We start from the raw sequence: 69,882 nt of genomic DNA on the forward strand, positions 1-69,882 counted from the left end.
GTGCATCACTTTCCCTGAACAACCACAGGGTCACCTCTGAGTCAGGAGAGGTGATCCGACCTGCTCCAAGCAACAGGGACTCTGGAGGGAAACCCTTTACCAAAGTGAATTTCACTCCAAATCCAAAGTTTTTTTTCTGAGATAAAATTTTTTGTCATAATTTGAAGGGAATCATGATCATATAAATGCCTGTAGCCTGACAGTGTCATTGTCTGTGTAATGGCTGGAAATGATAAAGAAGGATTTTGAATGTAAGATTATTGGACAAGCCCTCTTCCTCTACCAGGTTATTAACACACTTGAGGTGTTGCATTTGTCGTTCACTTCCCACGAAAAAAAAAAGGCAAACATTTCCAGTCCATCATTAAACAGAACAGGTCCACTTTTTGCAATTTTAAAAATAACTTTGCAGAAATAGAAAGCTGGGTTCCTGCTCCAGTCTGACTAAGAACGATGTTGGGTCCTTGCTTTGCTTTGCTTGTGCGTGTGGCTTTTGCTTTACCTATTAAACTGTCTTTATCTCAACCCATGAGTTTTCTCACTTTTACTCTTCCGATTCTCTCCCCCATCCCACCGGGGGGGAGTGAGCGAGCGGCTGTGTGGTGCTTAGTTGCTGGCTGGGGTTAAACCACGACACAGCCGAAGTTTTCTTGTCAAGGTCTTTGTTTCATCCATTTGCCTGGAGTGCCTGAAAAATGGACATAAACAGCTCTCCGGCCACGTAGCTGCCCGGGATACTCAATGGCACCTGCAAATTTGAAATGAAAAGCTAACAAAGAAACCAGAAAGGCAAAGAACAATGCACATGGACTAAGAGGAAGGTTTATATTGTTGATATCAAGACCACTGGGTCAGAACAACATCAATAAATATCATGTACAGAAACAGGCTCAAATAAGTGACACTGGTTTCTTCTGCTCTGGAGGAGAACCTGTGCTGTCAGCTACCATTTCAGTGTGACTATAGCACAACTCAAACACTGTACGGACAGATCCTTGTGAAAACTGTATCATGAGTCTCACTCGTCCTCTGCTCTTTGTACATTTGCAAAACTGAGGGTGCTGCTCATGACATCTGCAAACTCTGATAATGTGCACCACATATATGACCCTGCTGTATGTCCTGGGATGCAACACTGATTCCCAAGAGAAAGCAATAAGGAGTAATGGGCATCCATCCATAGACATAGCAAATAAATGTATTTTGTTCTGTGAAAGGTGCTTTGAGGAAAAAAAGTCCTTTTTGTTTGTCAAACTATCCTTGAGAAGCCAGAAAAGTGACAAAGCATTTCCTCAGGACTCCCTGGAGCAGAGAGTGGGCAAATATTCATTTCTATTTAATGGGCATCCCTAAAGCATTTGGTCCTGCTTAAGAGAACACCATGAGCACTTGGGAGTCGTTCCTTTTGCTTCAGGCAATAGGTACAGGAACCCACAGTGCTGATCACTTCTCAGATGGCAAGATCTTACTTTTTAAGGAGAAAAATGGCATTTTTAATAATACAGTATGTTTCATTGAAATGAAGTGCTGGCAGCCCGAACACAAACCAAGCTGGTTAATTCCAAACTGCTGTAACACCTTGTTCTTGGGGTAAGGCATTAGCATTTGAGGAATTGAGGTGTGGGAAAACAGTGGGACATGCTGACTCAGCCCTGGGGAGACTTTCTGGCAATCTCCACACGCTTTTATTATGCATTATGAAACAAAATGAGCTCTCTGCAGAAGTGCAGGTTGATGCATTATGACTAACACATATGTTTTCCATAAGATAACAATCCATTCAAACTGAAACCATGTGAGAAGAACCTTAATTAATCTGCACAGCTTTCCTTAATAACCTGTTACTTTACCTCTGAGGTCTAAGTTCTTCTTCTTTAACATTCAGATACTTGCTCCATGTGACGTGAGAGAGATGGGAAATGACCCCTGGTTTGTGCTGGCTTGACCTGAATGGATTAACTAACCATCTGGATATTTTCCAAGGTGTTTGAAAGCAAAATGAGCAAGCGCAGCATCCTGGAGGCATAGTTACCCGGTCACTGACAAGATCTGTACTTTCAACTGCAGCCTCAAGATCAGGGTCCGAGGCAGATTTGGCTTGCAAGGTAGAAAGCACGCGGCATGGTAGGGAGAGAGAGGGGGGTAGAGGAGATACAGGGCATGTACCTCCAAGGGTGCCTAAAACATCACTAAGTGATTACCTTGTGGCCACAGAAAATCCCCTACCCGCTGTTGAAAACAGGAGCTCAGACTCCTTGCTCATGTGGAGACACCTATGGCTATGTGGCTGAAGCCCAGTCCTGTTTTCTGAGCTGTGCCCTGCACTTCACTTCTTTACTGCAGAAGGAGACATCATGAGAGACTTGCTCCAGAAGAGCCTGTTGGCTAAGGCAATGTCGAAAACTAGCAGGAGAGAGTTTTGGACCTAAGTCTGCCGTGTCCCTGAGGACTACCTCAGGCCATTAGCCATCCCAGCATCCTTTCTTAGAAGAAATAATAGTTTGATGCTTGTATGAAGTTTGCAATAATTTGGCCCCAGAGCTGTGAGGGGACCTGCAAACTGTTTGTAGGTATTGGTTACATTTATTAAATAATTCTGGAGAGAAAACTTCATGGGTGACATTTCAGTTGGAGATGCCGTTCCCCAGCTTTTTTCTATGTACAGAAGACAGGCTGGAGCTTGGTTCTTTCTGCTGCTTAAAAGCCTGGATGAAACTAAGGCAGCACCGCTTCATGGGAGTGTTTCTAAAGATCCAACTCTTATTCCCTTTGCGTCTTACACCTGCACAGTGCAGAAAGTTTCATTTCAGTATGAACAGAAATATTCATGTGAAGTGAAATAATTTATTTTTTTTTCCAATGGCGATTTCATAGCAATAACTTGGAGAAGTCCCTGTTCTCTTCAGTCCAAATCAAACTCATTTCTGTCTTCCAGCTTGAAGTGTCACTCAGAAGTTCAGCTATGCGTGCAACACAGGCTGTAGATTACTCGCAGGCAACCTAACCACAAACCCATTGATCTGATAACATTTTGTGCCTATCCTTTCTCATCAGAGTACAAAAGGTTTTCTATGTGCAGGCAGCAGGACTTGGGACATCTTGGACACTTTCCTGTGTGGTCCAAGAGGAAGCTGCAGACATTACTGCCATGTAAATGAGTATCTGGTTGGAAGCCGCTTCTATAACAAATACAGATACTGTGAGAAATACCCAGGAATATTCTATGTTCCCAAAGAATACAGAAAAGAAAAGGGAGGTGTGTTCTTAGCCTCAAAGTTATCTCTGCTTTTTAACTTAGACTTATTCATGATCCTTCAATAAAAAGATTTTTCTTCTATTTTTGATGTTGGGTATATGCTTTCCCTTTTTTCCTTCTGGAGTTAACTTCTCACACTGCTAGATGTAATAACTTGGTTTAAGGGGAAAAATTCCAATTTTATCCACTACAGATATAACAAATTAAGACATATCATTCTGACTATGTGCCAGATTTCTGTATCTCACATAAAGGAGGACGATTCATATTTTATTAAGATTGTATTTTATTTTGTTAACTAATATTTTATTAAGCTTCTGCTGTATTTTCAGAAAGAAAATTGGTTGTTTAGAATCATAGAATCATAGAATCGTTTAGGCTGGAAAAGTCCCTTAAGATCATCAAGTCCAACCGTTAACCCAGCACTGCCAAGTCCATCACTAAACCATGTCCCTAAGCACCACATCTCCCCGGCTTTTAAATACCTCCAGGGATGGGGACTCCACCACTGCCCTGGGCAGCCTGTTCCAATGCTTTTGGTGAAGAAATTTTTCCTAATATCCAACCTAAACCTGTCCTGGCTCAACTTGAGGCCATTCCCTCTTGTCCTCTTGCTTGTTACTTGGGAGAAGAGACCGACCCCTGCTACGCTACAATCTCCTTTCAGGTAGTTGTTCGAATTTTTAGTTGGTTCAAATTTTATTTCTCAGTTAGGGAAAATATGAAAAAAATAATTTATTTGCGCTGCTGAATGGAGACTGCAAACATTGCAGCAGAACTTTGGACTTTCTGCTATGCTCACCGTCATCAACAGTCTTCTGGCGCTCCCAGATGCCTTCTCTGCCACCAGAACGATGGCTAATTTTCTCTGGGTGGTCCATTACCAACAACCTTGATCTTTGAGGGTAACAAGTAATGAAGGTCTCCGTGTGGGTCGGTATTGAGAAACAGCCTTCCCAGTGGCCGGGTAGGGAGGTACAGTTACCTCTCTGCTTGGTTTTGTGACCCTCTGTCATTGTTCAGGTTCAGCCATGCGCAGTGGTCAAGCTGTACTCATTGCCTCCCACATTCACCGCTGCCAAGGTCCCCCGGACAGATGGGTCTGTTCCTACAGCCCTATAAATGCAAGAGTGCTCCCTCCTCCCCTGCTCAAAGGTGCTGGCATTGTGGCCCTGTCTCCGTGCTGCAGCTGAGACCTTCCACTATGAAGCTCTTCTCCTGCCTCATGGCTCTTCTCCTCTTCCTCCTCCAGGCTGTTCCAGGTAAGGGGCAAGACCCATGCTGGGGTCTGCCTGTGTAGGAGGTACAATTAGCTTGTGCAGTGGTGCAGGCTGTACTCCTCCACGCTCTTCAGCTCTTTTCATTAGAGGCATTCCCTATTGCTCAGTCTAGAAGCAGAAGTGAAAAATTAACCTATGGTGACCAGATGTCAAACCAGCACCTCTGCACAAAAGCCACTACCGGGAGCTGGCTCCTTATGACTCCTTGAAGTCTCTTTATGCCAGTTTGTGGCACTATTGGAAGATGGTACCATGGAAATCATCTGCCTCTTCTTACCCCAGAGCCATAAATTTTCTCCTTTGTGAGTGGTAGAAGAGTGGCAGAGGTGTTCCCTTGTATTACTCAAGTTGAACTACACCAGTGAAATTTACTTAAGCTCCCTAAATCTGCTGGTTCCCCTTCCTCAGCCCTTCTGCTGCACTGACTCATTTACTGATTGTGCTTTTAGCCTAGTTTATCTTCATGCTTAATGAAATGCCCCATCTTGGAGTAAGTCTTTCAGAGAAGGAAGGAACTGGGCCAACGTCTTGTCCCTGTTAACTGGGTCAGATCCCAGCTTTTGACTTTTTTAAGTCATAGGTACATCTCAGGGCATATGAGCACCATGCTGTCCCTTGCATGACCAGCCTGCAGCATTGCAGTCCTAGAACTTAGAAGCATTCAAAGGCTGGGCTGTCCCTACCCACTACAACATGCATGACCAGGGTATGTTCAGAAACTTGCCATCAACAGCTCCATTTTTCTCTAGTTGTACAAAGGCCTTCCTTGGAGTCCTGTGAGGTCCCAAAACTTTTTGAAAAGCTGCCTTGGGCTTTGCGGGTATTTGTGTCAGACCCCTAATTGGGGTCCATGGGGTTTCAGCAGGAGGAAAACCATGAGAAATGAACTGATCCTGCAGCACAGCTGGGAATCCCATTCTTCCTGTAGGTCTCAGCATGCCCAAAGACACCTTACGTTGTGTTGGATACCACGGTTTCTGCTTCCATTCAAAATCCTGCCCAGAGCCATTTGCCGCATTTGGAACTTGCTCTCGGCGTCAGAAAACCTGCTGCATAGGTATGTGTGGAAACCCTGCCCAGGCAGGCAACATTTGGAGAGGAGATTACTAAAGTCAGCAAAACACACTCTTGCTCTGTCTCCAAATGGCCTAAGCCACCTCCTCCCATCTACAAAGATGGACCTGGCTGTTCTTCCATTAATGGCAGCATGGAGCACAGGACCAGAATTGCCATTTTGGACTGGCTAGCCCAATGTCCTGCCTCCAACAGAACAGATGCCTGGGGAAAGAAAACAAAAATTGTGGCCCACACAGAGTCCTCCTTCCTTGATATATCTTCCTATAATCATCTCTTGGGGGACTGCTGACTGCATCCACACTGCTATGTTTAATAGGTGCCAGCTGACCTCTTCCTTGTAAATTTATGTAATCCTTTCTGGACATGCTTATTTTTGGAGCTCCTCAATAGTCAACATATATCATTAGGTCAATACATGCTTTATAGCCAACTGTGCTAATCAGACCTAAGGTTCATCTGATCCAGTGTCTTGTATCTGTCCGTGGCCAGAAGTGGATGTTTCTATACAGTTACTCTGTGTGTGTAAAATGGCTATTAATGAACACCACAACCATGTAATTACACTTCCTTATATATTCTCCTGGCTTTCATGAATTTGCAGCTCAGGACTTTTAGATCTAAGCATCTTTGTGTTTAAAAGTCCTTACTTGATTTTTCCCCCTTAGATCAGGAATTTCTTCTGTTTGTTTTAAAACCTCTTCCCTCATAATTTTATTCAGTACCATCTACTTCTGTACTGCAAATGAAATGTAGTTATTCTGCAAACACCTTCTTCATACCTTTACAATATCCTTCCTTCAGTCGTTTCTTATCCAAGTTGGTGGGTCACAAATTCCTCTTTTTACAGAAGTCCTCCGATGACCCCCATAGTCTGTCTTTGTGTCATTGCTTTTGGAGACACAGTAACCAGAACTTCATGATACTTTCCATGCATGAGTTGGTTCAGATGGTGATGTAATGTTTTCTGTTTTGACTTAAATCCTTTTCATTGCAGATACAACATCAAACTTCCATACTTGTCAAGATGAGGGGGGTCATTGTGTACCTCCAGAAATCAAATGTCTGCAAGAACAAGTGGGACTTTGTCCTCACAGAGAATGGAAGTGCTGCACAGAAGTGTAATAAAGACCTCATGGAATTGCAGAAAACCACAGAAATGCATGGACAAGAAAAAAAACAAGTTTTCTTCCTAGTGTTGTGAAGAAGATGTCTAGTTTTCTCAACATGTGAAGTGTATAATTAACTAGAGGTGATATGTTCCTTTATATAACAAAGGCAATAAATACTAAATAAACACGTATAACAGTCGTATACATATGGAAAGAGGCAGAATGCCTCTGTATTACACCCACACACAGCAATCCGCAGAAACCTTGCTGTAACATCCTTGGAAACCACATCCCCTCACAATCCAAAGCTCACTTCCCTCTCTTTTCTGTCTTCCTTTCTTCCTTCCTTCCTTCCTTTCCTTCCTAAAAGAAGGAAAGACAACCTCTTGTCCTTCTATTAAAGTGATAGAAACAAGGACTGTCCAACAGGCATGGTCAGGCCATGTCTACACTATTCAACTCCCATTCTCCAAAGCACGATGCCAGTCAATTGCTCTTCCCCACCTCCCTATTTCTATCAATAAACTGGAACCACTTGAGCACAGGTCCCACCTATGGGAAGTCTTCATGTGTGACTGGGCTAATCTATCTAAAACCGTCTATCTAAAACCATTTTATGCAGTCTGTGCTTCCCTCTGTGGTAAGTTTGAATTTATCAATTGCAGAAGTTTCATTCAAAATGTAGAAAAAAAAGTGTTTGCTTGCCAGTGTCATCTCCATGTGCTCAGCAGCTCCCAGTCATGACTGCTGGCTTTCTAATTTATCCAGTTGAAGGCTGAGTAGTTGGACATCTTTGCAGAGGAAAATGAAAAGGGGTGGCATTCATCTCCCAGCCACCCTTGGAGCACAAGCTGTGGCACCTTCCTTGGATGGGAGGATTTCAAACCCTTCCCACACAGGACAGAAAGCCCCTTGCAGCAGCAAACTTCCATCATCCTGTTTCTCAGCCACTGAAATATGCTTTCCACTGGCCTGAACTAATGCAAATGTCTTGTTCATGTCCCCACCACACACTTCAGAAAGGTCATTCTCTAAACCAGTGTGTTGTTAACCATCATCTTAGCCATCCTAGGCTGCTCTTCTGGTCTACAGAGAGGAACAGATCCACTGGCAACGTGATTACACTCCCCCCTCACTGACCAAAGACCAATCTCCCTCTTAGTCAGCCAGCATTTAGACAGGTGTGATGACCTTGGTCTAACACCTTTTTCCTCCATTCTAAAGCTGTATAAAGTGATATTGACCTCTGCCAATGGGAAAACTTTATTTCTGTAGCAGCATCACCTCTCCAGGTGACAGTCTAGGTAACCAACCAAAAGCTTAACAGGGATTCTTAGTAATTTGAGATGAACACTCTTCAAGTGAGATCTCCAATCAGGTGTTCAAACTAATATAATTCATTTTTCCTAGGAATATTTATGCTGCAAGAAATTTTTTGCACTCTTTTAATATCTCTGAGGGTGTTTTCTGCCATGTCTATTGCTGGTAGTGGAAACAAGTGGAAACAAGTATTTTATGTAGGTGTTCCTCGACTTTGTATCACAAATCAGGCAGGTGTGCATGGCTTGCAGCTGGAAACAGCAGAACCCTTCCTGAAGCCACATTTTTTACCTAGGATGGAGTGCTAAAGGGGAAGAAAGGTTTAGAAATTCTTTGAGAATTTTTTTAAGCATTTTGTCTTTGACTGTTTTCTGCCCTTCCTTTTTTGTGCTAGAGAAGAGGGAGGGCAATTTATGTAACTACACACAGAGAAAATAAATCTCAAGGGAGGAAAAAACCCACAAATATATAAGCATTATGTAGTAGATGCCAGCCCAGGCTTATGGTCTGCCTAAACCAGTTGATCCGCACTATTCTAGTATTTTTTAGTGTCAGCAGCTCTTCCTGGAGGAGTCTCAGCAGGATGAGCAAGAACAGAAAGATGTGGAAAGAGAAGCAATGCTGTAGATGGCTTGTCTGCTTCAGAAGCGGGTAGGAGAAGCCAATTTTCATTCATTTCGTAAGAAACTGGGTTTTTTTGAGAAAACTGTGACAGTGACTACGTCTGTAGGAAGCTGCTGTCCCTGGCTCTCTACCTTACCCCAATGCCAGATGTCATGCCCTGGGAGGAGTCATCAAAAGGAAACATCTACTTGCAGAGCTACCTCTCTATTACAGTCTTCTTGATTAGTCTAATCATACTTACCAGCATCATGTTGTTGTTATATTTGAATGCTTTACAGGATTGAGGACAATTAAGCTTTTTTCTTTAAGGAAACGGCAAATAAAGAAGTGAAGCACAGAGGGAGTTTTCAGGTGAGAGGCTGCTCTCAGGTCACTCCACCATTTCACTGTGACTCTGATGGCTGAATGAGACGAGCAGAGCAAGGTCTATACACAGACAAAGCCAACTGGCACAGCTGAAAAGTTGGACAGGTTTGAGTACACAAGTCTTTATCCAGACCTGAAACAAAAGTGGCTCTTCCAAAGCTCAATGCAAGTTGAGAAAAATCCCTTGTTGACACATCCTTGGTGGTCTGTGGAAAGCGGACAGTTCAATGACCCAGGAACCAGCTCTCCACTGACTCAGGCATTCAGATATCCAGATGTCCCCCATCACGCAGCATGCCAGACAGGAACGCTGCCTACTCCTCCCCATGAGTTACATGGCTTTTCCAGGGTAGGAGGATGTAAGTGATATTTAATTAATCAATAGTGGTGGCTCTGAGTGCCCTGCTGAGCTGTTTGCAGGTCATGCCCCCAACCAGGATACCTAGTCCAGCAGCCTCAGGAGCAATTGCTATTACAGGGAAGAAGAGATCGCCACCCGTTATCAACAATCACTAAAATGCTGCAGAGAGAGAAAGAGAGATTCGGGGTTGGCAAAGGAGTCACCCATTGGAGAGTCATCCTGAGACTTCAGATTAGGCTTGAAAAACATAGTAGTTCTGCTTTCATTAAAAGAAATTCCTGCTAGAAGGATTTTGGGGTACAAAGCTCCTTCTGCTGTGCTTCTCTTATCCCCTCCCCCCCACCTCTCCCTAGTGCCATTGCAAGTTATTTTCCAGTAATAATTTACTTTAAAATCTTAATAGCCTTGGTGTTTCTATCTGGCCACCCACTGCTCAGCATCTGCACATCTCACCATCTGCCAGACAGAAAGACTCTCAGTGTGCCTAGGAGCAACAGCAACACCGACTCCCCCTTGGGACCCCCATGTCTACATCCACAGTGGTCTTTACCCAGCACAAGTCCAACTCAAGATCTAGAGGTGCAGCCATCAGCCAAGCCTTTGGGAAATGTCAAGGATGAAGTCCTGACACGCATTGCATGACTCAGGCACTTCACTGAATTGTGGACACAAAACAAATGTTGGGCTTGCTCTGGCTGTCTCTGAGGCTATGTTGTGTTTGTAAGAAGATAGGCAAAGCCAGGCTATGGTGCTGGAGCTGGATCGTCTATGCCGGTAAATTGTCAGTGTGGTCTTGGACATGATTTTGGCTGTCTCCTTCCTTTTAGTGGAGTTGGGGAGGGTGTTTTGGAGGGACGGGGATCAATGAACATGTTTAGATCAGACAGAAGATGGGAAGGAAGATAGCAGAGAAATCATCTGCAAATCAAACCCAGGTGCACAAATAACCAGAGGACAGATGTACGCTTGGGCAGACAACTGTGCTTTGCTTCCACAAAGCATTTGGACACATGTGTATCCCTAAGCTCCTGAGTTTTTCTGATGACTTCAAAGCCCAAGATCATACTGCCAGTCAGTGCAAGCTGAAGATAGAGCCCAGGTCTTCCCCAACTCTTATATCTTCCAAACTGGCAACTCATTCTCAGAAAACTCAGTACATTTTCATGCCAATTCAGTATCTGAATTGCTACAACTGTTCTAGTAAACTGAGAAGTCTCAGGGCCCCTTCTCTAGCCCTGAAGCCAAATATCATAATCTGGCCATGTCCATCCTCTCTTCTCCTCCAGAAACAGATGGCTACAACCAGGCTGCCTGGTGGAAGAGATCCCTGATCCCAGACACACTTGGCAATTGTTTGGGAGAGAAATAGTTAGCCTGGACAAAAACCTTTCCAGGGATATGCTAAGCATTTCACTGTTTGGATTATCAAATCCCAGTGCTCGTGTCCTGCCCTGTTTTGTTTACTAGTAAAGATATATCCAAGGAGTTCAAGTTTTGATAAAAGGAAGATGCGTGAGAGAAGATGAATATATTTTTTTATAATTAGAATTTTTTAAAACCTCACTTTTTTTTTTTTTTTTTTTTTTTTTAATGAAATAACCTGGTTTACAGCCTACTCCATGACCCACTGGAATCAAGTGAAGTCAATGAATGGGCTTTAGTCTCTGTTCCCACTGAGTTTTCCCACATGTAAATACACCCCCACTACCACACCAGAGTCACCTCTGTTGTCTAGACCCCTGACAGATGGCTGATGTCTCCATAAACCTGTTTCGCACCTCCCTGAGTATTTTGGAGCAGTGATGTGCCCATGCAGGACTCGGTCTATGCTTGAGCGCCTATATATTAGGAGCAACTGGAGAAGATGTGGTGTCCTGAAAATATCCCACTCCAGCATGTATGTTAGCCATGGAACATGGATCTTCTTCAAGAAATGCTCCCTTGTCCGTAATCAACATTATAATGACAGTGATAATGAAATTGCTTTCTTTCTTTGGCATGTCTTGCTTGCCTCTCATTCATTTCTAAAGGACATTTTCTCATCTGAGACTTGGAGGTGAACCGATGTCAATCAAAGTGTGATTTACTCCCATGTTGAGCATAAAGGTTCTTCCAGAGGTAATGTGGGGGCACTGTCCTTGCACTGGTCCAGGACACTGGTGAACCAGGACTCTGGTTCCAGACAACAATACAGAGGCATCCAGAAAGTTTGGATCAGAAGTCGGACCTAAGTCTTTTTATGTCTTACATATGGACTTTCACCATTGAGTTTTATTTTCATTTTCTTTCTTCTTCTCACTTTATTTCTGTTAGTTTTAGCTGATTTTGGTTGGGTAGTGGCAGTTCGTAATTGTTTGCAAATTTGTTCAAGATCTCAGCTTCCTTGAGTCATGAAGGAGGGCAGTGCTCAACTTTAGTACAGGGGGAAGAGGCACTGCAATTAGCAAGTTAATGGCTTGCTAGAAGATTTCACTAAGGTGCCATCAGATGTAAGTCAGCAAAGAATAAAAAGCCTGCTATTGGCCCCAAATTGGGGCTTCTGTGCAGATAAAACACTCAGGAAAGAGTCACAGTCTGCACAGTTCCCGAAGAAACTCATCGAGGGACTCACTGAGGTCACCATAACCATGGATGAAAGCCCTCCCATGAAAGCAATTCCCCCACCCGCAAAGGCACATTGCAAACCCGAAACATGGAGTGACCTGGGGGCGTGAAAGAGACCCATGGCTCAGCAGCCACATAGACTGGTGGAGGACAAGGTCCCAGCGGCTGCAGCTGTCCAGCCAAGCATTTATCATTTCTCAGAAGATCCTGAGTCAACGCCAAATGAAAAGGGCTGTGCTCAGATTTGCAGATGGTGTGTGTCCACTGACTGCTATGTCATGAGGTCCTTTTAAAGCCAGCACTGTGTTCCTCCAACCTTACTAAGAAACACACAGCCATCACTGGCTGCTCTCCATGGACCAGGGTTATCTGGGGGCAGGAGGAGGGGCTTGTTCAGGTGTATACCCCAACTCCGCCAAAGAGATGGAAAGGATCTTGCTTATCCATCTAAGTAAAGACTTATTGCCCTCAAAACCCTGGCACTGAGTATTTTGCCTTTACTGCCTCTGTTTTCATAAAAAAAATGTTTCTCCCCAGTCCAGCTACAAAATTTAGCATTAGTAGCCCCTGGAAGTAACACAACGATGCATCTGCACTAACCCATTGGTCCACCCCTTGCTTTGCATGGAGGTGTTGGCTATTGGATTGTCTGTACTGCATTCATAACCATTTACACCACATTTCCACTCTGGAGTGAACCAGCTGTGTGCTTGTGTATCGAAAGCCACACGCAGAATCACATGCTATAAAGATGAGCCTGTCCACACCGTTTGGCCCAAGGAAATCAGAGAAGATGCTATTAACGGCAATAGTACATAGATATCCACAGGTGTATGTATGGTGCACTGTAAATCGATAGTGTACATGTCCTAGGGAGAATGTAGATTTTAAGATGGTTATACTTTAGGCAGGGGGATGGACTGTAGAAGTCTTGTCAAGCCTGATTTTTAACTGATTCTAACAGGCTACAGGTATGTGAGTGCTATCAGTGGGATACACACAGGTATGTGTGTGCTATCAGTTTCCCTTCTGGGAACTGCTGTCTCAAAAAGTGAATAATTATTTTACACAGGCAAAAAGTAAAGAGGTGAGGCATTCGTTTTTGGCAAAACTGAAATATGTCCTGCCCCTTCCATGCAAGCTCTTGTCCCACCATTCAGACATAAAAGACATCTTTAGATCACCAAAGACCCTCCAAACTCTCTTTGCAAGGCTGACCTGATCCACACTGTCATGGGCCACAGGCAAGAAAGCTCTTTCAGCTCCACTTCCCTGCATCCTTAGTGAGTGGACCAGCATGTGGGGCAGCACACACAGAGTCCTGACCTACTACGCACCTTCCAGTCGCAGAGACAGCGAGGAGCAGCAAGCAGTCCTACAACTCGTTCAAGAGAAGGTACATCTCACCCTCACACAAGGGAGATGAGGATACAGCACACAGCGACATGTGAGACCAGCCAAGCTTTGTCATCAGTTATAAGACATGAATCATAGAATCGTTAAGGTTGAAAAAGACCCTTAAGATCATCAAGTCCAACCATTAACCTATCACTGCCAAGCCCACCACTAAACCATATCCCTAAGCACCATGTCTACCTGTCTTTTAAATACCTCCAGGGATGGAGACTCAATCACTTCCCTGGGCAGCCTGTTCCAATGCCTGATGAGGAGAGCGGAGTAATGTTGTTTGTGGGAAGGCCTGCAAGGGAAAATCAAGCCCACACCCCTCTGTTGGAGTGGAAATGCACTGAAAAAGCAACACATCCGGAAAAATGGCCTGGGAAAAGGAGGCAGGAAAATTCTCTCCTTTGCAAAACCTGAGCAGGCCCACCTGGAAATTATTATCAGACTGCAGCAGGCAGTCTGCTGACTCTGCTATTCCTCTGAGATCAGTATCTCTCTAACACAAAATGGTCCACAGCTGCGAGATCTTTTGCCAGACCTGCCTTGCAGGTTTTCCCACCACACAGCCCAGGGGGGCAAGTTCAAATGTCACAATGTGCAAACAGTTGTGCAAAGGTCTCAGACCAGCTCCTTGCTGCAGACCCAAGGAACAGTCCCACTCCTAAGGGAATAATTCTCACTCCAAGAGGGTGCATGGACCTATTTCTGGTCCAGCAGGTGACCATGGAGTAATGAGAATAATAAGCGGACAAGGAAAATGAGGGGTTTGCCAGCACTTGACTGCCCTAGATCAGGACTGGTCAGCCTTTGAACAAGGTGCTTTAACCCATCTGAGCCTAGAGACAGACCGTCTTTTGTCCCTCTTGGTTTTAGGGCCAGACTCTGTTGCTCAGAGTTGGACATTGGTGTCGCTTGAGATGACCCAGGGTATCATGCTGGGCTCCCAGGGTGTCTTGTCTGCCACTGTCACTCATGCAGAAATCCCTAATACCTAGGCATCTCAAGGGACGTAAATCAAGCTTTTCATGCCTGCTGATCGAGGACAGCAAACTTTCACTCTATCAAGTGCGTTTGAACTACATTTTTTGAGGGGGAAGGGAATTTCTAACCTCCATCTTTCAACTATCCCGTTTAGGATGTATGCACACAAACTGTTATATTAACACAGCTGAAGGGACAGCAAACAGCAGGACCAGGCAGGGGCGGCAGCCAGGCGAGGGTAGCTGGAATATCACAGGCTGATTTTACAGCAAGAGCTGCATATCTGTCACATAATTACCACCAAGTGGTGCATTGCTGAGCTAACCGGCTACCTCCTCCACCAGTGCTGTGTGCTCATCACCCTCAGGAATGAAGCCTCCCAAATTCCTCAGAAGCCAAAGCTGGAATAGCCTTTTTGGCAGGAAAAAAAAATCACACCCAGGTTTCAGCTGGAGAAAATATTCACACAAGCTCAGATAAAAAATGGAACACTCCTAGCCTGCACGGTTCTCCTCCTTGCAGCTCCTCAGGAGTCTTTTCTTGCAGGTTGCCACCCTCCCATCCATCAGCTCCCCAGGGACTTTGCTGGCTGCAGGTGAAGGGCAGGGGAATCCCCTGAGCCTCTTTTTCCACCAAGCTGCCTGCAGCTGGCAATCTACCAGTCCAAAATGCCAACTGCCGGGGAGAGAAATTGGGGAAGCCGATAACCAGTGAATGTGAAGCAAGTCAACATTGTTTGGAGCTGCAGCACTGGGTCAGAACGACACAGAGGGTTTCTCAGCAGCAAATGTTACTCCCGAGACTGGAATATAATTAACTTCTGCCTACTCCCTCCCTCTTCCCGGATGCCATCCAGCATGCCAGCAGCACGCAGAGGCTTCTGCAAAATCTCACACTGAGCCCTGTGACTTTCCAGCAGGACCAAAGCAATGGGGATCCTTTGGTTCATTTTAATCTTCGTCTCCCTGACCGGTCACGGTAAGACCAGGAAGGCCGAGGGTGGTAAACAGAGGTATCTGGGAAGAGGAATAATCTTTCCTCACTGTGTAATCAAATTAAAATATTATAGGTACTAAGGGGGAATGGTGCCCTCAGGTTTCTGGATGAGATAGTGGGTCAGACACTTTGGCAAAATGCATGGTTTAATCCCTTGGGGTAATGCAAAAATGATCAGGGAAGAAGCTGTGAAAATGAGGCACCTCACTGGCTTTCTAGGAGAAGAATGGTTGGAGAAGCCCTAGAAGAGATATCCTGTGCTCTGGGAAAATGTTTCTGCCTTTTCTCAGACTGCAGTTACCTCCTTGGTAGGGCGAGAAGAACCGCTCTGACCTCCCGTGCACGGTCTTTGCTGATGTCCTGAAAAAACAGCCGCATGATAAAGTGTTCCTTGAGTGAGGCCGGCTCTGCAACTTGGGTTTTTTAACAGATGTCTGAAGGGACAGGGATCCCCGGTGTGTTCTTTGCAGCCGTGCGTGCCCAGTCCTGGCTTGGGTGGCCAGGCACATGGTGCCAGGGGAAGACCCACGCATTTTACCCACCAACTTGCTGCTTCTTTGTACAGGAGTTGCTCATGGACCAGACAGCTGTAACCATGAAGGGGGCTTGTGCCGAGTTGGAAACTGCATTCCTGGTGAATATCTGGCTAGGTACTGCTTTGAACCCATCATTCTCTGCTGTAAAAGTTTATCACCCACTGCTGCGAAGAGCTGAAGATTTCCAAAGGAGCAAACCGCAGCTCATGGAGACCTGCAGGCTCCACTAACGAAGAACGAGCTGCTGTTGGGAAGAAAATGTTGTGCCTTTCTGTGACCGCTGCTCCCCTGGGAGAACATGGCTGTGGATTCACTCGTGGACTTCTGAACATGTTGCTTTTTGCTTTCGCTGTGACATTCTAGGAAACACTGTGACAAGAAGAAATTGGGGCCACCCAGACTATGTATTGCCCCTTGGGTTGTTACCTGTCATGCACAGGTGAGAAATTGCCTTTCCCCTTACCTGAAAGCAATAAACCTGAAGCTTAACAGAACAGCAAGTGCCAGTCTGTGACTCCTGCTGACACTCAGCAAAGCTGCTGGTGGTGGGATGCATGCTCTCCCACTGACCAGGAGTGAATGCAGCAGCCCACAGCATCCCAGCAGAGCAGGGTGGCTCTGCCTCTTTATTTCCCTTCCCAGAGAAAACAGGTGCAATGGGGGCAGCCTTTTTTCCATCACTTTCGGTGCAAAAGCTACCTGCTTTGACATAAAGGCAAGTGTGGTCTGTGTTTCTCGGGTGAGCCTCCCCATATCTGCTCTTCCTTTCCTGGCTGTACCAGATTCTTACAGGCACGGGGAAGGGCTGGCCAGAGAAATAAGGCACAGAAAAGGAGCAGGGATTCCCCACATGCATACAGACCCCTTTACCCATGGGGTTCATAGCAGGAATGTGCTGTCCATCAGCCACCACCTAGACCAGAAAATGCAAAGCCCAGCAGGGCTGTCCCAGGTTTGTCCCTCTCCCACAATGCAGCCAGACCAAGGAAGAGCCCAGGCTTGCTTGTTTGAAACATGGCAGGGAAGGGATCTGAGAGTTGTGTACCATTGCCCTTGACAGGCTGCTCTCCTCATCCATGGGCTGCATTGGTGCTCCTCCTTTCCTCTGTAATCACCCAGCAATAATCCCAAAGCAATTAACCTGTTTGCACCTAACAGCTTTCTGCCTATGAGCTGCATCAGCCTAAATCCACTAGCTGTCCAGATCCACTCTTAGCCCTTCTGTGTTTTTTCAGCATGAAATTTTGACACCCTGCCTTTGTCAGTTTGCTCTTGGTCTCCCTTTCCAGGTAAAATATTTCTCTCTGGGTCAATCATGTCTGTGCAAGCAAGAAAACAATGATGTAATGAGAGAGCTATGCCAATTAGCCGAGGCGTTGGTCAGAGCCAGGGAAAAGTCCTCCCTGGGAGATGACATTCTTGCTGTGATGAATCAAACAGGAAAATTCCTGTTGACCTCACCAGGGTCAGGACCCATCGCCAGAGGTCCAACAATTAATTCATCCAAGCGACTCCATCCTCCAGCAAGCAGCCCAGCTATTCTCCTCAGGTCATCATAACACAGTCCGGGACATCAACGCATGCAGGGAGACGCCAGGGCTCCTCTGGAGATCCCCTGCAGTTGGATGAACCATCAGGAAAGCCGGATTACCCAGAGCCGGCTGTCGGCTTGGGAACCGCTGCTGAAAACAGAGACGAGGATGAACCCAGAGCCAAATTCCTCCCCAGATCCAGCCCAGTCCTCCTACGCACGCTGATGTACGAGTATAGCACAGGCAGGCTTTTAAACCAAGGCGCCTTTCCAAATCAGTTTATTTCTCATATCCATCTACAAAGTTCGTGATTCATGCCTCTTATCTGGGGGGTGCTTAGCCACCATATGCATAGCCTGGTTTCCTAAGAAAGTAAAACATATGGGCTCATGTAGCTCACCTTGTACATCTCCTTGCCGGTTGCTGGGCCTTCTGCCCCCTATACATTTTGGACCTGTTGGCCAGCCAAATTTCAATCAGGGAAGGTGGAAATGCTCAGACAATTTATAGGCAACATTGTCCCTCTGGCAGTAATGTAAATGCAGGCTGCTGCTAAAAGACATGGACCCACTCTCCCCTGGCTCTGTGTTCCCTTGCTTGCTGATCTGGTTGGAAATAACCTAAAAAAAACCCAAAACACAACCCAACAACAAAAAAAGCAACAAAAATCCATCATCATTTCTGCCTGATGAATAAGATGAACTGAATTCCCTTCCAGCTACCTGGTCTAACACAGAGGGAGGAGAGAGAAAGCACCAAGGACATGGTGGAGGGTGGAGAATGGCACCCTCCAGCCCATCAACCCTACACAACTGTTCCCCATGGTTTCTTGACCTATTGACTCACCTCGGGCACAGCATCCAGACACCAGCACAGCTCATGAGGAGCTGCTTAAACAGCAGTATAAGATGCTCTGGTGTAAGTGTATGATAGGGAATGCTGCTCAGATTACTTACCCCCAGCTTGTTGTATCCTGTAACTCCAGGGAGGAGGAAGCACTAAACTCCTCTGGCTGAGTGACCATGTTCATCCACTCAGCACAGAGCTGTTCACCTGAGTGTTTTCATTCACCATGAGACCTCACTCCTACAGGCCCTCAAACACCATGTTCCAACCCTTTATATCCAAAAGCCAAAAAAATATTCCTTGTATTCAGTAAAAGTCATCCCCAGTGTGAGCCTTTGCTACAGCCAGAGGACCTCCACCCATGACCAGCAGTCCTGGCCAGCTGGGACCATTTCACAGAGTGTAGACAGACATGTGGTCAGTGGAGTTCATCTGAATCCAACTTGTTACCTGAAGGATTGCATGTAGGAGTAGAAAGGACAGTCAGGCAAGCTAAGGGGGAAGCCAGAATAGCAGAAGAAATGAGAAGGTGAAGTCTACCATCTCTTAAGAGATGGAGGCTGGTGAGAATTTAAATCAGATGAGTTGTCCACTCTGAAAAGACATTAAGTTTTTGCCTGCATGGGAAAAAAACAAATAAGAAGGAGAATTTTTATGGGAAAGGCTTTGTTGAGCCTTTAACTCAGCTACCTGTACCAGACAGAGCTTAGATGGCTATAAAATACGGGTTCTTCAGTACTACCCCAGGAGACCTAAAACAGCTCCTAAGGGAGACACAGAAACCATCCAGACATCTTGGGAGGTATATTTTGGGTCTTTGGAGGTACACTTTGTGTCTTTGCAGCCATACGGACAGCCAGGGTAGAGCCCTACCCTCATGCCTGGGCTGTCAACCAGCACGAGCCTTGTGAATAACTGGAGACGTTAGTTCATCAAAGCATGGCATGAACATCCCCCTGGCTGGAATTTGTTTGTTGTTCCCAGGCAACAGGCCAGTGTTTGTTTGGCAGAGTGAGCCAGACAGAGATGAAATCCTCTGCTTCTGCCCTAAAAATGCCATTGTAAATGGAGCTGTGTAATCAGGAGCAGAACAGTGGTCAGATGATAGGCTCTTGCTTGGGGAAGCTGAGATGTCATAGCTTGGGCAAGCCCCTTTGATCCAGGTTGTCCCTTACATCCCCAAGAATCCCATGCAAACCAACGCAGGCACCTGCTTGCTGGGCTCTCCCTTCACCCCCATGCAGGAGAAAGGGGGTCATATTCAACCCACTCACGTGGCTGGTTGCCCACCTCCTGAGGAGCAAAAGATATCATCACCCTGCCACAGCCCAGCTCCAGGGGCATGCTAGGAAGCTAAAGCGGGTCTGGATTCAGAGCCTGTATCCATATGAGTAAATCAAATCACGTGAGGCTCAGGCTCAGACATTAGCAGTTGGGATGTGGGCACATGGCAAGGACCATTCGTAGTAGACATCTGGATGTGGATATGGAGCTGGCAGGGAGAGCTTAGACGTGCAGAGACAAGGTGTGCTGTGTCTGTTTGCCATGGGGCAAAGAACAGCATTTTGCAAAAAAATGGGAAGAAATGAGGGATTTACAGATTCAGACCATATAAAGTGAAATCTTTTTCTACTCAGAAAGCAAATAAGTGGCAGCAGGCTGTGAGACCAGGAGCATAGTGGGTTTCACAGATGGAGTGGAACATGGTGAAGGACAAGACCAGCATGAAGTCTAGCTGCCAATCTAATGTGATGTGATGTGGTTCACACACCAGGTACCTAGACATGTTTGAGATGTCCAGGCGGTTGACCCTGACCTCCAGCTGCCACAGAGGAAGGGCACATAGATCCGGTGTCACAGCTACCAGCCCAGCATGGGTGTCTCGGGTACCCCAGAACATGCTAAATGATAACAGATGCCTGTTTAGGTGACTGACATGAGTGGTAGATCTCCACAAACTTCAGTGAGAGCTTAGACATCTCATGAGCCTGAAGACCTATGTGTTTTAAGGGATATGTATGGTCCACCAGATGCCTGTAGGACTGAACACCCGTAGGGTTTTGGGATTATCTGCAAACATCTCCCCTGGCCTCCTGGGGGACTTGGGGAGCGGGCAGGAGGCACGACAGAGCCTGCTGGACAGAGGTTGGGTCCAGAAGCATCTCTTGCAAATCAGGACTGGCATTGAGTGGTTATGGGGGGATATGGCAGAAGTCTAGAGGATCAGTAAAGTCTGCTGAAACGTGCTGAGGGTGAATGGGGTCTGACTGTACAAGGTCTCATCATGCACAAGAACTATTGGGAAACTGGTGAGAGTCACATTTAAAACAAACAAACAAAAATGTTCCTTTAGGTAACCAGTTGCAGACCTATGAAACTCTTTGTTGAAGGATATTGCTGCGTAAAACTTCTCTCCCCAGACCAGAAAATAGCCTGAGAGCCGGAGAAAAGTTAAAATAAATACCACAGATGTGCTGTGCTTACTCTAATTCAGACCTCCCCATATGTCCACTGTTATAGGCAGGAGGTGGATGGTCCTGTGGGCTGGGTGAGGATGGTTGTATTGCAGTCTGTAATGAAAGCCTGCCCGTGGCCACGGGGAGTTTCTGGGCCACAGCTGAGCCCAGATATGAGCCCACAGTCATTTCTTCCCAGGCTGAACTGCAGGGCTGTATCTGCACTTGCTTAGTTTGGGTTTCGGTAAAACATGACTGGTGGGATGGAGAGGCGGAGGTGGCGTCACAAGCTGGCAAGGGTTCAGTTGCCAAAGGATTTGCTCCTCCTGGCATAAATTTATCCCAGGCTGCATTTTAAAAATCAGGCTGCTCAGGTCCTGGACTGAAGGCAGATGAAGCCAGTGGAGACATCCCTCCCATCTGGGGCCATGGGGCGGATGCAGATTGACTTGACTCCTCCCCAGCCTCAAAACCTCTGAGGCACCCAGGAGCTAATTTCTGTGCGGCATGTTGCTGAGCACAGATCAGCCTTTGTGCATGGTGGGCTCTGAAAAAAAACATCTGGGGGCAGGTTGGGGAGCGGGAGAGGGCAGGAGGCTGATGGACCAGCCCCAGCAGGCTCACCAGAGGCTGAGGCCAACACGGCATAGGGACCATCCTGAAGGGAGCAAGCCCAGCTGCTGTCCGAGCAATTGCCTGGGGAAAAGAGACTTCCTGCCCCTGATTTCTTGGGGAAATCTGTTTTATGTTGGTATTGTCTGTTTTTTGGCTCTCTTTCCCAAGGCATGTTCTGCAACTCGACCCATGCACCGCAGCTGCAGAGCAGGGATTTACGGTGGTGTGGAGGACACATCCTGGCCACCTTTGTGCCTGCCCCTGTGGAGCCTGCAGCATTCAAACAACTCCAGACACAGCTCATCCGCTGAGATGGTGCTGCTCCCACCAAGGGAGAGCAGCTGAGCTAGAGATAAAAGATGGCATTTTGCCATCCATCACTGGGAACACCATGGCCACGTGGTACTCTGGCTCTGCGCTAAACCTCCTCTCTAGAGCGTGTTAAGCTCCCTGCACACACATGGTCAGACACGTCAGGTCACACACTCAGAGCAGGACACTCATATGAGCATCCAGATGTTCCTCCCTGCTCAGGTTGTAGCTCAAGACCTGCAATTTCATTTCTGCTAGACAAACTCTGCCCCAGCCCCATTGCAGCATCTCTCACGTTGGAGATGCCAATCCTCAGAGGCACATGGTGGGTTACAGTCTTCCACCCACTGCATCAAGCAGTACCACCAGATATGCAAAACACCAACACTTCTAGAGAGGCTCTACACACATCCTTGCAACCATCCCTCCCACAGACAGGGTTACAGACCCATTTTCTTTCCCCAGGTTGTGTGTGGCCAGTTTGCACGACACCCTGTTTAAATGTTCAGTGTCCCGTGATCCAAAGTCCAGCTGGTGAAGGGCCCCTTATCTGCACTGTTTGATGAAAGTGATCCTTGTTCTGTTCAAGCAGCCTGAAGGCCATCGGTTTTACATTTTCCAGCACTACCTGGCATCCAACCTGCAAATAAAAAGCCATCAAGGTGACTTACTAAGGGAAAATAAAAGACTTGGTGATGCCTTCTGCTGCATTGTTGCCGTAAAAAGAAACCTTTATAAAGTTTTTATTTCCTCTTCCTCTATTTGTTGTTGGTTGGGGGAGATCCCTGCTAGTTATTTGCTTTGTGTTGTTTCCCAAAGTTGAAATTCAGGTCCCACCTCCACTGCTTTCCTGGAACTGACCTGGAGAACTAGTAGAAACCAGATAGCCTGCCAGCTTTCCTGGGAGAGCTTTAATACACAAGCTTTCCTAATGCTCCTGCTCCTGATAATTATGGGGACGTGTCCCAGTTTTCCCATTCAATAAATATATAAATGAATAAGATACTAAATTGCTATTTTTCTTGACAGTTGTAAACAAAACCTTGGCAAACAGTCTCTTTGCAGCCTAAAAGTTGGGAAATACAAACAGACCTTTGATTTTTAAGGATCCCATGATTTTCAAGCCAACTTTGTGTGTTCGGAAGTGCCGAGGAGCAGACTCTGGATTTTTTCACGCTTGAATGTGTCAGTGCTAAACACGGAGACTGGGAGCTGGAAATAAAAAAAAAAAAACAAAACCTTTGATACTGCAAACACTTGGACGGGATTTTAACATCACATGCTCGAGCCTACAAACACAAGAAGAGCCAGACTGGGTCAGCCCCAACGTCCTGTCTCCAGCAGCAAGCAGTAGCAGACTCCCCAGTGCTCAGGGCAATTTGTTGACAAAACGCTGCCTTTTTTTTTTTTTTCTTTTTCCTCTTTCTTTTTTTTTCTTTTTTTCCCTTTTTTTTTTTTTATGTAACATGGTGTATCCAAGAATGGGCACATCCCAGTGCAACTGTTTGCTGTCATGTTGAAATGTATCTGAGGTTGACAAAGTTCCCTCCGCTCCAGGAGCGTTACACAACGTCACGGGCACTATAAATCCAGGATTTCCCTCTTCTCCATCTCTTTACGGCCCTTCACTCTTCCTCGTGGTGGAACCCCCACCCACGTTCAGCTATGCGGATCCTCCAGCTGCTCTTTGTAGTCATTGCCATTCTCCTCCTCCAGGATGTTCACGGTAAGGACAAAATACTCACAGGGGTTTCTGCAGGACTGTGGAGAGAGAAAAGTCAGGTTCCTACCCTGAGGTAGAAAAGGACAAGACAGGGCCCTCAAGTCAAACCAAGTCAAGTTGAGGCTGACCTGACTCTTGCTTCCAAGGAACAAATTTCTTCTGAAATGGTCTCCATGATGTTCCTGGATGCAGTTGTCCCAGGTTCATAGACTGTACGTCCCCTCCTCTCTCTCACCTCAAAACCCACCCAGAAAGGCTGAGCCTAAGCCAGGAGCCTGAGCTCTGCTCCTGACCAGGACACAAGCCTCATCTTCCACAAAACAAGGAGAGCCCCAGGAAATCAAAAAGCATCTCTTTCTTAGGGGAAAAAAGTGGGGGGAAGGACTGCTAGTTTATTTTTTGTCTGTCTTGTTTTCTTCTGGGATTCTGTTTTAATAGAAAAATCTTCCCTGGCTGGGCTTTTTCACTGGTTGCTTGTATATATATGTTAGGAATTCAGATTTCATTCAGCTGTAAGGTCACTATGGTGTTACTAGGACTATGGTGGTATAACTTTCACAGAAAACAAAACTGGTAACCAAGAAGAGGAGATTTACTTGCTTAGCCTGTTTATGCTCTCATTTAGCTAACTTAAGTCCTAGGGATAAAGAGAGGAGAGAGAAGGGTTTGCTCACTCCACTGATGGTGGATAACCACCAGTGTATCCCTCCAGAAACCCCAAACTTGGTGTTCCTGCTGTGTGTAAAGACAATCAGAACATACCCTTTTTATCAAAACAGGAAAATCAAAACAAACAAACAAACAAAAACCCCTGAAACACAAAGACACCAACAATCACAAAAAAAAAAACCCAAAACAACAAAAACCAAAAACCAAACAAACCGATAGATAAAACACCTGTTCCAAAAAGACACTTCTCTGACTTTTGATGTTGCCCAAGGGATACACCTCACCTATCTCATCTAACCTAATTTAGCCAATCCAAAGCTGGCCATCTTGCCTAGGCTGCTTGTTAAGAGACACCCAGTGGTTGCTGGATGGAGGTGCTCCTTCCAAACACATCTGACCTTCACCATGAAGCCAGCTGAATTTCCCTGTTGCCAACTGCAACCATTTAATTGCTCAGCCAGTGACACCAGCAGGGCTCTGAGTGGGTTCCCAAGTCCCCTAAGAAGGTCTCCCATTCCCTTTTCCCCTGCAGCAAGAGCTCTTTCGGACAGCCAGCAGTGCAGAAGTAACCACGGCCACTGCCGGAGGCTTTGCTTCCACATGGAGCGCTGGGAAGGGAGCTGCAGCAACGGCCGCCTGCGCTGCTGCAGATGAGAGCGGCCACGCTGGGACAGACCCTAGTGACCAGCCCAGTGACCCTGCAACCACAACTGCACATAGGATCTGCTCTCGGACACCTCCATGTCTACACCTGCAGCTCGGTTTGTCCATCACCAATAAACTTCTTGGTTTTATATATCTTTTGGGTCCAGAGTGCAGCTGTGTTTCCCTCTGAGATGGACCATCCTGCCTAACACTTGGGGTTAGATGCACTTGCCCACATTTAGAGCTGCTTGAGATACCCTGGGGTACCCAAAACATCTGCACAAGGCTGGCAGATTTGGCACAGGACCAAGGGGACAACTGTGCCCTTCCAGGGTGGCAGCAAGAGAGGGATCTGCTGGGCTTGTCCAAGCAGTTACGAAGCCTCTCTTCTAACCCATACCTCTGTCTCTGTCACAGCCTTTATCAATCTCTACCTCTTGCTCTATCCATCTACAGAAGAGACCACAGCAGGATCCATCCTCTTCAAGGAGATGGATCCAAGACAGAGGCATGATTTGCCCTCCAGAAGTGCCTCTTCTTCCCCCCACAACAATAACAAGATGAACCTGGGTGGATGGCTCAGGTTATCCACCTCTGAGACGAGGTAAAGGTGGGCAAGATGAAGAAATCCCCACTCCCATGGGCAAAAGGATTCACCCAGTGGTCGCACAGAAATTATGGTGGGCTCCGCATCTGCCCTGCTTCTGCATGGAGTGATTCTCATGTGAAATCTTACTTGCATCATGCAAGGTTTAAATAAAAATATAAACTGCTCATAAGGCTGATGATAAAAGCAAAAGGAGTTTTTCTGGCCTCACTGCTATTTGCTGGCAAGGGGTACCCCAGGCTGAGTGTGGTTGTGGGTCTGAGGGCAGGGGAAGAAGACCGAAGCAGCCGACTTGACTCTGGATGGTCCCTGAACATTGACACATACAAAGCACTTGCTTTTGGAGTGGGTGTAAAATAGCTGAAAAAATACTGTTTTCTTAGTGGGGAAAAAAAAAGGAAGAAAATTCTTGCCAAAGAGGAAATGATGAACATGCACATGGAGCAGGAGAAGGAGGTATCAGAGCCAGCAAACCACCGCCCTGGCTGGGGAGCATCCCTCCAAACCCGCTGCCCTGGGCACCCTCCCAAAAGGGAGGCTTGGGATACATGTCACCGTGCACAGCCATCACTGTCACCCCAAGGGCTGGCACAGCACTGGGCAGCAGCTGGCTTGGTAAGGAGAGGGGACGTGCAAGGAGGAGACCTTCAGTCTCAGCTGCCTTAAGGGAAGGGAGAGGAAGGGAAGGGAAGGAAAAAGGAAACAGAAAAGGAAAGGGAAAAGGAGAAGGAGAAGGAGAAGGAGAAGGAGAAGGAGAAGGAGAAGGAGAAGGGAAAAGGAAAAGGAAAAGGAAAAGGAAAAGGAAAAGGAAAAGGAAAAGGAAAAGGAAAAGGAAAAGGAAAAGGAAAAGGGAAAAGGGAAAAGGAAAGGAAAAAAGAAAGGGAAAAAGAAAAGAAAAAGGAAAGGAAAAAGGAAAGGAAAAGGGAAAGGAAAAGGGAAAGGAAAAAGGTTTCCACACCTATACTTGGTGCTTGCATGGAAACTGCCTGGTAGGAAGACCATCTGGCCTGTGCTGCCTCCTGAGCCATGCCAGGATTGTGTCTGGACCAGCTGGCAGAGACCAAAAGCCTGGGGACAGTTTTGCCCATGCCTCATCCATGCAAAGTGTTCTGGGAGGTGAAAGAAAATAAACTCTTGTATTTCAGACCATATCCCTACATCACATGAGGGGCATCACTGCCTCAATTCCTGCATATACTGATCTATTGGGTGGAATTATGAGTGGGAATGGGCCAAGACCAAGTTCATTTACACCAGCTTTCTCACCAAGGAGTAAACGTTGTCCACTGTGGTACTAAGAAGGAAGGGGGATTGTCCACCACAATGTGCTCTGGAGCAGGACTCCAGGAGCAGCTCCTCACCCAGGAAAGGAGGTGATGTGAGGTGAGTGAGAATAGGGATGTCCTGTAGGCACAAGGAGAGAGAGGACATCAAGGGATATGAAAGTGTCCTCGAGAGAAATGCTGGAAGGTTCATCTCTGGAAAACACCCAGCGTGGTATCTGGGACATGCAAGCAAGGAGGTGGCCAAAATTCCCACTCAAAAGCTTCCTTGAACTGCAAAACCTCCAGCTACAAATCTAAACCCACGCACCTTTAACCTAAATCCACTCTATTATCTACCCCAGAGGCACCAGTCTTGTCCTGGAGGGAAACCCCAGAGGGAAACCAGCAAAACCAGTGACTCAACTGTGCCGGTTGACACCCAGTGGAGATCTGTCCCATCTCTGTCTGCACTCTGAGCTGGGAGAGATTCCCCCACTCCTGCTACCACTGTGAATTAAACCGCAAGGGACTGGGCTCCCATACACTCCCAGTCTGGGGATAACCCTGTCCTTGCTCCTCTTGCTCCACAGGCCACAAACACAGTGGCAGTGTCTTCACACAGTCCCCTCTCCTGGATGCTGCTCCTCTCTGTTGAGTGACAGTCTGGCTCCTTGGGGGCCTCAGAAAGCTCAGCCAGAGGTTAGCAGCCACTCCGGCTCGCTCGAGCCATCAGTCCCATCAAGCAGATAAGGCTCCCCTTGATAACAAGACCTGCCAGAAATGAGCCTTCAGTTTTTCCACCTTTTTGAAGTCTAGCCGGTGAAGTTTTGCAGAACTTTGTCTTTTTGCCAAAGTAACCAACTTCCAGCTCCAGCCTTCGTCTTCCCTCCTTTTCCCCAACCTCCTCCCCCCCCGCCTTCCCTCTTCCTCCTCGCTCCTCCATGCACACGCCTCTCCGTGGGGCTGATAGGGATGCTGGGGGGGGATGGAGGATGAGGGGGTGATGTCATCTGTTTTTGGCTGCTGCCGGAGGAGGCGAGGGTTAGACATGTCTGCCTCTACCCAGCCTGGCGCCGGGAGCAACTGGGAGCCTTCCTTTCGCAGCGGCCTCTGAGCCTTATCAGGGGCAGGATGACATCTCGGGGACAGGCTGTCGGGGTTGCAAGGGAAAGGAGGTGGGGAGCCCCTGAATGTGAGCCTTGTGAGAAGCATACACGCCTGGGTGTGTACATGGATATATGTCTGTGTGTGCGTGCACCCGCTGGCAGGAGCCGCAGAGGGAAATTGCTCCCAGCAGGATGGAGCCGGCTATCAGCTGCCACGGAGAAGAAAGCGCCTCTGTGCTGCAGCCCAGCCAGAGTCAAGGACTATGCTGTCAACGAGCTTTGCTCCTGCTAAGGCCTGGGAGAGTTTAACCTCTCACATCCCAGGCAGGCAACGTGGAAAATCCTGCGTGACTGTCTGCAAAGAGTTAAAAGATCCCCCTGGCCATCAAAGGAGGAGGCCAGGGCAGAGGGAGGAAGGTGAATCTATCTGCCTCTTACCCAAACCTTGGGGTCAGGAGAGATCTCAAGCAGGGCTGGCTACAAATTTACCATGGAAATGGTTTTGAGATGTAGCATTGGTCCTCCTCTAAATGTTTTTGGTAATTTTTCCCCAACTTCAAATGGAAAACCTTCATTCTCCATAAAACAGCAATAACCCCTCATGCCGCCCCCTCTTTTCTTCTCTCCCCCAGAAATGCAGTTTGGTCAGAATTAAATATTTTTGGCTAAACCCAAAAACAAACTGTGCTTCCTATCTCCTACTATACAGCCCTCAGGAGGGAAAAGCCTTGCGGGACACAGGAGCTGCAGCCCAAGAAGAGAGAGAGTTCCCTACAGCAGTGGCCTTTTAATATTTTTATTTTATTTTCTATTATTTATTAATGGTATGAAGAATATTTTTCCCCCACTCTGACGGATTGTCTTGCTCACAACCCACTTTGGAGACCAGTGTTCTAGAGGAGAATGGGGACTTCGGGGAGAGGAACTACAGCCCCCGAGGCATGGGGCAGAAATGCAAACACTGAGTCATTCTCTTTCTAGCTGGAAAATTTATAAAATTGATTTTTTTTTTCATGGAAAAATTACACTTTTCTGTAAAAATCGTTCTCACTTCTTTTGTAATTACAATGAGAAAATAGATACTGAAAAACTAGGAGTGCTATAAAATCAAGGTCACCTTCAGGGACTCTTTAACACCTAAGCCCTGTTTCAGAAGAGCCCCTCTCATCTCGGGCAGAGCCAAGCCTTTGCATTGGGTAAGTGATTTGAACATTTATGAAGCAAAGGTCTCCATCTCCTTGGCCTCCATGGCTCCCTTGAGAGCCAGAGGAACAGGCTTTGTGCAGCAAGAAATTATGTCTTACAAGGGTTTTCTTATCCCTGTGGATGGCAAAGGGAGCCCAGGGTGACCTGCCACCGTGGAGACACTTCTATTGGTCAAATAAACCTCTGCCAGCAAAACCTTGGCACTTTTTTTACATGAATAAATCGATGTCCTGTTTATACGCCCCTACAAGGGGACTAAGAAAAGACACAACCACTGGACTGCCCCGTGCTGACCTTGGCTGTCCACGTCAGAGCGAAAGCCTGGCAGTCGGCCAGCCCTAACATCTCAGAGGCTGTGTAATAAAGTACATTTTTTTCTAGGCATAAATAAATGACTTCACCCTCCTGGCGAGGTGCTCTGGGCTCTTTCGCAGCCCCACGTGGAAGAACAGCAGTGCTGGAGCACTGCAGCCCCCCCGCCCCAGGGAGGGAGCGCTGGCCAGTGGGGATGCTCCAAGACAAACACGGCGGTGAGCAGCGGCTGGGCTGCTCCCCAGCGTGCCGGCAAAGCCACCTGCAGCCAAAAGATTGTGGTTCTTGGTTCGGAGACACCCCGGGGAAGAGAGGCGATGCTGCATTTGGGGAAAATGCAACAAAAAGGCTTTGCACCCCAGATGAGGGAGGGTGAACGAGCCCTTTCCCCTCTCCATCCTCCTCCCCAGGGCCACTGCTTGCAGGACCCTTCCCCAAGCCCTGCGAGCACTTGGCCCTTCCTCCAGCATCAGGTCCCCGCGCCTGGGACAGACACGAAAGCTGTCAGGAGGCTTTATTGTCCAGATCTTCGTGCTGCTATCAGCAACTCCCACACACTGGAAGTAAGATATGCATGACAACATTTTTTCCGTTGGTGAGCTTATCGTTGCTGAGAAGAGAGGAAGGGGCTGGGGAGGGTGATGGGGAGGATGGAGGAAGGAGAGGAGGGGCATGGGCATGAATGCCCACCCACTCCATCCTTCACCTACCCCATGGTCCCCAAATCTATGAAAGAAGGAGAGGAAAAATGGGGGTTTGGAGGAATGTGTTGGCAAAGCAGTTGTGTCGGACCTACAGCTTCCTGGCCCAATAGAGACAGTCCTAAATTCCTTGGGTAAGATCCGAAAACACTCTTCCTGAAAACACATCTCTTAATTCATATGGGTGTACGTACAAATGGAGAGACCTCTGCGAGGATGTTGGCTGGGCTAGCAAGACCTCAAGGGGTATGACCCCTGCTTGGTGTCAGACTGATCCTTCCCAGGACTGGGGGAAGCTCCAGCCAGCAGGAAAGATATTAATACAGCAAAAAGCTCAGCTGTATCAGACACGGACAGAGCAACTGGGACCCCATCACTGTGGCTGCAGTTGTGAACTATGCATTGCATCTCACTGGGTTTTTGCAGTGGTCACTTTTATCAAGCCCTGGGAAGGCAGGGTCTTGGCCCACAACTCTTGTTTTGCAGAGCAGAACCTGAAACCTGGCTTTCTCGGTTTTCATCTGGAGAAGACAGAGAGAGTAGAAGTAAGGCATGGTTCTTCAAGCCTGGCAGTCCATCGCCAGCCTGGAGGACCTGATGGGCCCTGGGGTACCAGGAAACAGCGAAATTTGTGCAGCTACAGGAGCTGTGGGGACAAAACCAAACCTGCAGCTCTTCCACAAAGCTGCTGCTTGCAAGGAAAGCCCAAGATAATGCTGCCCTGTTTTTTCTTCGAGGCGAGAAATTTGGCCACGCTGTCTCGGGACCATGGGGAGGTAATGACCCAAAGGAGCCATCTCTGAAGACAGAGTTGAAGCTGAGGTCCCCCTTGCTGGCATGTGAATAGGTTGATCTCCCCAAGGAGGACAGTTATGGATTTGCCCATTAAGTGCATTATAGACTCTGCAGGCTGGTGTTTCCAAGGATGGAGCTGGATGGCAATACACTTTTTTAATGTATGGTCCACAGTCAAGGGGCAACCCTATCTGAGCACCAGATATCTCCTGACACAGAGCACATGGGAGAGAAAACACATGGGAGCACATGGCAGGGGAAAAATGTGCATGTTTGGTCTGCTCAGTGATGTGATTACTTGTGGTAGCTGGTGTGGGGAGGTGGCGGCTGTGCTTCTGTGATTAATGCGACGTTTCACCATCAGCACGGTGAAACATCAGTCACTCCCAGCATTGTGAAACATCAGTCACTCCCAGGCTGCCTGTTCCTTGGGGAGCTGCTATCTGCTGGGAGATGATGGTCTTCAAGCACAGTTCGTTAGCAGAGTCCCTGGGGGGTGACTGACTGTGGTGGGTTAAGCACAGGCTGGAAAAGGGTCCCTTGCATTTTGTGAGCTGACACAGTGGGGGATGAACCAAGGTCCTGCTGAGTGTAGGCAGAAGCAATTTTGGCTCGAGCTAATCCAGTTATCAGCCCTCACAACAGCCCTGTCACTCACCAGAGTCATGTAGTGAAATCCTTCAAAATGCCTTCAGGGACAGGCAGAATCATCCCACCAGCCGTTGCCAGCCCCCAAGCCACCAGCTGGACCATCCTGAGATAAAACCAAATCTCAAAATATGTGTGAAGACCTTCTGTGACTTGAGCATGAGGCAGAGACAAGTGGGTTTCTCATGGATGAGTCCGCAGCAGTAACACTCTCGTGATGGCAGTGGTCATCCTTAGACCAATAAATGAGGATTGTGAAGGAAAAGAGCAATCCTGTTTTCCTAAAAAGATTATATTTTTCAACCTGCCACACTCATGTGTCTACATGAGCTGTCCCCAAGGCTCACATTACTTGAGCTGAGAGCTCTGCTCCCTGTGCCTGGGACCATCCTTTGAGCTCAAGAGGTATCAGTGGGCATCTGGAGGGCACCAAAAGTGATGGAGGAGAGACTTAGCAGACCTTTCCTTTCTCCTTTCCTCTCCCTCACAGGGCAGTGAGTACATAGATATGCTTCTTTTGAGGGATGTGGGGAAGGTCCTCCATTAGCCGGGAAAACCTAATGTAACAGATGGTAAAGCCAAGGCATCCATGCACCACAAAGCCTTTTGGGAAGCCATCCTTGTGGGCCCATCCTGTCTTGGATAGGGCAACCACCCAGCAAGAGCTTATGAGGCTGTAGACCCAATTCCGCAGTGTGCAAAACAACCACGAGCAAAACCAGGGTTCCCTCTTCCCTCCACAAACAGAGAGATGGGAGTACCTGTGTCATTGATTTGCCAAAATCACATAGGGCATCACTGGCTAACCCCAGTGATTTGTTTCTGGAAGGAAACAGCTCCCAAATTAACATTCAACCATGCACTGATTAGCTAGTGAAACCATTTGCGTGAGCCATGGGGGGAACACAGAAGAATCCTCCCCTGATGGTTTGTCCTCCTTGAGAAATCCCAGCACTAAACCAGATCTTTTTGCCTCATTTAGCCCCACTGTCAATAGACACACACAGCAAAACAGCTACCGACAACATCTACTTTCAAGGAGGTGTTGCCTGTCTGGATGAGTGCATGCACTGGTCTAGAAATGTCCCCTGTGCTGAATGCTCCTCCCAAACAGTGACAGAAATGCTGAATCAAAAAATCAGTGTTTTTTTTCTGGGCTGAACCTGCCTGGGCCAGGGTCCCAGCAAACAGGAGGTCAGTAAAGGCTTGCTGTGGCAAACGACCCTATTTAAGCTCTGGCATTTGTTCAGCTTGAGTTTTTCCTACAGCATGTGACCAGGCACGAGGAGAGCTGGCCTCTGCTCCTGCCTCTGAACAGCTTTGCAAGCTTTCCTGCCTCAGTTTACCCATCTGTAAGATGGGGGCAAAGATCACTCCCTCTCCCAAAGGTGAATAGTGGAGAACAGCTCATGAAAACACAGAGTAACTGAGGCTGGGTGGGACCTCAGGAGATCTCTGATCCACCCCCTGCTCCAGCCAGGGCAACCTAGATCAGCTGCTTTTGGGGAAAGCTGAAGAAGATGTCCCAGGGTGTCAAATAACATTTATTAGATTTTTAAGAAATATCTTAGAATATTATCTTTGTAATATCTTACAGTAGTAAAGGCTATCTTGGGACATGGGCTGTTAGAAACATCCACTCTGAAAAAAAGTGGGTTTTGACAGGATTAAACCTCCCACAGAAACATCCTGTGACCCTGTGTTGTTTTTTTTTAACTTGTGCAAATTGAAAATCAAAAGCATTCTGCAAGAAAATTCCTCCATAAACCATCCAAAAAAAAAAAAAAAGTCTAAGAAAGCAATTTTCACTTCTTACCATGAACATTTCCTTCTTGGGGGTGGTGAAGAAGATAAAGCTGTTTCCCTCCCCACCCGCCATCCCTGGAGAAGATGAATTGACTGGAGGTCACACAGCCCCCATGAGCCGTCCGCAGGGGTCTCCCCGGGGTGAGTCCCCCGGGCTGCCTCCCCTTCTGCCAGTCCCCAGGGTGCCCAGCCATGCCTGAAGAGACCGTGGGAGTTTGGCTACCACTTCCCGGCTCTTATCGGCACTCATGTGCAGCCTGTCACCGGTCCCACTCAGCTCAGCCACTACGCGCCCACCCCAGGGCCAGCCCCATCTCTGGGGGACCCTCGCTATCTCCGGCCCTGGCTGAGACCTTGGCGGGAGCTCGCGGTTTTCTGATGACAGAGGAGCTGCCCCGGCTCCCCATCCTCTCCCATCTCCCTGTTCCCCTCCAGCCCCTACCACCACCACGTCTGGCCCATGCTTGGCTGTTTCTTGCTGACCGAAATAGCAGCAGAGATAACCAACGCAGGCAAGGACGCTGTGACAAATTTCCATTCAGAAAAACATCCTCCCCACCCCTTCAGGGAGGACAACCCAGCCACCACCACCTGGTGTGGACCCCTGTTCTTCTCCCTCTTCATCCCCCGCCTTGCAGGCAGGGGAGAGGGGATGCGGTGATGTGACGAAGGCTGCACAGCCTGCCGGTGGCAGAGCTGGAGGCTGATGGGTTACCAAATGCTCTCCCAAACCCAACGTGCTCTCCCAAACCCAACACCATTCATAACAGCGTTGTTCCTGGAGTTTGGCTGTGGTTTACATATGTATGGAAGAAGCTAAGGCGCTGCAAGGAGTAGACCATGCCTTGGGGGCTGGCTTCTGCTCTCACTTGTTTTCTTCTCTCTTCCGGTGATGCTGCCCTTTGGGTGGCTCAGCAAAGGAGACAAACCCAGTCCTGGGCCCAGTAATTCCTGGAGTGCAGTCTTGGAGATGACCCAGCTTTGAGCATTGCGACTTTCATGTGCAGAGTTACCCAGACTTTCTTTTTGGAAGCATTTTACCACCTAACAAGCCACAGGGGAGCCTGCCCTTCTTTCTAATCAGGCCTGGAGAAACTGGTCTGGCCTTCTTGGCCAAGACACCCCCATGCTCAGGCAACAGGACGTTATGCATGACTCTCTTCTTTTTATGTGGGAAAGGAAAAGAGGGGCTGATCCTTCATGTAGCTCGTGCACAAACAACTCACTGAGCCCACCTTTCTTTCATTAACTAGATGCAATTTAGGATCATGGTTCTCCCTTGTTGGGGCCCATCCCAGGCACCGCCTCCTCATAGCCTACCCCCCATGTCATGGCCAGGATGTGATCACATGTCCACCGCCAGACCTATCTGATGAGGACTCAGAGGGTAGTGAGGTACTGGAACACATTGTCCAGAGAAATTGTGGATGCCCCATCCCTGGAAGTGTTGAAGGCCAGGCTGGATGGGGCTTTGAGCAGCCTGGTCTAGTGGAAGGTGTCCCTGACCATGGCAGGGAGTTGGACTAGATGATCTTTGAAGGTCCCTTCCAGCCCAAACCATTCTATGATTCTATGATTCTATGACTCATGGTATCCATCTCTAGAGCATGCTTGGAGACATCAAGATCAGCAGTAGCATGCTGAGGGACAGATCACACAGCCCCCCAGGGTTCCCTCATTGCTTTCTCCACATGACCTGGCTGGGTTTCACCACCAAGTGTTTGTGGTCCAACCCTTCCCTGCTGATGCCAGCTGGAGACCTGCTAGTGGTACCATGAGCACAGGCTCAGCTTCAGCATATCACTGATGTTAGTGGTGGGATGAGATGGACTGTCTGTAGAGAAGGCTTGTGGCCAAGCTCTTCCTTTGTCCCCTCTTCTCAAGGCTGCCCAAGCCATGCCTAGAAATGCCAGGGGAATCTGTTTACCATTACCTAGCTCTTATCATCACGTAACATCCCACCCTGCACCAGAGAGATGGGGAGCCCAGGGGAAACACAAAGAGAGGAATGGAAGACAACCCTGTGGCACGGATGGAGGGATTCAGCCCACAGATACTTTACCTCCTTTCTTTATGGTCCATGTCCTACATCCTCGGTGTTAGAGGAACTGGTTCTGTCTTTGGTGGACACCAGCCATGTCCTGGCCAAGTCAGCCAGTTCCTCGTGCACTCGTGGTTGTCACTCTCAGGCTGGGATTTTGGTTTCCATACCCAGCACCATCAGTGATGGCTCCTGGACCAGGTTAGTGAGATGATTCTGCTTGGGCTCATGTGCCTACATCCCTTGTCTGGCAGCGCAGGCAGGTGTGCTGCATCCCATCTCATCACAGGGGATGCAGTCACCCTGTAGGTCGCTTCAACCTCTGGTGTATCTGAAGGATTGACCTCTTCCCTTCTGGGGTTATCATCTACCAGACCCTCACTTTTGGCAGGGTACTGTGGCAGGACACAGATAATCCCTCGTATCAAGGAGGGAATTAAATAAGTGCCTTTGTCTCCACTTTTAAATTACTAGGTCCTTACTTTCAATGCTGACCAGTGAGCACTGAGCTAAACAAGCCCTGGGCACAGTTTGGCCATCGGTACGTTCCCAACAAGCTCTCCTGCAGAGAAGAGGTCTCAGACCTGGCATGCTCTCAGGAGCATGGGTGGAGAAATGTGTGTAGAGAAATGGTTCTGAAGGGCCACCAGGTTAGGCATCCCTCCATTGCATTCATCTGTGTTTTGGGGAGGGTTACACCAAAGGTGACAGCCATCATAGAATCATAGAATCATAGAATCGTTATGGTTGGAAAAGACCCTTAAGATCATTGAGTCCAACCGTTAACTCAGCACTGCCAAGTCCATCACTATACCATGTCCTCAAGCACCACATCTATCTGTTCTTTAAATACCTCTAGGGATGGAGACACAACCACTTCCCTGGGCAGCCTGTGCCAGTGCCTGACTACCCTTGCGGTGAAGAAGTTTTTCCTAATATCCAACCTAAACCTCCCCTGGCGCAGCTTGAGGCCTTTTTCTCTTGTCCTATCACTCGTTACTAGGGAGAAGAGACCGACCCCCACCTCGCTACAACCTCCTTTCCCGGTAGCTGTAGAGAGCAATGAGGGCTCCCCTCAGCCTCCTCTTCTCCAGACTAAACAACCCCAGCTCCCTCAGCCTCTCCTCATCAGACTTGTGCTCCAGACCCTTCACCAGCTTCATTGCCCTCCTCTGGCCACGCTCCAGCACCTCGATGTCCTTCTTGTAGTGAGGGGCCCAACACTGAACACAGCATTCGAGGGGCGGCCTCACCAGTGCTGAGTACAGGGGCACCATCACCTCCCTGGTCCTGCTGGCCACACTGTTCTTGATACAGGCCAGGATGCCATTGGCCCTCTTGGCCACCTGAGCACACTGGTGGCTGTGTGCCAGGATGTAATCAGGATGGAAGATGGTAAGCACCTAGACTGGGGTTTTATCCATGCAGGTGTAGAAGAAAGGCTGTGTCTTGGAGAAACTATGCAAAAGGACAAGATTTCCACGTGCCACAAGTGAGACCTGCTCAAAGGTGATACCCAGTGTACAGGCCTGAATGATCAGCAGGAAAGTAGTGGTGTCTGCAGAAATCAGTAGGGAAACACAGTTGTTACGTTCTACCACAGTAGGATTAAACACCAGGACATCTGCAAAGGGAACCCCGAGGCAGGACAGACCTGGGACATGGACACAAGCCCTCATCTCTGATATATTTCATCCCAGCAGGTCAGCAAGGTGTTGGGTTCACATCAAGTCCTGTCCCCAGGACACCCCGTCTCTACGCACAAGGCAGTACCTCGGTCTCACCACAATGGGAAGCGTGCCACTAATAGATTAATTAGCAGGGCTTCACAACAGGTTAATTAGCAGTTTCCCACAGGGCTGTGCTTGGAGTCTCCTGGCCAGGTACGACCCCGCGGGCGTGTGACAACCCCTCGCAGACAGACCTGCTGGAGCACCCCCAGCTCCCACCTTGCTATGAGGCTGAGACCTGTTTCCTAACATGATGAGAAAAATTTTTCTGGGCTGCCTTTGTCTCAGCAGTTTCCTCACGCGGCACGACGTCTGCCATAGGAGAAACCGGGATCTTCATTTCCCTCCTACCCTCCATTATTCCTCTATATTCCTCTTCCAGGGTCTTTTCCTTATCTGCCACCACCTTCCTGTTTTTCTTCCTCGCCCAGCACCCTCCAGCCTCCCCGGCTCCTGGACCATCGGCTCCTGTCGAAGTGCTTCCTCCTCCACCGGCCAATGTCCTCCCAGTGATAGCCCCAAGCATCCCGGGGGACCGCAGGCATCCCGCAGGGCCCCGTCAGGAGAAGGTGGCGGTGTTGACCCCGCGCTGAAGGAAACAACGCTGGGAGGAAACAACGGCACTGGGTTCCCAGAATATCTCTGCAAAGGGCTACCCCAGGGATGCAGAGATAAGCAGAAAAAGCCTAATTTGCGGGGTGGGGAAGGAGGAGGAGGTCAGGGCTGTTCATCCGAGATGTTTGCGCGTCTTCTGGCATCAACATCAGTCCGGGCTTTCTCAGCGGGCGCCAGTATCCTTTTTGGAGCAGGGGCAATTGTTTATTCAGCCTCTGCTCACCTTGGGACGTGCAGCTCAGCACCGCGGCGGGGAGGAAGATCCTCAAGGCCACAGGGAGATGATGTTAGGTGGGCTAAGCCCTGACACAGCAGTTCCCAGGAAAGGGTCCCCTCTTTTTTTGGTCTTTGTTCCCTTGGGTGGGTGCCAGTTCAGGGTTAGGACTTTATGTGCCCGATGCTGGAAAGGCTCAGGGCCCTCAGGTGGGACCTACAGGCACTTGGTGCATGCACAGGGCCACACAGTCCGTCCTGCCTGCCTCATGAGGACTACCATAGATGATGTCCACCATGCACCTTGGTGGGCCAATCTCAGGAGCCTGTGGCTCTTGCAAACACCAGCAGATAGTATTTGTTGCCTACAAGTCCTTGGAGAGGCTACAGATGCTCCCTGCGCTCGCAGCATGCAGTGAAGCCTCTCTGGGAAGACCCCATGGTGTTTTGTCAGCCCTCAAATGCTGAGGTCCATCCCCTGGTGGGCAACTGGGTGCCTTAGCACAGTGGAGGCTGCAGCCAGCCTCTTTCCCCATCCCAGAGGCTCTCCATCCCAGGAACCTCCAACAGCCAAGTTATGCCCTGGGATAGGGAAGAGGGACAAGGACCTGGGGGACAGCCCTGGGACCCCCACTGCACAGGCACAGCTGGAGATACCAACAGGATTGTGCGCAAGGGCTGTGTGTTGGGACATCTGCCTCCCTTTCCCCAGGTGAAAAAGGCCACCTCATAGCTAAAGAAGACGCATTTCAATGTCGCTGACTTGCTACCTCATCAGCTAGGAAACAGCCCAGCTGCCAACTTCCCCTCCAAAACTCAAGACTTCTCCAAAGTCCCAGAACAGCAGAATTTTACACTTAAGTCTCAGTTTAAATACATGCACGTGACTCTGTTGCAATGAGTACGAAGCACGCTCACTGTCTCAGAGCCAGCTCCATCCGCTTTTCCCAAGCCAAACCTGCTGCCTTCCTCCTGCTATATTTATCAGAACGATTTAGCTGGTTGGAAAGTGCTTGGGGAGGCAGCAAGGGTGGAGCGACCTTGGAAATCATCCATGGGAGAAAACCTGCAGCCGCCTCCATCCTGATGCGGCTGTTGAGAGATGCTCTCACGTCTCCCTTGGGGTAATTCCAGTGTAAAGCTGGGAGGCTGCTCATTTGTTCAATTGTTCGTGCTCTACAGATAATTTTTAAGTCTTTAGTGCCCTTGTGCATGGCCAGCTGGGCTTGTTGTCCTTGTGCTGGAGACCTGCTTGCCTCCCAAACCTTCACAATCCTCATCTCCTACTGGAGATTTCCAGGATGAGCTGGTGCCTCTTTTCTTCTGCCCAGGAGATTGTCCAAAGCAATTTGTCCTCCCCCGTCCCTCAGTGCTGTCCCTCTGAACCCACAGGGATAGCCAGCTTAAAATGGGAATTCTTACTGATGCAAGTGAGATTGGTGCATTTAAGTACCTAAAAAAGTTTTGACGCCTCCACGCTATCCTGTGGCAGTGAGACCAGAGGAGAACAACATGCAAAATCTCTCTAGAACCCCCACAGTGAGAAAGAACAGTGTGCAGCTGGCTTTTTCTCCTCACTTTTTTGCATCCCTTGCTAAGACCTCTTCCCAGCTGGAAGCCCTGCCCGTGCCAGCCAGGAGGTACTCGCTTGAATCTCTGCAGCTGCAGATGTTGAGCAAGCTTCGCAAGCGATTTCTGCTGTACACCACAGCAGACGGACTCCTGTTGGGCAACCGTGCTTGCAGCAACAGAGGTTCAATCCTCTTTGCTGTGGAGATTTTATGGTGCTCAGCTTCATCTTCATTCCTGATGCACACAACCCTTGTATTTCCGTCTCTGATGTGTTTTTTTCTTTCTGTGCCTTGATGAAGCAGGGCTCTGCAGTTGCTTTATTTAGCTGCCAGCAGGCACTTTAAATGCTCCCACCAATTTCTGTGAGGGTCAATACTTGCTAAATGTTTTGCAATGAGGCTGTTCCAGCCTGAGCAGCTGACAATGGTGTCATCGGGCTGGGACTTGATTCAATCTCTCCTGTAGACACAGATAAGGTTTCTACAGCTCCAGTATCTCATCACCTCCTGTTTTTCCTCACATCTGAAGTGGATCTGCCTTTGTTTCTTTTAGGGAGGGACAGAAAAAGGAGGGGACAGAGGGCAATGACCACATCTGGAGAGGGTTAGGGCTGAAGGTGAGGCGAACCCTCCCTGCTCATCTCCCCCCACTCCCTTGCAGGGATGCTGGGGTGAGGGACCTTCCCCTATAAGAGCTTAAAATGAGCTGGGATGAGATGGCCCAGCTCCCTAGAGGTATTCGGGGTGGAAGTTCCCAAACAGACATGGGATGAGGTGGTGGAAAGCAACCTCCAGGAATGAGACCTGTTCAAAGCTATGGAGCCAGGGCCAGCTTTCATCACGCCCTGGGAAGCAGCAGCAGGAGCTGGTTGACTCTGCAGTTTTCTGCCCAGCCAAGCAAATCTGCTCCACACATGTCGCTTTGTAAAGCCTTCACAGACCACGAGATGGCATCAAAAACCAGTTCAGCGTAGCCTGAACCATACTGGTTTCCCCTCCGGTCTGGCCTCATCCAGCAAACCCAGAGGTCCCGAGTGGGATCCTGCTGGGATGGATGGTGCAGCGTGTCCCTCCTCACAGGGACGTCCCTTCTGCCCGTGGGAAACTCCCCGGCAGCTTCCTCGTCCTGCACAATTTTTATAAATAAATTAAAATGAAATAAAATGTTCTTCCAGTTTCCCCCATATCCAAAACAGGTCCAGGCTGGCTCTTAGGTACCCGTCTCACCCGGTCCACAGTCCCTTGCTGCTGACCCTCAGAAAACCCTCCCAGCACTTTGCCCTTCCTGCCCCAGCTCCTTAAGAATGACCCCAGTTTCCAGTCCCACCAGTTCTCCTCCTATTTCCATTTCCCCCTGAGGTTCATGTATAAACAAAGCAAAGAACAGGGAAAAACAGGGTTACCAGGAGAAAACGGGTCCCGGGTGGCCAGCGGCATGCGACAGACCCGCACACGTCACCGAGAGCCTGGCACGGTGCCTGGTGAGATAACCTTTCACTGGAGCACCAAAAAACACCCATTTCCAAGGAATCTTGGGAGGTTTCCCTTCCTGCCAGGAGCCAGCAACCCTTCTAACTTTGCAAGCAGGAGAAGGGCGCAGGCAGGTGGCCAAGTGGCTGCAGCAGGGCTCCCCATGGGCCAGGACTGCTGCTTTCTTCATCTGGGCTCACCGTGGGATAGACCTTTTATGCCTCAGTTTCCCTTCTGCAAAGTGGACACTGATAATGGCTCTGCAGAGAAACAAGTATCTCCCTGAACCTGAATTCTGCACATACAAGACACAGCCTCCATCCCTCTATCATCTATCAAAACCAAGCACAATACAGAACAAATATTTTGGCCTAAGGAACCCCCCCACAATGTGTGTTTCATGCTGTGAGCAGGAGAGATCAAGAGATGGAGACAAATTCAGTGACACAGATGAGAGTCTGGGGGTCTCTTTGAATAGACAAAGCCCCATTCCTTGGCCATCTGCTTTGGGAAAGCATCTTCCCAACCCTGTATTGGGAGGGAAGACTCACATGAGTGTAGGAGCAAGCCCCATCAGTCAAGAGCCCGGGTGCCCACCTTGCTCAGGCGCTTGCCTTGGCCACGGCCAACCTCCGAGCCTGCAGAGGAAGGCAAAATTGTTAAACACTCCTGCAAAAAGCTGTGCCCAGAGCTCTCTCTGTAAAGTCAGGATGTCAAAGTCGCTCTCGATGGAAGGCACTGACATGCTGGTCTTGCAGGAGAGTAAAGGACATGAAAGGGCCCCTCACCCCAAGGCGGCCCTGGAGGGGCTGGAGCGTGGCCAGAGCAGGGCAGCGAGGCTGGGGCAGGGGCTGGAGCACAGGGCTGGGGAGGAGCGGCTGGGGGAGCTGGGGGGGCTCAGCCTGGAGAAGAGGAGGCTGAGGGGAGCCCTCATCGCTCTCTGCAACGGCCTGAAAGGAGGCTGGAGCCGGGGGGGTCGGTCTCTGCTCCCCAGGAACAAGCGATGGGACGAGAGGGAACGGCCTCAAGCTGCGCCAGGGGAAGTTTAGGTTGGATATTAGGAAAAACTTCTTCACCGAAAGGGCTGTCAGGCCCTGGCCCAGGCTGCCCAGGGCAGTGGTTGAGTCCCCATTCCTGGGGGGATTTAAAAGCCGGGGAGATGTGGTGCTTAGGGGCATGGTTTAGTGGTGGGCTTGGCAGTGCTGGGTTAACGGTTGGACTTGATGATCTTGAAGGTCTTTTCCAACCTTAATGATTCTATGATTCTGTGAAAGGGGGGGTTTTGCTTTACCCGTCCCTCTGTCACAGAAAAATGCTCTGGATGCAAATTTTCATGGTGTGTGTCAGAGCCCCGGCTACTCTCTCACTTCTTCTTTCCAGTGGATTTCCTCCTCCGAGGCCAGCTGGATGTTTCTTTTTGAAGCACGAGAGCTGTCCCCATCCTTGGCTTTTCTTATGCAAACCCGTCATCTGAGCAGGGGGTGACCGCAGAGGGGCATGGAGGGGAAGCCAGCTCCCGCTTTCCGTCACGGGCCGGGTGCATCAAAAGCATGAGCTCAGCAAGTGACAAAAGGAGGAGGTCAGGATCAGGTGCCTGGGGAGAGCAGCTGACATCTGAGCACTTGCCACCACTCTTGAATTTCCTGGAGGTTGGTGTATGGTAGGAGAAGACCAAAGTCAGGCATGTACCACAAATGGAAATGAGGCCACAGCATCTACCCCAAAGTGTCTGAACCTGCCTGACACCTCGTATGGAAAGCACATGGGAAAGGTGCCCTGGAGGTAAGGTGTTTCCCAAGGGGAACATCTTGGCCTATCTGGGATCATAGCAGCTGCCCCAACCAGCCACACATTGATGGGGAGACAGCACTGGGGAGTTGGCCCAGCCCAAAGAGCTGAGGAAGAAGACTCCTTGCTGGGAGACAGACTAGATGGAAAAAGTTTCCATAAATTCAAAAATCTGCCAGAATCATGGAGGAAAAATCAGTTTTGGACTGCTAAACACAAAGGTCCAAGTGTACCGCAGCCAAAAATTGCTGGGAGAGCTGGCAAGAGAGGGGTCTGGCCACACTGAACAGCTGAGCAGTAATGTTCACAGCTGGATGCTGCAAAGGTCTGTCTCAAACCAGACATAGGATGAGTTTTGTCCTCAGCCTTTCTTAAGTGCCAGACATGAAGAAAGACATTGCCACCTTTGGATGAGAACAATTTGGCACCTCCTTGGGCGCAGCATAGACTTAGGAGAGCTGATCGTGTTTGCTTGAAGTCAAAGGAGGGGACACACCCCAGGAAGACAAGATGGATGAAGCAAGGGAATCAAGGAGAGCTTTTCAATAAAAAGTATGGAAAATGCTATTAATGTTTAATTTAGACAAGGATTTTGCCTTGCGTTAGAGCCAAGGGTCAATTTTGTTGCTGTGCAGAGGGACATAAACTTTGCAGGAGCAAATGATAGCCCTGCCATTGCGTTCCCACACCCAGCTGGGGCCAGCCTGCTCTGCCCTCACCACCTCTCTGCTCACCCAGATCTGGATTCGACTTGACCCAGCAATGGCGGGAAGAAGTTTTTTGCTCATGTCACCCATTCCTGAGTCACCTCCCAGCAAAGTCACCCGCTTCCTCATGAGCTCGGCTGAGTCACCAGGAGCTGTGGGGTTGCGTAACCGGAGTTCCCTGTTTGCAAGGATTTGCAGAGAACCAGAGTTCCCTGTTTGCAAGGATTTGCAGGGAGCAGCGGGGAGGATGGTGCAGGATCCTCCAGATCCAGAAGAAGCCTTCGGCCTCTTAAGGAGCATCAGCAGTGTAAGGCAAAAGGGGTGCACAGGGGTTGGAGGACACCAAGACCCCCCAAGTTTCCACCTGCCTGGCTGCATGGATGGAAATCCAGGCTCGGTGTTGGATTTAGCTCTGCTGATGCCTTTACGGCACGGTCGAGCACTGCTGCCTCCTGCTTTGCTGTTTTTGGGTTAAATATGGACGAAACCTGCAAAGGGGGAAGGGGCAGAGCTGCAAAGCCAGACTCTGCCCTCAGAGCAACCTTTCCCACATCTTCCCCATGGCGGGGGCCCATCCCCGTGGCACCACAGCTCTTTGCTTATCTCCCATCCACAACAGAAGCACGCAGACCCCTCGCTCCGCCAGCAGCCGGTGCAGCCTCTCCAGCCTCTCACTCAATGCGGACAGCAAGGCTCATTTTCTGTCTGGGCAGAAAAATCTGGCCAACAAACCCCCAGCTGCCACTGGACAAGCCTAAATCCAGTAGAATTAGCCAACGGCCAGGCCAGGGCATGTTTCCGTTAATTTTTTAAAGCCACGTGCTCCAGCAGTAGCTCTGGCAGCTGTTGAAAGCTTGGAGAGCAAGGATTTGAACCCAGGATGTCCCAGCTGCCACGGAGAGCTGAGAATTACATCGGTGTCTAACACTTCCAGCAAGGATTTATCAAGCAGGGTTATGGCTTTATAAAATCCTGCTTACCAGTTGCCCTGGGCAAGTTATTTACTCTGGCAGCTGATCCAGCCGTAAGAACCGTTATTATCCCCAACAAAACCCAACCGATGAGTCGTGGGAGATGTTCTGCCACTGCGAGGGCATGCAAGTCAGCTGCGAAATCTACAGAAGCGATAGGTGGCTGTTAGGGACACAGAGATAACTCACATTCAAATCAATTAGTTTGCAAATTTGGGTACAAGATGTACATCTGGTGTACCTTTTCAAATCGCTGAGATGGTGGTTTTCTGTTTTACAGATGAAAAATCCAGATATGTTGTCTAAAATGACAAGGGAGACCAATCTAGGCTGGCTAATTCTCAATTTAAAGCAATAAATGCTGCTACACACCCTTGAAGTGATGGCTCTTGGGCCAAAAATGCATTTTTATTTTGTTAATTCCATTAATTCCTTTTATTTCCTTTATTCCCCAAATACCTCATGTTGGGTCACCTGCAACATTTTGTAGGTGGTTCAATGCCCCATGACAAGACAGATGGGAAGAGAAAAATTGGCATTGAGAAGGGCAGCGTTGACTTATGAGGATGAATTGTGGTGCTCAAAGAGGGACACGAAGTCAAGAATAAAAGATCTTCAAGAGCAAATATTTTTCGGTAGTAAAATTTTAGTGTTTAAAAGTGGCTGATAAGGGTGAATTAGGAAAAAACTGGGTGGATACACCCAGAAGGAGGTCTGGCAGCACAACTGCACAACTGCAGGCTTTGGGGGCAGGGAGGAGCACTCCTCACTCCCATCCTAAGCCAAGCCAAGCTATTTACTTATTAAATAAATCTACATTTCATACCTTTGTCCTAAGCAATAATGATTTTAAACCCCGGAGATAGAAAAAAAACATACCCGCATTATTTAGGACTTCTTTATATTTTTGGTGGGAGACAAATATGCATAGAGACTTTTTTTCTTAAACTGAGGGGTGTTGGTCCTGCAGCAGCTTCGTGAGGAGCTATTTGCTGCCTAATGTTGAAGCAGGGACACCATGAGTCAATCAGCTGTGATTTAACAAGCAATAAGAGAAGGTTGCCCAAGACCTCCTGACTGTTTTCCTTATCTCATTCCTGTAGTGGTGGATTTTGCTCCGAAGGCTGAAGCTTGCCATGGCTTGAGCAAACACCATTTATTTCTCTGATACACTAAAAAATCCTGCAAAAGCAAAAAAGGGGATTGCTTCATGCCTGGTTTGGGCACACAAGGGATTTACAGGCTCCCTGGAGAGCAACTCTGACAGGGAAACTTTCCTAGCTGCATTCAGCTTTATACACAAAACCAACTTATCTCAAAAATTGGCATGTTTTCGGCCCAAACTGACTGAAAAAAAGGATGACAACTTCAACACTTCCCCAAAGAGGGCAGAAAGGCCAGCAGTCCGTGCAAAGTTTTAGTTCATGCTTTCGGTTCTTGAAAAAGCCGCAAAACATTTCCAGAAAAACTGGCAGCTGCTTCCCCTGGACAAACAGCGGAGGATATCAGCATAGCCCGAAGTATGGGCTCCGCGATGCCCCATAACGCATTAAAAGGTGTTTTTTAGGACTGCACAGGTTTCAAATTGCTCATATGCAACTTTTAGGCAAAAACCTATTTGGAAATCAGGAGGTATTGGGAATAAAGAGGTACATGCCGCAATTGCTGGGAAAAATGAGCATTAGTGATGTCCTGACTCCAGCTCCCCAGCATCACACACCGTGCCCGCGTGGCCAGCGGCGCCGAGGACTTCTGAGCCAGACCGTACACAGGGCAGGACAAAAATTGGTTTCTTTTGCCTGTCTTTTGTGTTAACGAAACCTCAGAGGCGACATGGAGAACTGCAAAACCCAAGTCATGAGCAGAGCGGAGAAATCCAGTGTAAGTCAGAGGGAGGTGAGGCAGGTTACAAGTGATTTAGTTACTTTTTAATTATTATTTTAATCAGCAAAGCATAAATAAAAACATAGTGAAGGACTTTACTCTTTGCTGGTTAAAAATTATATGTAAAGGCAGGCAACAGTAAAAGGGCCTTTGCACACAGTGTATCGAAGCATAAATACACTTAAACACAGCAAAAACATCTCCGTTTTTACTGCTTAAATACTGGAGTATATAGTCAAGTGTATTAAATATTATTTTTCTGATATTTTTGATCACTTCACTAGGAAGCCTTCTAAACTGAAATCAATCTTTAAAATGTGAATGTGACCAAAAACCGATTAGCTATAAATGGTAGCAGGCAAAAAAAATGTATACTCACTGATTTTCTAGAGAAAACATATAACAAACCCTCACAAAAGTAGAATGAAAATACTAAAACATGTAAAAACATGTATGTGAGGCACAACGCTCGTAAAAAAACAACGGAGAGAGAGGGATCTCACCAGCTGCCAAGGGATGCATTTGTTGCCTTGCAGAAACGCTCTCAGGTGGCTGGCGAGTTTGGAGCAGCCTTGCCCAGGCGCCGGAGTCGAAGCTGGGAAGAAACAAAGATTAATCATCTGCTTTTATTCCCTCCTGTTTGGCATCTCCTCGTGTCCTGCCGTAAAGCCTGAGCTCCTACAAGAGCAGCCGGGCAGTAGCATCGCACCCCTCCGGCCTTTGCAGAGCAGTCCTTCTGCTCCATCCATGCAGCACCAAGCACCATGGACCGTCCCCGCTGCTGGACCCTTCCCAGCCTTTGCCAAGCTTTGATTTTCCACACTGGCTGCTGGATTTTAGCAGACTTTTGCTCACTGATTAGTTATTTTCTATTCCAGGCCAAATGGTTCATCCATTTCTGAGGGTGGTGAAGAACATGTATCAACCCCACCTTCTCTCAGGGATGAGAAAAGAAAAAAATGGGTCTTCTTTCTCATTAAAGAGAAAGACGACCTTTCTATGCTGTTCACACTTCTGAAAATCAGCCAAAATGAGGGACAAAAAGTCAGTTAACACAGGAACACCACAGTAACAGAGTAAAAACTTGCTGGACTTCCAGATGAAAACTTCAAAGGACGTTGGCAGGATGGAGGTGGGATGGGCAGGGGATGGAGATGGGCTGCAGGGGAGAAGCAGGCAGGATGCAGGCTGGCTGGAGGCGGGAAGCAGGCAGGATTGGAGGTGGGATGGAGACAGGATAGTGGTGGGATGCAGGCAGGTTGGAGGATGAAAGTTAGATGGGATGGAGGCAAGCTGGATGAGGGAAGCAGGAGGGATGGAGACAGGATGGAGGAGGGAAGCAGGCAGGATGCGGGTGGGATTGAGGAGGGATGGAGGTGGAATGCAGGTGGGATTGAGGAAGGATGCAGGCAGGTTGGAGGAGAAAAACTAAACGGGATGGAGGCAGGCTGGAGGAGGGAAGCAGGCAGGATGGAGATGAGATGCAGGAGGAAAGCAGGTAGGATGTGGGTGGGATTGAGGAGGGATGGAGGTGGAATGCAGGTGGGATTGAGAAAGGATGCAGGCAGGATGGGGACGGGATGCAGGCGGGATGGAGGCAGGATGGCAGAGGGAAGCAGGTGGGATGCGGGTAGGATTGAGGAAGGATGCAGGCAGGTCGGAGGAGGAAAACTAGATGGGCTGGAGGCAGGCTGGAGGAGGTGGGATGGAGATGGGATGCAGGAGGGAAGCAGGCAGGATACTGGTGGGATTGAGGAGGGATGGAGGTGGGATGCAGGTGGGATTGAGGAGGGATGGAGGCAGGCAGGAGAAGGGATGGAGGCAGGCAGGAGAAGGCATGGAGGCAGGCAGAAGGAGGGATGGAGGCAGGAGGATGGAGGGATGGAGGCAGGAGGATGGAGGCAGGCAGGAGGAAGGAAGCAGGCAGGAGGGAAGCTGGCAGGATATTAGTGGGATTGAGGAGGGATGGAGGTGGGATGCAGGTGGGATTGAGGAGGGATGGAGGCAGGCAGGAGAAGGGATGGAGGCAGGCACGAGGAGGGAAGCAGGCAGGAGCGAAGCTGGCAGGATATTAGTGGGATTGAGGAGGGATGGAGGTGGGATGCAGGTGGGATTGAGGAGGGATGGAGGCAGGCAGGAGAAGGGATGGAGGCAAGCAGAAGGAGGGATGGAGGCAGGAGGATGGAGGGATGGAGGCAGGAGGATGGAGGCAGGCAGGAGGAAGGAAGCAGGCAGGAGGGAAGCTGGCAGGATATTAGTGGGATTGAGGAGGGATGGAGGTGGGATGCAGGTGGGATTGAGGAGGGATGGAGGCAGGCAGGAGAAGGGATGGAGGCAGGCACGAGGAGGGAAGCAGGCAGGAGCGAAGCTGGCAGGATATTAGTGGGATTGAGGAGGGATGGAGGTGGGATGCAGGTGGGATTGAGGAGGGATGGAGGCAGGCAGGAGAAGGGATGGAGGCAAGCAGAAGGAGGGATGGAGGCAGGAGGATGGAGGGATGGAGGCAGGAGGATGGAGGCAGGCACGAGGAGGGAAGCAGGCAGGAGCGAAGCTGGCAGGATATTAGTGGGATTGAGGAGGGATGGAGGTGGGATGCAGGTGGGATTGAGGAGGGATGGAGGCAGGCAGGAGAAGGGATGGAGGCAGGCAGAAGGAGGGATGGAGGCAGGAGGATGGAGGGATGGAGGCAGGCAGGAGGAGGGAAGCAGGCAGGAGCGAAGCTGGCAGGATATTAGTGGGATTGAGGAGGGATGGAGGTGGGATGCAGGTGGGATTGAGGAGGGATGGAGGCAGGCAGGAGAAGGGATGGAGGCAGGCAGGAGAAGGGATGGAGGCAGGAGGATGGAGGGATGGAGGCAGGCAGGAGGAGGGAAGCAGGCAGGCGGGCAGCTGGCAGGCAGGAGGAGGGAAGCAGGCAGGCGGGAAGCTGGCAGGCAGGAGGAGGGAAGCAGGCAGGCGGGCAGGAGGAGGGCGGGAGGCGGGCAGGATGCAGTCACGCTGGGGGCGGGCCGGGGCCGGGATGACTCAGCCGCCGGGATCTGCCCCTTCCGCGGCCGCCGAGGGATCGCGGGGCCGTGCGGGGCCGTGCGGGGCGGTGAGTGCCGGGGGGCCGGGCCGGGCCGGCCATAAGGAGCGGAGCGGGGTGCGGGTGCGGGCGGTGCGGCGGGGACAGGTACGGGGACGGGGACGCTGGGCTGCGCGGCCCGGCGTGGGGCAGGGGACACGGGGCGTGGGGCCGCTCCGCGGGGAGCAGCGGGGCCGGGCGGGGAGCCCTGCGAAACCCCCCCTTGGGGCAGCAGCGGCAGCGTCTTCCACATTTTCCAGCTGTATTTTGGGGTATTTTTGGGTTCAGGAGGGATGCGCTGCAGCTCAGAGGTGAGGTTTGTAGCAGGGGAAATGCCATTAACCCTCAGTGCGTCTCAAAACCAGCAAACCTTCCTGCAAGTGGCAGGGGAGGAGAGAGGAAACCTTGTTTTCATAACGAAGACGGAAAAAAACCCAAACCAACTCTGCTCATCAGCTGACGCCAAGGAGGTCGGTTTGGCACCCGCTGAAAGTGCTTCTGGGAATATCCCGTGATGCTCGGCCCAGCTCGGGACCGTGCCTTGGAGACGCCTGGCATCTGTCTGGCGTGCGATATATCTGTCGTCCATATATCGCGCTCAGGGGGTCGCGCTGCAGGCGTGATACGGCAAAGATCGCTTCCTTCTTGTGTTTACCTCCGGATTGCGAAGTTGAGGGTGAGGACGAGGGCAAGGAGCTTCAGTAGCGCAGGGTGTCTGCGGCAGCGGCTGAGGGCTTGTGCAAGGCTCTGGTTTATGGATTGGTCTGTAAGAGCAAAAAAAACCAAAAAAACAAACCCAGAAATCAGTACAGCTCCATTTGGGAGGAGCCTTGCACTTTCTGTGAATGCAAGCTGTAGAGGCGAGCACTGCAACTTGTCTCGAGATGTGTTTATTTTGCCAGATATCTAAGCTGTGTGAATGGTTTGGCTTCCCTGGAAAAGAGTGGGTGTGGGGAAGAGTGGCTCCTGCTTTTTTTTTATTTTTTTCCCCCCCAAAGAAAAAGAAAAACTCAAGCCTTGATAATGCAGTAGTGGCTGTAATGAAGTCACCAGGCCATGAGTTTGGTGCATGCCTCTGGGGCCACCAAGCCAACTTGGCGGCACAGCAAGCTGAGCTGGATTGCTTTGTTTATACGCTTGCTTTATTGTGGCTTAGAGTCATGCACAAATACTGGCAGCCAGAACAAAGGACAAAGCTCAGCTTGGGTAAAGGGCTCCTTGCTGGAGGAGGACACATGGCTTGGGTTTTGCTGAGTAGCTCTTACCCTGGAGGGGTGGGGGTGTTAGAGCTGTGAGGGTGGGACAGCTCTTACCTTCCTCAGACCCTTGGAAAAGGGCCTGTGGGTGGCTCTGTGCCTGGAGGGGTTTGGCCCCTCCAGCTGAGAGGTGCTTCAGGGCTGTGACTTATCTCATGGCCTGACCTGCCTAAACTGAGTCAGGTGAGCCAGGCCTTGCATAGCCTGCTTTTTTGGGTTTTTTTTTTTTTTTTGACCATGCAGAGAAATGCCCATTTAAATGGACTTGTGGGCTTGTGGTTTCTGGGTGATGTGGAGGAGACCTTCATGGTAGGGCTCTGCAGAGGGGTTCGCCCTTGCGGGCACTGCGCATCTCCCTCATCTGCTGGGAGGAGGCTGTGGGACCCTCCTGATCTCTGGCATAACGTGGTCCAAATAGTTGGAGCCCCGGGAAAGCAGGCAGGGAACTGCCTCTGGCTCCACGATCTCCTGATGTGGAGGGATGGAGGAGGCACCTGGGTGACGTTACCTCCTTCCCTCCTGCCTGCGGCGCAGAGGGACTGCGGGTGGGTGGGTGGTGCAGAGCCAGCTGCAGCCATCTCGCTTCGGGTGCTCTCCTCCCTCGCACGCTGCAGCTGCTCTGAGCAGCTCGTGTCGGAGGGCCTTCGGCCTCAGTGCTTCCTCCTCGCTGGCTGGGAGCGGGGGGGGGGGGCTCAAGGGCTGCACTCAGGTGGCCCAAATTTCCTCTTTTTAAGCAACCAGCAGGCTGAATTGTGAGAGTCCTGCCCAAGGTCAGGTGTGTTGGTGGGTGGCAGCTTTCTGGAGTTATTTCTTGCTCATCCTTCAAGAAATTGCATTACCAGATACTTTGGATCCAAAAGCCAGGGGCAGGAGCCTTGTTCTCCATTCCTAGGTCTGCAGCCCAAGAGGAGGTGGAGCAGCTCGGGGGGGCTCTTTGCAAGCCCCAAACATCCTCCTGCCGTCTGGAGGGTTTGCTGGGGTGAAGCTGCTGTGTCTTAAGAAGTCCAACAGCCTCCAGCAGAGACCTGGGAGGTGCAAAGGGGTCTCCTGTGGCTGCTGGAGAAACTCCTCTGGCCTGTTCACCATGCAGAAAGAAGAGCAGATATCTCTTGGGTGCAGCAGCTGTTACGCAAGCTCGGTTTTGGTGCTGCTCTTTTGGTGGTATTTAAAACAGCTGTGGGGCTGTAGGGGGAGGCAGGCGTGTGCGGAGGAGATAGCGGCGGTGGGGGAAGCGCGCGCGTGATAACGCTGCCACGGGAAGTGTCTTACTGCTCGTATCTGCGGGGAAAGGGGGTGGTGGTGGGAACCAGCAGCCTTTTCTTTACTTGCAGCGTTGCCGCTGGGGTTGGCGTGTCTCTGGCTGCGTGAGACTTGCTGTCGGTGGAAATTTGTCCTGTGAGTCCCATGCCTGCACTCTCTATATATAGATTTGCCGTACACAGGGTGCTTGCTAAAGCCGGGAGGGGGGTAAGGAGGAAGAAATCACATGAGATCGAGGATTTCGCCTTCCTTCACCCAGATCTTGGGATACTCCCTGCCACCCAGCTGAGAGTATCAGCTCCCCTTGCAAAACTTCATGCCCATAGGAGACTTCATAGAATGATTTGGGATGGGAGGGACCTTTAAAGGCCATCCAGTCCAACCCCCCTGCAATGAGCAGGGACATCTTCAACCAGATCAGGTTGCTCAGAGCCCCATCCAACCTGACCTTGAATGTTTCCAGGGATGGGGCATCTCCCACCTCTCTGGGCACCCCCTTCCAGTGTTTCACCACCCTCATTGTAAAAAATTTCTTCATTATATCTAGTCTGAATCTACCCTTTTTCAGTTTAAAACCATTACCCCTTGTCCTGTCGCTACAGGCCCTGCTAAAAAGTCTGTCGCCATGAGATTGAGGCTTTCCTCTTCCTTCTCCACCCAGATCTTGGGATAATCTGTGCCATCCAACCGAGACTCTCAGCTCTCTTCAAGAACTTCATCCCCATAGGAGACTTAGGAAGAGGCTTGTTCGCCGAAACGACTGACTGGCTCCCAGCTATTTGGGTTGCTCTGGGCGATGTCTCACTGCTTCTGCTGGGTTTGCTGGCCGTCGGCCATGTCGTGGGGCGGGTGCAATGCAGCAGAGCTTAAAAGGCGAGCGCCTGTCAGAGGGGAAACCGCCTGGGATCTTTTTTCAGTTTGGTCTCGGGTTGCCTGGAGCTCGCAGTCTGCATCTGGTGTGGTCTGGTAACTTGAGGATGTGAGATCTGCCGTGTCCACCCATCGAGAGCTCAGTGCAAGCAGCCGTATCGATGCGGGAGGCTTTGCTGGGCAGGTTTCGGCGTGTCGGCAAATTTACAAGCATCCTGCTGAAAACAAAAGTGTATCAGGTGGCTTCTGGCCTCAAAACTGCCTCCCTTCTGTGCTACAGAAAATATTAAGTTGCCTGCAGGAAGTACAGAGGGTTTTGAGTTTCATTTTGGTTTTGTTTTTAAAGATTTTTTCATTAGAAAAGATGCTTCAGCTCAGGTCGGTCACCTATCGGTTTCCTATGGCCATGGTGAAGGGGAACAAGACAAAAACCACACTAGCCTTAGAAATGTATATTTGTTTCTTTGGGCGTAGCCTCCTCCCTGCTGTGTAAGCAGGGGAGCCCGGCGGGGACACCAGCAGTGCCAGCGAGTCCCTTGTCTGGGAGACACCTCTAAGCAAGCAAATACGCACGAAACCCCTTCAAAGAGGTGAGATTTAAGGGTAGGAGGACCCATGGGCTGCTGAAACTCAACTGGCTTTTGGGCTGAGCATCCTGCTGAAAGCGTGGAGAGTGGGAAGGAAAATAAATAAATGGTGGAAAGAGGAGAGGGAAGGAAAAGAAAAAAAAAAAAAAGCCCCTTTATACAGTTAGCTGCAGTTGCCTGGGCTTGTTGCTGGCAGAAAGTAGGACACTCCTGCTGGGTTTTCTTCTCTGGAAAGGCTAAACTTGGCTGTGAGTGGGTGGAAGGAGCCTGCATGGAAATGCGTGTGTGTCTCCCCATCCGCTGCCACGGGGCCGGAGAGCTGCTGGCAAGAGCTGTGTGTCCGGCTGCTCGGGTGTATTTGCCCCGAAGGGTTTAAGCCCAAGCTTGCAAAGGTGATTACACGTTCAGCTTGTTGAGATGAGTCGGAATTAGAGCCTAAATATCTCTGCTGTTCAGGCTGCCGTGGAATATCTGAGGTCTTGAGTCACTCAGCAGAGTCAGAGCTTGTTGGGGTAGACGTGAGGTTGGTGGAAGGGGAGCCGGGAGGTTTTGGAGGAGGAGGAGGAGGGTGCCCTGGCATGGTTGCCGATGTCGAGCAGCTCATGGCCCGGCTGCATGTCTGAGTCAGGCGTAGGGACGCAGAGCAAGCAGTGGCTGCTGGCGTTGGAGGTTAAATTGGAGCTGGGCAATTTCATGTGAATTAGGTTAAAGGAGGCAGGAGAGCAGAGAAACCACCGAGTCCTGGAGCATCCTTGGGCCAGCTGGTGCTTGTGCTTCTGCATGGGAGGCTGTGGTCCACTCTTGCTGTGCTCCTGGATTTCCCCTGTGTCTCTGTTCCCCAAATTGGGACTTTCCTGTCCCCTGTGTCTCTGTTCCCCAAATTGGGACTTTCCTGGTGGCCTGTGCCAAGGGATGCGGCTTCACAGCCTCCCTCCTGAGAAGCCCCGGTGGGAGGGGAGCACAGGCAGCAGCCATGGGCAGCTCCGGTGCATACGGGCAGGGGGTCACTACCCCTGTGCTGTGACCCCCATCAGCATCCCCAGGGCAGTGGGCTGGCCAAAATGAGGCCATAAAGTCCAAAAATGTGCTTTGGAGTGATATCTTGAAGGGAAGAGCACTGCACTAGGGCAGGGGCTAGCAAGTCCTTGGGGCTGCAGCCCTGCCTGCAGTTTGCCATGGTGGGGGGAGTTAGCTGTTCCTTCTCCCAGTCCGTATACTCCAGTGTTGTGGAAGTAAACACAGCTTTTAATACCCTCCAAATTCCATCCTTTGGATCTGCTTCAAAAGAGACTTTCCTGCTGCTGCTAATCCTGCAGCAGTCGACCAAACAGGGTTTCCTTGTCTGATTTCTTCTGAGCTGCAGGAGCGGGGTTATTAGTCCGCTCCTGCGTTTCTCCTGACCTTCGGGGTAAATCGGGATCGGGAGGGACTTCGTGCAGCCGCATGTTTTATCCTCCCACGTGTTGCTGCAGCGGTCCTTCTGCCAAGCCTTTGCTCGCGGTCCAAGCCTGCCTTGGGAAGGTTTCCAATGATGCCCAAATCTGGCTGCAGGTGGAGTGTCCCGTTCTGTAGCCAAGATGTGGCCGTCCGTGTCCATCCTGTGTGTCCTGGTGGCCTTTGCCAATGCTCGCAGCATTCCTCACTACCCTCCCCTCTCCAGCGACTTGGTCAACCACATAAACAAGCTCAACACCACCTGGAAGGTGAGTACCAGGTTGCTTTTTTGGTTTTATTGTGGATGCATTGATCGACAGTCTCTCTGTGGGACTCAGTAGCTGAGCTTTGGGAGCCTCACCACAGTGGTTGCATCAAACCAGCCTTGGTCCCAGTTGACTTCTCCAGTGAGTTGATGCCATCAGGGATTCCTGCAGTGACAGTAACCGTGCAGCTTCTCTTCTTTGGAGCAGAGCACTGATGAATTCATGAACTAGGAGCAAGGCTGAGAGGAGACTCTGCGGGAGGCTGGAAACAAGCAGCAAGTGTCAAGCTATATTGGTGACCTGGCCAAACCCATCTTGGCCAGGCTGCTGTGGCCAAAGCCTAGAGTTGGACCTTAGCTTACTGGTCATGATCCTGGAAGGGGCTATGTTCTGTGTCTATAGGTAGCTTGGCTCTTGGCCCCTGGGTTTTATAGCAAGTGTCAGACACTGGTTGGGTTTGACGGAGATCTGGAACACCAGGCTGGTCCCAGCGATGCACTCGATGGCTATGGAGAGTCACGTCCCATTTCTCTGTGTCTCTTTCCAGGCCGGGCACAATTTCCACAACGCTGACATGAGCTATGTGAAGAAGCTCTGCGGCACCTTCCTGGGCGGGCCCAAGCTCCCCGAGAGGTGAGTGCTGGGAGAAGAAGATGAGGGCCCTGTAAAAGCTTGTGTGGGTGCTCCTGGTGTGTCTGGAGTGGGTGAGGGTCTCTCCTGGCAGATCGTGAGTGGGGTTCCCTTGGGTGCAGCTTGGTGGACATCTTGCATGGAATTAAGGACAGAAGCATGTGCGTGGGGAACATCCATCCTCTGTCCTGCCCGATACTTGACCAATCATGTAATTTTTACTCCTTGAAACTTAAAACACTGGAGGAGCTGCTGACCTGGCCCGAGGACTTCAGAAGTATTTATTCTCCTTCAGTAGGCAAACAACAAGAGCACTCGTCCTCTGGGTCACCTTCAGAGGAGGCTGGAGAGCCCTGTGCACCCAGTCCTGTTGCACTGGTGTTCCTGTAACAGGACTTCCCTCTTCTCACTTGCAGGGTGGATTTTGCTGCAGACATGGAGCTGCCCGATAACTTTGACTCACGGACGCAGTGGCCTAACTGTCCTACCATCAATGAGATAAGAGACCAGGGCTCTTGCGGCTCTTGCTGGGTAAGAGCATGGGTGGTTTAAGGCCGTGTCGATGCAGAGTTTGCTGGACAAAAACCATGCTGTTGAGTTTGCTACTGAACTGCATAAACGGGGGGACGTGGGGGATCCTGCAGTGTCTGAGCTTCTTAGTGGGCTTCTCCCAGCCAGGCTCATGCTTGCTGCACTCATTGCAGAAGGTGGCCTGGTTTCTCTCCCCGGGCCGGCTCTAATGGTTTTCCCTTGGGTTTTTGGGGCTGCCCACAGGCTTTTGGTGCCGTAGAAGCGATTTCAGACAGAATCTGCATTCACACGAACGCCAAGGTGAGCGTGGAGGTCTCGGCAGAGGACTTGCTGTCGTGCTGCGGCTTCGAGTGCGGCATGGGGTAAGATGCTCGTGGTACTTCTGCTCTTAAAAGGTGGGTGGGAGGAGCGGGGACACAACCTGAAGATGCTGATTGTTTCAGCCCTCTTTGCCTAATGAGCAGGAAGCCTCACCAGTGGTTTGTGCTGTAGATGCTGGAGTTAGGTGGGAACATAAAGATGACTGCATGGACTGAATGTCCCTCTGGGCCACATCCTGCCCCCAGCAGTAGCTGGATGATGATGGATGGTGTATGGAGCGCAAGCACATAGCGATGCTTTCCCATACGTAGTTGGCAGTTGCCTAAGCCAAAGGGTAGATCTTTTAATAGCCCCAAAGCCTTGAATTTCAGACACAAGCCATTTGCCTGCGGCTTTTGCAGTTGTTGAGAGCAGGGTGGGGAGTTGGGTCTCCAGGTTGCTCCTGGCAGCAGAGGCTGACCAGGGACCTGGTTAGGAGGCTCCAAGACAAGGAGGCACCACTACTTTGGATTTGGAGACATGGGTGCCCTTAACTCCTTCTTGCCCCAAGGCTTCAGTGTCTCGAGGCCCAGAGGTCCTGGGGAAGGCAGAGACAGACTTAAAAAGGATCAACGTGCTGAAAGCTTCCCTTCAGCCATCCAAAGCTGGCTTCGTTTCCCCCGCCTCCCCCAAAAGGGGATGGCTCTGGGCAGGCTGGAGCTGGAACTGCTGCCTCTTTCTCCAGGTGCAATGGTGGTTATCCCTCTGGAGCATGGAGGTACTGGACAGAGAGGGGCCTTGTGTCCGGGGGTCTCTACGATTCCCATGTGGGTAAGTCCTGGCAGACACCCTTGTGAAAGCAAAGAGGAACATCTCTGCTCGGTTACAGGTTCATGTCCTTTCAGGGTAGTTTATTTTCTTCTGATCTGCATCCTTGTGGCTGCTCCCTCCTTCAGGTCTGGGCTCAAACAGCCCTGCTGTCCCAGCTGGCTGCTCCTGTCCCCATGGCTCCTGGTCACCCCTTTGGGACGGAGGTCCCCGAGCAGCACCTAGTGGCCGGAGACCCATCCAGAAAGGGAGCACAGTAGCCGGACCTAGAAACCCCACAAGGCTCCTGCTTCCATAGCAGGAGTGAATGAGGCTGTGAATTTTTTGTTGTTGCTGATTCTGGACCAGTTCCATACAGTCTGGATGAGGGCAGGAGTCTTCCTGACACTTTTCCTCCTCAAAAAGTAGCTTCCAGACTGGAAACCTCTGGCTCCTGCTAGCATAGCCATGAGTTGGTTCACGTTTTTATCTTTTCCATCACCTTGTCAGGAGGGAGGTGGTGGGAAGCGGGTCCAGAGGGAAACCCATTGCTGATGCAGGGATTGTTCATGTGGCAGTGGAAGACCTGCTCTCGCTCTCCCCCCACTGATCTGTGGGGTTTCTGGGTCAGAAAGATCACACCGTTTTTTTTGGAACATCTGGTGCCTTCTCCAGCATGGCTGTTGGACAGGGCTGCTTGGGGACAGCAAGTTCATGTCACCTCTCTCCTCAACAGGCTGCCGTCCCTACTCCATCCCACCCTGTGAGCACCACGTCAACGGCTCCCGGCCACCGTGCACCGGGGAGGGGGGAGAAACCCCCAGGTGCAGCCGGCACTGCGAACCCGGCTACTCGCCCTCGTACAAGGATGACAAGCACTACGGTAAGGGAGGTGGCCTCCAACACTGCTCAATGCACAGCAGCTCCAGAGCTGCTCCTAGTGGTAGCTCGGTGGGGTTGGCGGGGTTGGACCTCTTCCTAAGCTGTTTTATGGTGGCTATTTTCTGTGCCGTCAGGATGGGTGGTTGTGGAGCAAACGTAAGCCTGGCAGATATGCAGTTTGTATTTGCTGAGACTCGGCTGAGATGGGGGAACTGATTTGAGTCCTTATGGTCCACCTGCCTGGGTAGAAGAGCATGGTGCTGAGCCCTGGGGGAGTCTGGTGTCAAAGCCGCCTCCTTGCTGCTCCTTGGTGGTAGCCAGCACTATACCTGTAGGAGAGTCTGGCTGCTTCTTGGACATTTGTCTTAGCCTTGAGTAATTTGTTTTTCTTGGAAATGAGGATGTACAAGAGGAAAACCTCTCTTCCCACTGAAGCTGTCTGGAATACATCTTCGGGTACAGAATAGGACTCGGGTTAAATCATTCCCTTTGGAAAAGGGATGGTTGGAGCCTGCTTTCCCTGCCTGGCTGTGTCAGTGCCTCTGGAGCAGCTGGGTTTGAATTTAACCTTTAAATGGAGAAGGCCTCTTGCAGGGGCACACTGAGCAATCTGTCCAGCCATCCCAAGACCTGTGTGGTCTACAATGCCGTACTAATGGTGGGACTTTTTTTCTCCATAGGCATCACATCCTACGGTGTGCCTCGCAGTGAGAAGGAAATCATGGCTGAGATCTACAAGAATGGCCCAGTGGAAGGAGCCTTTATTGTCTATGAGGACTTCCTGATGTACAAGTCTGGTGAGCATCAGCACCAAGGCTGTAGGGAGCCCTGTTCCCTACTTCATCCATAGGGTCTGTCTTTTGTGGCCCTCGTCCGTCTACTCAAGTCTGAAAGGAGATCTCGAGTTCACACTTGAGTATGTGGTGTTGCAAGAACATGGGCAGATACCATCTCCTGTATCCATTGGTTTATAGCAAGGGGAAGAGGTGCTTGGTGCTGGCTCAGGGAGGAAGCCCCAATGGGCACCTCCCAGAATTGCAGCTGAGAACAGCAGCTAGGATTTTAGGTAAAATCCTGGCAGATGGCTCTCCTGGTGTGGCCCCAATTCCCTGTTCTGAACTGCTTAGGATGTGCTGCCTTTGGGCCCCTTGCTGAGTGTCTCTGGGTGTCCTCGGTGCTGAGCTGCGGCTTAACATCAGGCCTTCCTCCAGACTCTCCATTAAGCTTCAGGTTTCCATTTAACCAAAAAACCTTCTCAGGTGGTCTCTGGGCTTTGATACCGAATGTCTCACAAGCTGGCAGTGGTCTGAAGCGGGGGGGAGATGCGGCGCCCATTGATGTGTTGGCTTGTTGCCTTGCAGGGGTCTACCAGCACGTGTCCGGCGAGCAGGTTGGAGGCCACGCGATCCGGATCCTGGGCTGGGGGGTGGACAACGGCACTCCGTACTGGCTGGCCGCCAACTCCTGGAACACCGACTGGGGGGACAACGGTGAGGCCACCCCTGGATGCTGCCTGCGGGCGGGGGGGCTGGCGGAGGGAACCCTCTCCCCGCTCTCCTCGGCGCAGTATGGAGGTTGACTTTTGCTTTTGGTGTGATTCCAGGCTTCTTCAAAATCCTCCGAGGAGAGGACCACTGCGGCATCGAGTCCGAGATTGTGGCCGGCATCCCCAGGCCTGAGCAGTACTGGAAGAGGCTGTAACCTTCTTGATCAAACCACAAATAATCCTGAGTCCCTGATGCTTTTAACTGATAGTGGGTTGGGTGCAGAGCCCCCCCCAAGAGACTATAGTTGAGATTACTTTATTAAAGCTTTTTATCTTTTTTTTTTGGTTTTTTTTTTTGTTAATTGTATGGTGGAGCTGGAGGCAGAACTGCTCTCTGCAAGCCCTCTGCTCTGGTGGGTCGCAGCTATGGGGCATTCCCTGCTCAAAGGACTGCTGGAGGGCTCGCTGGCCTCTTGCGCCATGGTACTTGGCTAGCCTGCACCCCTTCCAGCCCAGTCTGTTACTGGGAGAGTAGGAAGCAGTAGCTTTGTGCTGGGACTAGGGACTTGGTGGGGTAGTGGAGATGGATCCTGCTGGGAAGCCACATCCAGAGGTGGTTTGCACACTCCTGGCTGGGTTGGTCTGACTTAGGACGCAAAACAAACAGGGTACGTTAGCGTGTGCCTTGAATTGGCTAAACTTAGATCTATTAATGATGCAAATACTGACGAACCTGATGCGGGGCTGGCTCTGGCCTGAGCTGCGCTAAGGCCGCTCCTGCCTGCAACAAGTCCTTTGCGCAGCGCTTGCTCTGCTCCATCCTTTCAGCTGCTTTTTAAACCACTTGTTCCTTAGCTGTTTATTTGGTTTTTTGGGTTTTTTTCCTGCTGTAGTCTGGGGTTATTGATCCTAGGGAAGGGCCTGGCTGGAGCTCCAGGAGCCTTTGATCAAATGTCCTGCAAGCATCTAGGAGCACGCTGGAAAGAGCAAACCACTCGTCATCCACGGCTGGGCAGCTTGGTGCGTGCAGCGGGCCATGCCTTGGCAAGGGTGCCGCATCCAGGATTGGCGTGGGGCTTTGGGACCGCAGGTGCTGAACGCTGAGCGGAGATGAGGGCTGTTCCCCGGGTCTGCTGCAGGGAGCTCATGCAGGTGCTTGGAGGTATCTTGCTAACTTGCACACAATTGAAGCTTTTTTTTTTTTTTTTTTTGAGCCACAGGTGTTAAGGAAGAAGAAAAAAAACCTTATTTTTGTTACTGGGGGGAGGTGTGATAGCTGTGTAGGAGGAATCATGTGATTTGCCAACACTAATATAGCAAAAGAGCTTTTTTTTTTTAGTTTTAAAGCACAAAATATATTGCTGAGCTGAGGCTACAGGCCTGAAATGTGTGAAGCAGGCTCTCCCTTGCACTGTAAAATAGCCCCTTACCTCTGCTTACTCAGACACCGGTGCGACAGAGCTGTGGTGTATATGAACGGAATGACTGTGCCAATAAATGGTTTCTCCAATGTCTCGTCTCCTGGCCCTTGGTTGCTTCTGCTTGGCTCCAGACCACCTCAAAACTATTCTCCTGTTGCTCTGTGCATTGTGGAAGCCAGGTGAGGCCCTTCGGTCTCCATGCAAGTGTGGTCAGTGCCAGCCCTGTCCTCTGGCCACACTGGTGACAGTGTGACTTGAGTTGACTCCCGAGGAGCCCCTGGGCGTCGCCTACCCCTGGTGATGGGGAAGGTGCTTCAACATCCCCGTGCACCGCTGCAGGCGTGGGGAGGAACGGCTGGGAGCTGCATGGTGGAAAAGGGCCTGGGGGTGGTGGTTGGCAGCTGGCTGAATAGGAGCCAGCAGGGTGCCCAGGTGGCCAAGAGGGCCCAGGGCATCCTGGCTTGTGTCAGGAACGGTGTGGCCAGCAGGAGCAGGGCAGGGATGGTGCCCCTGCGCTGGGCACTGGTGAGGCCGCCCCTCGAGTGCTGTGCTCAGCGCTGGGCCCCGCACCCCAAGGCGGCCATGGAGGGGCTGGAGCGTGGCCAGAGCAGGGCAGCGAGGCTGGGGCAGGGGCTGGAGCACAAGGCTGGGGAGGAGCGGCTGGGGGAGCTGGGGGGGCTCAGCCTGGAGAAGAGGAGGCTGAGGGGAGCCCTCCTCGCTCTCTGCAACGGCCTGAAAGGAGGCTGGAGCCGGGGGGGTCGGTCTCTGCTCCCCAGGAACAAGCGATGGGACGAGAGGGAACGGCCTCAAGCTGCGCCAGGGGAAGTTTAGGCTGGATATTAGGAAAAACTTCTTCACCGAAAGGGCTGTCAGGCCCTGGCCCAGGCTGCCCAGGGCAGTGGTGCAATCCCAGTCCCTGGAAGTATTCAAAAAACGTGTGGATGTGGTGCTTAGGGACAGGGTTTAGAGGTGGACCAGGCAGTTAGGTCAACAGTTGGACCTGATGATCTCAGAGGTCCTTTCCAACCTTAGTGATTCTATGATTCTAACATAGACCAGAGTGCAGCCAGGGCTGCCCCCAGCACGTCCACACGGAGGGTGCGGGGGGGGATGGATGCACCAAGGCACGGGTGAGCACGCCTGCAGCCCAGGGCTGTGCCACCACGCCTGCTGCCTGCACTGCAAGGTCCATGGAAAGTTAATTTACTGACCTTTAGCTGTCTCTCACCCTGGTTAAAGTTCTTCCTTCGGGTCTGGCACACAAGGCTTTACGGTGATGCCCTGAGTGGCAGCAAGGAAGCATCTGCATTTATCCGAGCTGAGGGTTTAGAACTTGTGACATGGTGGGGAATTACTGGTGTAAAAGAAATGACAGCTAAAAAAAAAAAAAATTACCACTTTTTTTTTTCCCCCCAGAGAAAACTTTAATTTCAACAAGACAGGAAGCTGCACAAAGAGAGCTACCGCAAGTTTCTTTTGAACAACAGCTTAAAACTATCTACATCAGTACTTGTGGAGTCAGGGTCCTCCTTCTGAGTAACAGTCTGGCCGCAGGGACTTGGCCTTGCAAAGGCCGCTGAACCACACGCGGTAGACAGCTCTGGCCTGTACCAGGACAGGGGCCGTCCTTCCCTTCACAAAGGCAAAGCAGCATTTGGAGGGGGTGGGTAGGGACTCTGAAAACAAAAATCCACCCCGGGAAAACAGGGCTTGCCTTTAAAGCATTGTTTCCTCTTGAAGTAAGTCCAGCCCGATGTGTTTCAAAGCAGTGGAAGCCTCTTCCAGTTTTCACGTCAGTTTAACCCAAGGCATCATCCCAAGCTAGAGCCAAGTGGGCCAGGGAAACCTGCCCTGGCCACCCCCTCGGTGGCTCAAGCCTCCCCAGCCCGTGGCAGGGATCACTGCTGCCTTTCAGGGTGGCCAATGCACCAGGGCCCCCCAAAAAGCATCCCACGAGGGACAGCACGGTGCCAACCCTCACTCCCCTGCCTTGCAGAGGCACCTGGAGCTGCTGTGGCGGTGCTGCTCCGCCATGGCCACCCCATCCACTTGGGCTGCAGAAGGGGTTCAGAGCCTGCAGTGCAGTCGGGCATGGGGTTATTAGCTCAGGGCCATGCAAGCAGCTCCCATCTCCTCCATTTCACCACCTCCCCAGCTGCTAAAACATGAAGCTTTGCAAGTGCAGGGTGCCATCTGCTACAGGGCAGGGAGCTGCAATAGGTGACTTTCAGCTGGGGGCACATTAGAGTGGACAGAGCATTCCCACCTCCTATGTATTTAACATTAAAAGGGCTTGTTTCAAGCCCAGTAGCCTCCTCCAGCACAACAACAGAAATGTCAAGATTGCCTCTGCCTGTTTCCAGGCTGCAGAATGTCAACCAGCCTGGGCTGAGGGCCAGAAGGTGGCCAGAGCTTTTTCCCTGGGTAAGGAAGCGTATTCCTCTCCCGGCTGAAGCAGCGTCCTTCCAGTGCAGAGCAGGCACCAGAGGCGATGGGGAAGAGGCTGCCTAAGAAAGGGAGGTAAAACCCAGAAGGCTTTGCCCAGCTCTGAGCTGAAAAGGCGTCTCAAATCTCAAGTGAGAAAAGAGGCAACTGGAGTTTCTATTTAAAACCATCCTAACCAAAACAAAAAAAAATAATTCAGGTAAACTGTCTAACAGGAAAGAAGGGAAAAAAAAATATTCAACCCCAAACAGTAAGACTCCGATTAGCGTTTGTAACCATCCAAGCAGATGGCAAGGGCGGTGAGGAGCGGAGTCCGGCAACGCCGCACCATCGCCCCGGGGCTGCAGCTCACTGGCGTCCCGTCCTCGTCACCGTCCCAGGCCCCGTGGCACCCCGCTGCCTGGCCGTCCCCACCGGCAGGGGACAAGGAGCCTCCTGCCTCCTCTGCCCATCCGTCGACCATCTCTCCCCCCGCCCGCCTGCTGCCCATCAGTTCTCGCCCGCCTGGACGTACTCCTCGGTGGCCTTGGAGATGGTGCTCAGGTACTGCCAGCTCAGGGCGGCCAGGAGCATGGCGCACGACAGGTAGATGGGAGAGTAGTGGTGGCGTGATGCCATGGAGCTGCCGGGCAAGCTCATGGCGCGGATGGAGGAGATGACCTGCTGTGTCTTGTTGGATGATGGGTCCGTGCTTGGGATCTTCTGGTAGATCTGGGGAGGGAGGAAGCAGGAGTTATGATTCCCACCCAACGTTGAGGAGACAAATGGGACCACCGGGTGGAAGAGGAAGCCTTAAGGGCCACCATATCAAGAGCAACCTTAGTGGTGGACTGCCATGGAGCAAGGACCAGCTGCAAGGGATGCCAGGGCCATTTCCCGTGAGAAGTGCACTAAGCCAAGCAGCCTCTTGAGGGCACCCCACGACGGGAGATGGACCACACAGCCTCAGACACAATCCCTCAACCACAAGTGGTGTTGCTGGCACCAGCGGTTCTTGCCCTGCAGTGCTGCGGCCCACCTCAAACCAGCAAGGACACCCCAGTATGACCAGCAGCTGGTCTGACTGCCAGGAAATGGGCACCTCCATCAGATAGCCCCATGGTCTTTTGGGTTTTCTCTTCATGGTCTTCAAAACCCATGGCCTTTGAGATACTTGTCTGCATGAGTCTTAGGGAGGCGTGCACAAGCAGAGACCCTCTTCTGGGCTGAGGTGTGACTGTCCCTTGCCATGGCGCTGGCCAGCCCACAAAGGAAGCTCTAATAACCCATGGTCTGGGGTCTCCCTGGTGCAGAAGTAATGTCTTTTTATCTAACAGCCCTCACTGGATTTGGGTTTTGGGGTTGTTTTTTTTTTTTTCCCCCATGAAACCATCCACCAGTTGTTCCTCCACATGAACTTTTAGCCTCCCCAGTACCCTGAAGTCAGGAGTCCCACTGCTTTAACCACCTGGGAAGAGCTGCCTTTATTAACTGTTGGCCACGGAGCACAAAGAAGCAACCACCACATCATGCTGGCAGCTACAGATGCAGAGAAAAGAAGAGCGCTCGCTGGAGCAGCCCATGGGGAGATGATGCAACCTGTTCAGAAGTGTGTTGTGGGAAAGGTCCCCTGTGCCTGCTCAGCCCAGGTGAAGCCCTGCGCCGCGACAGCTGACTCCTCTGGTTCTCCACCAGAAGGACGGCAGGACTTCAGTCTCTACCTCTCAACAGAGGCACAGACCAAGGCTATGTTCAAGGGAACACATCAAGCACCCGGTTTGGTCCAAGCTAAAACCATGTCAGGGTCACCCATGCCCTGGCACCACCGAACTGACTAAGAGGCGTAAGGAAAGGATTAACAGATTCGCGTCTTCCCAATCCCACACCGGGAATGAGGATGGGACCAGCTAGAAATTACTCAAAGCAAGCTGCTCAACCTACCTCTTCCACATACTGGTACATGATGGCTTTGACAGCTTGTATGTTTGTGGCATCCATCATTAGAGTGACGGCTTGTCCCTTCCGGATCTTCACAACACCCCTGAATACCTGCTTGTTGTTATAGCAGGCAGCCAACGTGGCAATAGCCATCACCTAAGGAGAAACACCAGGAGCCCTTACTGCATTGCGAGGAGCTTGCCAAGGGAGTAACCTTGACTCTAGTGAAATCGATGGCAAAACACTCTGGAGTGGAGCCACAATCTCACCGACAGCAGGAACAGTAGGTATCATGAAAGAAGGAAGAGACAGAGAGATGGAGAATAAAACAGGCTAATATTGACACAATACATAACCTCCTCCTTCACCCAACTTCTCATCAGCTGGGCTGCAGACGATGAAGAACCACTTGAAAACATAACTCACCTGGGGAATAGCGCAGAAGTTGAAGACGCTTTGGTTTTTCAGGCGGGATAAGTATGTGAGGACATCAGGGACATGGTGGAGGGCGTTGGTGATGAGCTCATTCAGACACTGGACAGCCATATCGATGTTCTCTGGTTTGGCAAGATCCGAGAGCTTCTTTGCGTATCTGCTCCAAACCTAAACACCAAGATAAGGATTCACAAGTTGGAGGGTACATTCATGCCGTAAGAGACATCGATAACAGTCTGAGGTCTGGGAGAGCAACAAGAACCACCAGAGACCCACAAAAGCCTTGAAGGTTTGGGGCTTGCTAGGCTAAAGAAAAGAAGGAAGGGCAGGCTCCGGAGACATGACAGTGGCCTTCATAGATACAAACGGATTGTAGAGAAGAAGGATGCAACTCATCCCCACATCTTCTGTAGGCAAGGCGAGGAAAAGACACCTAACACGCCAGGCTGACATCAAGAAATGCTCTATGAAACAGGTCAGCCACATGGAGAGGGAGAGAAAAATTCTTGGAGGGCTTCAATAACAGTAGGCAAGCATCTGTCAGACACAGGCAGAGCTGATCCTGCCTTTGGGAACAGACTAGGTAACCTCTCAAGATCTCACCCAGTTTTTATCCTCCCTCATTCCTAGAACCAGTGTAACGGAGAGGGGGAGAAAAGCCGCCCAACAAGTTCTTTCTCGGCAGTGTGGGGAGACATCACCTCGTCCCCACATCTGCACCCAGAGAGCTGTAGATAGATGTGGAACCGAGCTATCGCTAGAAGAACTGTTATTACCAAGAAGATGTACAACAGTAACGATCTCATGCAGCAGAGCTTTACTGTAGGGTCTTAAAACAATTAAAGCAGACCGTCAAGGCTCTCCTGTTAACTTCGATTTAAAGGGACATGAGAGACACTACAATTTTAGCTGTGCACCTTCTGCTATGCATCCTGTAATATTCCTGAGACAGGTGTCCTGGGAAGCATAGCTGGTTGGCTCCATCCATTACAGGTCTTGGACAGAAGTTTGAAAGACTGTCAAGGGACACCAAAAAACAGTGGGAAAAACCCTGACATTGTGGATTTCGAAGGAAATTCCAGCAGGAACCCTTCTAACGAAAGGATGCAACTCACTGTATCAGAGCAGCAACAATACCTTCAGTCTTAGTGCATTTCCCACTGAGGCACAGCAGAAAGGCTCGCCCCGGGGTGGTGTTTTCCCTCACCTCTCTGGGCCAGAACTCCCTTCCCTCCAGCTGGTCCTCCAAATAATCACGGATGATGTTGGTTTTCTGCAGGAAAAGGCCCATGGAGTTCGCCAGCTCCGTGTCTTGCCCAACAATAGGATCTTCTAGCTCTGATGCAGAGAAGAGACGGGAAAGGCCGATCCCCACCAGCCCAGCAACATAGTGACAATACTGCGAGGCACCGAGAGGGGAAGGGGCAGAAAAAACAAGATAAAAGGAGCAGTTATAAAGAGCTGCCTATTTGCCACAATGAGTTTTACAAAAATGATGCTCAGAAGTAACTGACTGTACATTTTCTGCACATTCTCATGGCTCTCCCTGGGCTGTCTCAGCTTTCCCATGCCCAGCAAACACCTCACCAAGGATGTCCCACCAAGGTGCCACTCTGCCTCCAGCAGCCAAAAGAACCACCCACAGGGGAACAGCTGATGTGATGGGTCACCTAAAACATGTACTGGTGGGCAACACCAACAATCCACGCCATCCTCCTGTTACCCACAGGATCAGCAGTCTCTCAAAGCCTTCCCAAGCCCACACAGCCTCCCTCATCCAGCTGAACCCTCTTTCCACAGGGATGCTCTGTCTCCTCTTTCCACAGAGACAAGGTGGACTCTACTCACATTCAGTCCACTGCTCTGTCCGGGCTGACTTACCTTATCCCACTCATGCTGAGAGTCCACCTTCTTCTCCAAGAACTCCGCCATCCCAACGCCCATCTTGTGGCAGATGTCTGAAATCACGTCCTGGTAGACCTTTGACAGGTTCCTGAACTCCATGGAGATCTGCAGCACAATTCACCATGAGGGAAAAAAAAAAAAAAAGACAGCGTCAGGAAAAAATAGCAAAGCTCAACATTTATTAAGAAATCAGAAAAAGACTGTTTACCAGGCTCTTATCCCACCCTGGCTGGAGATCTAGGACAACTCCCACGACCAGAGTTGTTTCAAGGCCCTTAAAGCCCAGGCTCAGTCTGTTCTCAGTCTAAACGGTATGGTCTCTGGCGGTAGATCAGACAGCAATATCTTTGGGAAGGCTCTGTGGCCTTGGACTGGTATCATCGGGGAGTTGCAGGACAAAACTAGCTACACTTGGTGCACAGAGTTGTTTTTTTGTAATTTGTGAGCGCACTCCATCACGCCAACCGCGGGAAAAGACAGGGGAGGTTTCTGGTGCTCTGTTCTCCTGAGCCCTCTCCGCAGGGCACATTTTGCACAACTGGAAAGGCATTATTCAACAGAGAAAGCGTGAAATCCTTCTTTTGCATGTCTAATAACATGATTCACTGACTCAATCGCTCTCACACTGAAAAAAATTTTAAAAATGCATCCTCCCCTTCCCAAACTGTGGAGCATCTTGTTTTATTGTGCTGAGCTTTATTCTCCATCAGTGGGTAACTTACAGCCAGCCTAGGGCGCGTGTCCGATAAGGACAGCGGTCTGAACAATTACAGCTCAGACACCACTGCAGATCCAGGCTCTCCTCCTGACTCTCTCCATGGCTGCGTCTGTCTAAAATAAGCGTATTGACTCTGCTTCTGTCTCTATGGCTTCAATTCACCACACAGAGAAGCACGACCTGTGGGTACACCTCTACCAAATATTATTAAAATCATACCTGAATACGAACTCGGCTTGCCCAAGTGCATAACACGTACACACCGAGAGAGAACAAAGTACCATAAACACCTTCTCAAAAGCTTTTCTAAAGCACCAAGCCATTGGCATACCTACCACATCTCTATCGCAATACATCAAGAATCCCCTGACGCAGCCATCTCCTATAGCGCACGCCCCTCCCAGATAGGGCACAGCCACTGTTATCCCAAGGCTCAGCATCAAAATTTACAATACCCCTCAGTTTTCCAAACAATTATCCCATTCCCACTGCTAGGGAAAGTCTGATAAGGGCAGAATAAATTTAAAATGGTAAAAAGCTGAACAAAACAACTTCCTCAGGAATTGAAATGCTTCTCATTATAACTATTATACTTTTTCTTAAACAGAGCTTAAAAAAACCCTAATAACAAACCCAGCTATTCTTGATCAATGGGAGCAACAGCAAAACTGCAGCATCCACCAAGGGCCGGTCCTTGTGCCCTCACCGAAACCAGACGTCTGTATCCCCACTCAGCAGAGCTCAGCCTCGCCTTCCAACCACAGCATCTCCTGCTGTCAGCTTGATGGATCCCCTCTAGGATGACTGGCCAGATGGGCTCCCCTTCGGCGCTGGGAGATGCTGCATCTCAGCGTGGCAAAGCTCCATCATCCCATTGCTTCTGCTGGGGCTGAAACTTGGCAGAAGCCCAGGACAAACACCACGGTTTCAGCTCTGCTGCCTGCCATCCTGAGTGCCTACAGCATGGAGTCAAGGCCCTACAGCTACATCTGCACCAGTAACTTAAATATCGAGCGTGGACTCAATCACCTGCACAGCTACCCCATTAGTGTGGCCCCCGATGTGCTCCTGACCCCAAGCAATCCCCAGGCAGAGCCTGGGAAGTAGTGTGGGCCAGAAAACACTTCTTACGGACAGTCTGGGATGCAGCCATGCTGTTCTGGATGCTGAGTTTAACAGCTTGGACATGGACAGACTTTTCCAACTGGCCTCCAGGTCAGAAAACAGGCTCCAATACTGTTGAGCTTGCTAGTGGAGATGCAGACTCTCTGGGGCTTCCTTTTAGAAGGATCCTTAGAGCAGTTAAGACTTTGGGAAATATTGTTATTAACAGTGAGGATGCTTTTTATCTTATACACATGGCAAAGATCTGCAGACAGACTTCTGTAGCTCTAGAGTAGATCCCGTAGGACTGCTGCAAACACTGGTCCATCCACAAGCCAGATGCCAGACAAGCTTTCTTCTTCTCCCTATCTGTTAGGGGTCACGGGACACTCAACCAACGCACAGCGTTGGGCAAC

At 50.2% G+C, this 69,882-nt stretch overlaps 4 protein-coding genes across 7 annotated transcripts in view; 3 read left to right on the forward strand and 1 right to left on the reverse strand.

Moving 5' to 3' along the window:
- Positions 1–15,227: 15,227 nt before the first annotated feature.
- Positions 15,228–16,092, forward strand: LOC309587391 (gallinacin-12-like; the record flags this gene model as incomplete). The annotated part of the gene is given in 4 exon segments (XM_082305508.1): positions 15,228–15,278; positions 15,282–15,287; positions 15,291–15,360; positions 15,944–16,092. Coding segments are annotated over 4 exon segments (276 nt in total).
- Positions 16,093–23,340: 7,248 nt separating this feature from the next.
- DEFB125 (defensin beta 125) lies at positions 23,341–24,721 on the forward strand (the record flags this gene model as incomplete). The annotated part of the gene is made up of 2 exons (XM_082305918.1): positions 23,341–23,401; positions 24,600–24,721. The coding sequence occupies 2 exons, from the start codon at positions 23,341–23,343 to the stop codon at positions 24,719–24,721; spliced, it is 183 nt and encodes a 60-aa protein (XP_082162044.1).
- A 24,440-nt stretch (positions 24,722–49,161) lies between these two features.
- CTSB (cathepsin B) lies at positions 49,162–61,031 on the forward strand. Of its 3 annotated transcripts, none has more exons than XM_082307135.1 (10): positions 49,162–49,242; positions 54,737–54,888; positions 55,433–55,518; positions 55,932–56,046; positions 56,290–56,408; positions 57,092–57,177; positions 57,890–58,036; positions 58,716–58,832; positions 59,397–59,525; positions 59,639–61,031. In XM_082307135.1, the coding sequence occupies exons 2-10, from the start codon at positions 54,763–54,765 to the stop codon at positions 59,734–59,736; spliced, it is 1,023 nt and encodes a 340-aa protein (XP_082163261.1). In that variant the 5' UTR covers positions 49,162–49,242; positions 54,737–54,762; the 3' UTR covers positions 59,737–61,031. The 3 variants fall into 3 exon arrangements, with proteins under 3 accessions (XP_082163261.1, XP_082163263.1, XP_082163262.1); XM_082307137.1 differs by having other exon boundaries at positions 49,230–49,320; XM_082307136.1 differs by lacking the exon at positions 49,162–49,242 and adding an exon at positions 51,782–51,863.
- Positions 61,032–62,355: 1,324 nt separating this feature from the next.
- Positions 62,356–69,882, reverse strand: part of FDFT1 (farnesyl-diphosphate farnesyltransferase 1) — a gene marked incomplete at its 5' end in the record, with an annotated part of 14,361 nt that continues 6,834 nt past the window's right edge. For both annotated transcript variants that reach the window (XM_082306700.1, XM_082306699.1), the window contains 5 exons: positions 62,356–64,098; positions 65,308–65,460; positions 65,731–65,907; positions 66,947–67,138; positions 67,621–67,749. In XM_082306700.1, coding sequence (XP_082162826.1) covers positions 63,877–64,098; positions 65,308–65,460; positions 65,731–65,907; positions 66,947–67,138; positions 67,621–67,749 — 873 coding nt within the window. In that variant the 3' untranslated portion in view covers positions 62,356–63,876. The remainder of the gene's footprint in view (positions 64,099–65,307; positions 65,461–65,730; positions 65,908–66,946; positions 67,139–67,620; positions 67,750–69,882) is intronic.

This window comes from Platalea leucorodia (assembly GCF_965183815.1).
Source record: "Platalea leucorodia genome assembly, chromosome: 3".
In the NCBI taxonomy this organism is placed as follows: Eukaryota; Metazoa; Chordata; class Aves; order Pelecaniformes; family Threskiornithidae; genus Platalea; species Platalea leucorodia.

Coding starts and splice junctions, on each gene's coding strand:
- CTSB (XM_082307135.1), top strand. CDS start 54,763: ATGTGGCCGTCCGTGTCCATCCTGTGTGTCCTGGTGGCCTTTGCCAAT. Junction 56,047..56,289: donor GCTCTTGCGGCTCTTGCTGG/GTAAGAGCATGG, acceptor GGCTGCCCACAG/GCTTTTGGTGCCGTAGAAGC. Junction 58,833..59,396: donor CTTCCTGATGTACAAGTCTG/GTGAGCATCAGC, acceptor GTTGCCTTGCAG/GGGTCTACCAGCACGTGTCC.